The following is a 72,089-nucleotide window of genomic DNA, read 5'->3' as shown; positions in this document are numbered from 1 at the left end:
TCGATTCCAAGTTGGTTCGCAGAGGGATACGAAGGGTCAAAAAAAATTTGATAGAATGGGATGGAGAGGGAGAAGCCACATCAACTTGGGAGTGGGATTATAATATGAAGAATAGATATCCGCAATTCAATCCTAGAGGACTAGGATCATTTCAAGAAAGGGGGATTGATACGGGCCTAGTTGAAACAGTTTCAGCAAGAATGGAAGCAGCTGAGGGAGAGCGCAACTAAGGTTCCTAAACGCAACCAACAAAGCGTGTACAACACTAGAGGACAGCTCAGTCAGCAAGTGACTTGTCAACACATGCAGAGGGTAAGTGGTTTGCAACTTGGAAATAAGGGCATCACCAACAGGTTTGGATCAGTGGGCCACCCAATGAGCTGGCGCACACTTCCGACTGGTTTATAAATAGTGCTTTGACTTTGTAATTGAATATTCTGGATCATTTTTTCTGTAACAAGTTTTCATTCAATAAAAGACCTTCTTTTTGGCTCCATCTTGGGAGAGGCCTCCAAGTGAGGATCGACTTCCTTAGTCCATCCATCGGCTGAGGAAGATCACATCTAACATCCATCGCTATTCATCATAATCTCTATAGAGTTCAGTACTTCTAAGATTTGAACAGCAAGCAGCTAAGGCTGATCAAGAAATTGAGATACTGAATTTGTTTTCGGTGTAATTAGAATTATCTAATTTCATTGATCACACGGTTTCAGCTAAGTGTAATCAAATCAACTTCCAGATTTATTGAAGTATTGGTTTAAGCTTGAAATCGTGCAGGGAGCTATTGCAGATTTTACAACAGGGAACACACCTCAGTGGAATGCAACTAATCAGATATCAGCTGATTGCCTCAGTGACTTGAGCCAATCTCAGTCACTTGCCATTCCAAATAGCTAAGTGCATTAGCAACTCTGATTGCTATTTCTGTCTAAGAGATCATTAACTACATTCCACTGCAGGTCGGACATCATAGTTGGAGATCTAGTCGTCACTCGAGTATTACTTTGACATAAGCTAAGCAACTGGAACGCCTGTGTGCGTGTGAACACCCCAAATTTTTTAAAATTTTGTAAATATTCTCTTTTTGCCCCTGGCCCCCATTTTCTAAGTAATTGAGTCAATTTTGAGCTAAAATTCTAGTCATTTCTCGAATTCATTGGAATCAGAATCCATTTTCTATATCTGACTCAATTCTGGATTTAGACCTTGTGTCTAAAATCCAAATCTGAGCCTCATTATCTAATTTCCAAAAATACCAAAAATAGTTTTTTGAATGGCTCAGACAGTCCATCCAGTATCCATTTGGATCCACTATTCTATATTCCTCAATTCGAGGTCCAAAACTCAAATATTTCTTCGAAACCTTGTATCCAAGCCTATTTTCTTAAGAAAATTTCAAAGATTAACTTTGAATTCTCAGAAAATGCTTCTTTTGTAAATATTTCCATTTTTTTTGCAAAAATAGTTTAAAATCCTTCATTTTCTCATAGTTGTAGAGTTTTATTTTCAAAAACACAAAAAAAAAAAATACAAAGAAAAGAACAAAAAAATAAAAAAATAGAAAAGAAAATACAAAATATGGGTTTAGAAGCCTTTTTTGAAAGTTTCTTTTTATTTAAACCATCTTTTTAGAAAATCCTTAAAAAAGAACCACTTTCTAAAAATTTTCAAAATGCTTTTGGACCTAAATCGTAAAAATTCTAACGACTTTCCATTATAAAAAGGGAGCCGCAGGGGTCCCCAAAACCCATCCGCGATCCATCCTCCACCTCGCCATCGCTCTTCTCCTGAACCTTCTCCTCCTTCATTCTTCTCTTCCTCCTCCTTTCATTTCTCCTTTCCCCTCTTCTCACACTCGTTTGACTGGAGAAAATCATCAAAGCAGCATAAGGCAACTCGGTAAGAGCCTCCCCCTCCCATTTCTCTTTTGTTATTTCTGATTTTGTTTTCTTTTTTTCTTTATTTTTTAGTTTTCTTGTTTAATCACCTCATTAGAGCACTACTGTGGTGTCGGTTTTGCATATAGTAGATATCGATCCACCCATTTTGTGCAATATCAATGAAATCTTCAGATTCCGACATTTCCTTTCCTTAGTTATAAATTTTCTTCAGTTTTTTGGTTTCTTGTTTTCACCATGCATCTCTCTGTCATTTTTTTTATGTTCGTATCTGTAATTCATATTTTCTAAAAATATGTTTGCCTTATCTGCGAATTGAAGTGATCAATCATTTTTTTTTTGCAATTTGTATCTTCTGAAAGTGTACTTCTGTAAATTACGGTTCAAATATACTATTCATCTGGAGGATTTGCATTTCCTGGGGTGATGTCCCTGCATTTTCATCATAGGCATGTGTTTATGCTCTGTTATAACATAGATATACGCTTTCATCCTTTGATTGTGATCACTTTGTACACCTCTTTTCACTAGCATTGCGTTTTGGGGTTCTGATTTTTTTTCTGGTTTTACTTGATGGTTGAGGAGATTCGAATGTGAATCTTGGAATCACATTCCATTAGCATCGCACATCTTTCGGTTTCATCAATTGGTGTTGTGTGTTTTTTATCAATCGTCGATCTCATTTGACACAATTATTTGTTTCATGGAGAGTGTGTTCTATTTGATCTGCATTCTCTATGTTGGAGCTAGATAAATCCGCTTACATTCGATATTAATTGTTTTCAAAGCCATTCACCTCCCCATGTGCCCCTCTCTTGATCGAGCGATCCTTTCCTCCTCTGGTGCTTCCCCCTCTACTGAAGAGAGCCCTCTTCCCTCCTTCAGAATCTCTGCAAGAACCAGGTATGCTTGCACGAGCTCGTATGGTAGAAATAGTAGTCACACAAACATTGCATTTTGAATTGATCTCTACTTTCCAACTCAATACTCACGGTCCTTCATTGCTCAATGCTTAGCGTGTTTATGAAAATAGCATTGGTCTTACGGGAATAACCCTCCATACACAGCCATAAGGTGTTTCTTCACAACCTTCATAGCCTTGAGATTTGGGTTATATTTTGGAACCTTACCATGAAAGGGAATGGGCAGCAGGATCTGTTTAATATGATGAGTTCTATGTACGTTGCCATCCCATTCATTGGTATAAACCAATGCATCGTTTGTTCAACGGTCGTACCCATTGAAAGGATTGGATTCTACAAGAAAAGGGCCACTGGAATGTATCCAACAATGCCATATGCTTTTGCATAGGTTACTGCTAAAAGGTCATATGTCTTAACTCTGGTCTATGGAGTTATGGTATATTCAAGGATAGGATTTGAATGGACTGTTGCCAAAGTCTTCTTTTTTTCTTCTTTGTATATATTCTTCACATACTTCATGTTCCTGTGCTTCACCTGCTAAGACATGATGGCAGTTGCAATAACCCCCAATCATTGTATTATGGATGTCTTTTCTGGCTTTATGATTCCACGCTCGGCTGTCCCGGTGTGGTGGAGATGGTATCATAGGGCATGTCCTATTGTCTGGAGCTTGTATGGCCTTCTAAACATCCCAGTTTGGTGATCTTGACAACATCATAAATATAGCAGGAAGAATGAGCATTATTTAACATTAGACATTTTTTTTCTCAGGGTCCACTTTGGTTCTGAGTGCAAATGTTTGGTTTTAGATGCAATTATTGTTGTAGGGTTCTCATTGATATTTGTTGGGATTTTGCTTTGGCAATCGAACTCTTCAACTCCCAATAGAGGAATATTGTACAGAGTATCCATAAATATAGTGTGATCCACATATGCAGAGGTTCTATTTACAACCAATGGCACTATTTTTTCCAACTTGCGGTTTTGATTAAAGGGTTTGTTTCTTATCGAAAAAGGGTAACAGGGATGTATTCATACCCAGCTGCACCGTACTATTACAATCTCTTCCCCTACATTGTTACTGCTCCCAGCATATCACCTATTGTGATTGTTGCCCAACACATTCACGCACTCACTGTACTGGCAACACCACTTGCCCAGCACAGTCCCTGCTTTCCTTCATTTAGCACCCCCCATTTGCTGCAAGCATAGCAGCCTCCACTATATTGCATTGTGTCACTGTCCATGGCAAGCTCCCATTTGCCTTCATATTGGACACCTGTGTCAACTGCCTTTCATCATAACATACATCTTCTTGCATATCACCTGTTAGCTCATACTCCCTGCAATCACCACACTGAGTCACACCTTCCACTTTCTTTATCCACCAAGCTTTCATAGTCACCACTCTCTGTATAGACAACAATTTCATAACCTACTCTTTGCGTTTTCAGCATATTACATACTGTTTTATCTAACCCATACACCACATCTGCTACACAACAACACATCCTGTTGGTACATACCCTCATTCCCAGCCCCTTTCACCTTTGTTACACCTTACTTTCACTTAGCACACCCTCATCTTCTGTCATTTGCAGCATCATACCCCATGTATCCCCCAACCATCTCTAGTCATCACCTCTGGCACAAGCATCCACGACCTCACATTCCCTCTGTATACCTTCAGCCTTCACAACAATGCTAGCATAGCTTAATTTATATTGTTGTTACTCTAGCATAGCATACATGTATGCTTAGCTTCAGCCTTATGCATCTTCTGTTATTTTGTTTTTTTTTTATTTTGTTTTTTATTATCATTGCTATATATTTTATATGGGCATTCAATGAGGTTTCCCGAATATGGTACTCATAATATGTCATATTTCACTCTCTCTATCATCACACTATGATAAATTCACCTTCTATACATGCATTTGCATATCTTCTCACATGTGGGTTCTCATTAACCCAACATATCACTTTCTGATGTGCATAGACATTTCATCACTGGCACCCCAAATGCAATATGAGACTTCCTATATATGCATCTCTATATAGGCTAACTCTGTTCTGCAGGAAATACATGAAAGATGTTACTTTCCATCCTAAGTTAGAGATTCTTGTAATCTTAATTTCAATTTCAATATTGTAATAGCTAGATATCAATAAGAATTTTCCATTTCCAGCTTTAGATTAGAATGTATGAGCACACAAATATCATAAATTGCTTGTTTCATATCATTTGGCCTTTATTTTTCAAAGATCCACAAATGGGAACATGAATGCCACATGCACCATTCTAATAAAAGGTGATTAAATCCTAAGTTGATGATTTGCATTTATGGCCATAATCAAAATGCGAACAAGACTTAGGATTTTCATCTTTTATGGGATAACATTGGATCCACACTGGATCTCTTTAAAAAATAGTCATATTTTTCTAAACATTTTTTTCTTCCTTTATGAGAGTTTAACTTGAAATTAACTCAAAACATATATCAATGAACATAGTCAGAATATATTGAGAGTTAATTTCATTTCAAACTCTATAAAGGCACCAAAATGTATTTTATTCTTCATCTGAATTTAAATATAGATTATTTTATAATACATTTTATGACCATAGTCAGAAATGTATTATATCTTCAATCTTATTTCAATTTATTTAGAGAATGAAATATGTTTTTCAATATCCAATTTTTCAAAATTCTTTGATTCATTCATCATTTAGGGTAGAATTACATCATATTTTCAAATTATTTCAATTTTTCTTCAAAAATTCAAGTGATTTTGAGATAATCCTTCAAATATCTTCTTTATTTCTCAAATCAATCTTTAATTCTTATTTCAAATTCATCTTTTTATCCTCAATTCTATCTTATTTTTCAAATTTTAATATCCTAATTTCAGAAGTTCAATTTAAACTTTGAAATTTCAAATTTATCTCTAAATTCAAAATTCAATTTTCAATTCAAATCAAATTTCAAAGTTCAATTCAACTTTGAAATTTCAAATCCATTTTCAGGATTCAATTTTAAAATTCAATTCAATAGTCTAGATTGAATTTCAAAGTTCAATTCAACTTTGAAATCCCAGATTCATCACCTGATTTCAAAAATTTAAGTTTTAAATCAAGTTTATTCTATTCTTCACTTTACATTTCCAAAATATCCAAGTTCTTTCTGAAATCTTCTGAGTTTTCAAATCACTTTGAAATTAAGGATCAAAATTTTAAGATTAGGGTTAAATCCAAATCCATCTTCAAGTTCTATCTAGATTTCTTGAATCTGAATCCAAATTCTACCTGAGTTCTCAAAATCCAATTTCATTCTCAAATCACATGTAGATTTCCATGGCCCAGACCCATCTTCGGATCTCATCTAGATTTCCAAAATCTGGATCTATCTTCAAATCCCATTTGGATTTTCGTGATTCAGATCCATCTTCAAATCTTATCTGGATTTCCAAAATCCATATCCATCTTCTAAATTCCATATTGGATTCCAGATTTCAGATCCAATTCCATCTAGAATTCCAGATTTTAAATCCAATTCCATTTTCAGATCCCATATAGACTTCCTAAATCCAATTTTATTTTCAAATTTCATTTGAATTTCTTAAATCCAAATTCCATTATGATTTCAAACTTTAAATCCGAAATTCAATTTCATTTTCAAATTCTATCTTAATTTCGAAATCTAGATTCAAAACTCAAATTCAAAGCTCATTTTGACTTTGAAACTTCATTTTTCTTCAAAAATTCTATCTCAAGTTCAAAATCACCTTTTCTTTTCATTTATTCAATTCAAAATCCATTTTCCAAACTCTGATTATTCCAAGACTTGGAATTTCAAGTCTCTTTTTCTATATCTATTCAAGTTCTAAGTTAGATTCAAAATCTAACTCTTTGCAAGTCGATCTTCAACTTCTAAAAACCATTTCTTCATAATATTCTCAAATTTATTTCAAAATCTTTGGAAAAAATCTCAAAAATTTCTGAATTATTCTTCTTAAAAGAGCATACATCTTTGCATTCGCACAAGCATGATTCTTTGAATATTTAGGCAAAGCAAAAGGCATAAGTTCGATCCTTTGTTTGATTACCCCTGGTAAAGGCGCTAGGAACGGTCGAACCTCGTACCGATGAGTGAATCCCGTCTCTCTAGTTTTTTCTCGCAAATTTTCAAAATGGAGGTGAGTAATTTCAAAACATTTTCAAAATTTAGGTCAAGTGAGACCTTTACAAAAGAGTTTCTCTCTCTTATTTATTTTCTTTTCTCTCTTCTTTTCTATCTTTTATACCCCTTCAAAAAGGGAATAGAGGCTAGAAAGGCAAAGAGAAGGCAAATGAGAAACAAGAGGAAAAATTTTGCAATGATCACAGTGCGTTAATGTTGTTAGATCACTAAGACATCACCAGCAAGTTCCTATACGATTTGTTGTTGTGCTCAGCCGTGTGCAACTTAACTTGCATTGGAGATGCCTGTGTGCGCTATCTAGCAAAAGATTGTATCCATACTTGTTAATAGCTCGACGGATATCCAAATTCAAAGAGGGGCCGTATCACATGAGTATGATTGATTATTTTATAGTGTGTATGATGATGCACAAATTTAAGATGTGGTGGTCCAAGAATATTGAGTTTGTGCATTAGAGCACTCTTTGCATATGAACATGTTGAATGATGTGTAGGTTGAATATGTGAAGCTAATTCAGTGATGCATATTTCTAGTATGGCAATCCAAAATTTAGATTGAGTGTTGCTTAAAAATTAATAGCTTGGATTTAGAAGGGTGTTGACCTGTATATGACTTGGTTCTATGTCGGTACCATAAGGGTGCGAGGTAGTTCGACTTTATGTTGGTGCTATGATGATACATTGTGTATTTGATTTATGCAACTATTGTAAGGGTACGATGTGTGTGTTGGCCTTGTGTCAATGTTATAGTGGTACAATGTGAGTTGACTTTATTTCGGTGACGTGATAGTACGTTGAGATTTGGTTCTATATCGGTGCCAGTGTGGTACGATGCGAGTTTGTATTTACATCAGAGCCGTGATAGTATATTGTATTTTAGCTTGATGTTTGTACCTAATGGGTTAAATTGTATGTTGGTTGGATGCCAATACCATGAGAGTACATTATGTTGTGAAAAAAAACTTTGTGGTTTAACTTGAAGGTTTGTTGAGGGTTGACCCCTAGGAGGACAAGGTTGACACCTCTTGTGATCTTGTTGATTTGTGTTGGGTGTTGAACCACAGTACTGAGCAGGTATCTTGAGTTGGCCTTTTTGTTAAGTGTTATTGTGTGTGTTACATCTTGTCCTAAACCCAGGTATCTTGTGGTGTTTTGTTGTCCATACCTGAGAGTACATGGACGTTGTTCTTGAAGCTTGTACCTGAGGGGTACTGTGAGCTTTGACCTAGGGTGACAGTACATAGAGGGTACATCATTCTGTTGGTTGTATGTCATTTTTTTATGGCAATAGTTGTGTCTTGGGTCTCTTAGCCAAGATATTGGTGTCATGATGATACAATACTTGTAGTATTAGCTCGGGTTGCTATAACCATGAGAATATGATGCATGGATGAATGTTATGCTATAGTTATGAGCTTATGACGATTCAATTGCGCCACTAGATACCATTCAACCTTAGTTGGGTCATCTTTCCTTGGATTGGGATGATTTGTATTCACCTATATATGGCTTGAGTTTGGAAGTCTATGTTGAGATTATCTTAAAGTTACCCTTTGAATTTGAGATTGTTGGATCTGTGGTCGACATCAGTGTATGAGAGTCAATTTCCAACTTGTGTTGTATAGCTTGTGGGTCGACCCCTATGTTGGGAGGATCGACTCCTTCGTGTTTCAGTTTGTTGTTTTGACCTGAAGGTCGACTCCTGAGAGTGAATGGCCGATTGTTCCATTGTTAGGATTTGAGTTTTGGTCATGATGGACTTTTCAACAATAGATGTTTAAAATGCTAGTCTCGTGATTCGTATTGAGTGTTGGATCATACTGAGACATGTTGTAGTCTCATCTCACTTTACTTTGATGTTTTTAAGTATTGTAGGCGGGTAGATGGTACAACACATAGTTGGTTTTGGTTTTTGTACTCTATCATATACATATGTTATGGTTTGGAAACTCATACATTGTGAAATGAATGAAAAGTATTTTTGTGACAAACCTATGTATGAAATGAAAATGTTTTGGGTATTGACCCGCTGTTGAAATGGTGTGATCATGCAAAAAAAATTCCTCTCATTCCTCTTTTCCTTCTCTTTGCCTTTCAAGCCTCTATTCTCTTTTAAAGGGGAATAAAAGATAGAAAAGGAAAAAGAAAGAGGAACTCTTTTACAAGGTCTCATTTGACTAAAATTTTGGAAATGTTTTGAAATTACTCACCTCCGTTTTGAAAATTTATGGGAAAATGGAGAGACGGGATTCACTCGTCGGTACGAGGTTCGACCGTTCCTTGCGCTTTTACCAGGGGTAATCGAACCAAGGATCGAATTTATGCTTTTTTGCTTTGCCTTAATATTATCTAAGAATTTATTCTAAAATGCACAAAGAATCATGCTTGTGCAATGCAAATGCAGAAATATATGCTTTTGAGCAAAATATTTTAGAAACTTGGTGATTTTTCAAGTGATTCTGAAATAAATTTGATAATGGAGTGAAGAAATGATTCAAAGGTTTGAATTTGATTTGAAAAAGTTAGATTTTGAATCTAACTCAGAATTTGAAATAGATCTGGAAGAAGAGACTTGAAATCCCCAAGTCTCGGAATGATCAAAATTTGGAAAGATAAGTCTTCAGATGAAGAGAAAATGGAACTTAGAATTGAAATTTTGAAATAAGAATGAATTTCAAAGTCAGAATGGACCTTGAATTTGGATCGATTTTCAAGAATAAAAATAAATAAATTTTGAGTTCAAGACCTGGAACAGGGGTTTGAATTTGAATTCAGATTTAAGAAATAGATTTGAAATCAACTTTGGAAATGAGACTAGATTTGAAATCTGGAATAGAATTTGATCTGAAATCTAGAATCCAAAATGAATTTTGAATCCTAAATGGAATTGGGATCCGAAGTCTGGAATCTAAGATGGAATCGAATCTGAGATCTGGAATCTTAAATGGAATTGGATCCGAAGTCTGGAATCTGAAATCTGGAATCCTAAATGGAATTGGATTTGAAGTCTGTCATCCTAAATGTAATCAGATCCAAAGTCTGGAATCCAAGATGGAATTGGGTTCTAAATCTAGAATCCAAGATAAATTTGGTTTTTTTGAAAATCCAAATGGGACTTGTTGATGGATCTGGATTTTGGAAATCCAGATTTGAATTTAAAACTTAGGAAAAATCGAATTTTGAGATTTAGAGTCAATCTCAAAACTTTGATTTTGAATTGAGAATCAAGACTCAATCTTTAGATAGAACTTTGGAGATTTTGAAAAATAAAGGATTAACTTGATTTGGAGCTTGAGTTTTGGAAATCAGAAGACGAATCAGAAATTTCAAAGTTAAATTGAACTTTGAATTTTGATCTAAGATGTTAAATTAAATTTGAATTTGAATCTGAATTTTCAAAGTTGAATTGAACTTTGAAATTGGATTTGGATTGAGAATTGAATTTAGAGTACAAGAATGAATTTGAAATCTTAAAGTCAAATTGGACTTTGAAATTGAAATTTGAACATTTAAAATAGGATAGAAGGATGAATTTGATTTGAGAAATGAAAAAAGTATTTAAAGAATCATCTCAAGATCACTTGGATTTTGAAAAAGAATGTTTGAAAATATGATGTAATTCTATCCTGAATGATGAATGAATTAAAAAAATTTAAAATTTGGTTTTGAAAAGCATATTTCATTCTTTAAATGAATTGAAATAAAATTGAAAATATAATACATTTCTGACTAGGGTCATAAAATGTATTATATAATAATCATATTTAAATTCAAGCGAAGAATAAAACACATTTTTGGTGCCTTTAAAGAGTTTAAAATGAAATTAACTCTCAATATACCCTGACTATGGCTATTGATATATATTTTGAGTTAACTTTAAGTTAAACTCTGATAAAGGAAGAAAATATTTAGAAAAATATGATGAATTTTTAAAAAAGATCCAGTGTGAATCCAGTGTTATTCCATATAAAATGAAAATCATAAGTTTTGTTCACACCTTGACTATGGCCATTGATGCAAATCGTCAATTTAGGATTTAATCACCTTTTATTAGAATGGTGCACGTGTTATTCGTGTTCCCATTCGTGAATTTTTGAAAAAAAAAGGCAAAATGATATGAAACAAGCAATTTATGACATTTACATGCTCATACATTCTAATCTAGTGCTTGCAATGTAAAGAATTCTCATTATATCTAGCTATTACAACTTGGACTGAATTGAAAACATCTCTAACATAAAAAAGAAATTTGATATTTTTACATCTTTCCTACAAAACAGAGTTAGTACAAGGTAAGATTTGCAAAATGCAGAGAAAATGAAACAAACAATGCTAAAGACCAACATACTCATGATCATATATCTGGGCTAGTGATAAAAATGTGGATGAGAATATAGGGCTCATGGAGGATATATGTAAGATGGGGATATAAGGAAAAATATGGATCTACTATGAACGTGAAATGCAAGAACTATATATATACAAACTGAAGTTATGATAGAAATTTCAATGAGAAGGTTTAGACGCATAGGCTATTGAGACAATGAAAGGTATGATATACAAACCGGTATAGATGATGATGGTACAGCCATGAAGGAAGGTTGTGATGTTGAAAATGCAAGGGTAGTAGGGAACTGCTATGAAAGTGGTAACATGCTATGAACGGGTATGTGAAGATAGCGGAGCATGCCTTTGCACATCAATAAAGCACATATCGATTTATCATATCAAATGCCTAGTTCCACATTTAACCTTAACGGGTGATTTCAAGTCAGCAAAAAGCAAGGATTTTATGCTGAAACAAGATCTTAATTCTTGAATAAGATGAAGCATGGTTGAAGGCAAGGGGATTTGCATAGACAAGTCTATCCTAACATGGTCAAATTTTAGCAGATGCAGAGGGATGAATGGTGCAGGGGTTGTAGCAATCCACGGATTGCTGTGAAGGTGTGAATGCAGTAAGTTGCAACAGTGAAAAAAATGTTGGGGAACTGGAAGTTGGTGGCAGCTTGTGATGTGTTGTGCAAATAAGTGGGATGAATAGTGCAGTTTGCAGAAAAAAGTGTTAACAATAAGTATGTGGTGGCATATGCCTCTGAAGGAGGCAATGGTAGTGACAATATAGTGTAACAGGGGACAGGTGAATGGCAGTGGGCGATGAAGGTAAGCTGGGCTTGTGAGTTAGTATAATGTTGTATGAAAGTGAGAAGTGAAACAATGATAAGAAGGTGTAGGTGATTAGGTGCAACAGTAAAAAGAAAAAGGAATGTGCACAGTCCAGTGGAGGGATTGTAGTGAATATGCTACTGTCAAGTAAGGTGCTGAACGTGAATCTATCATGATGAACAACAGGTGGAGCAGGACAACAAGGTAAAGGGGCACTGTACAGCAAAGGTAGGTGGTGCTTATGTAGAGCATAGAAGGTGGTGAATAGTGATGATGCAGGTGCCACACAGCAAGACTAATGGGAAATATTATAGTGTGTAGGGGATGGTAATGGTAGGATTGTGAAGATAGTGGACAGGGGGCTGTGTACAGATGGGTATTTGAAATGTGAAGGAGTTTGTGATGCTACAGGGATAATGTGGGTATATGCAAGTGATGGTGGAGTACGCATGTGATGTGCAGAAGTGATGAGTGTAGCTGTAGTGTTTGGGTGAGAGGGTATGTAGGGATGGAGGTTGTTGTTAATGGATATGTAGGAGTGATTCAATGCATAGTGAAAGTTAGAGAAGATAATAACCAAAACATGTATTTCATGAAGCTAAAGAGGCTTACTTATTCTGTTGAGTTTGAGCTTTCATTATCTAAAGCATTATCATATGAAGTTCTTGGAAGCTGAGATGACCAAAAATTACCCCATTCAATATTGACAACCAGGCCTCCAGCATTCGCAAGAAGCCCCTGGCATTTTTGTAATTGCATATGCACAATTAACATAACATGCATTTATCCCAATTCCAATGACAATCATTGCAATATTATCTTCATCATAATAGTTACCAACAACCAGTGTTCCAACAGTGTCATTTACAAAGTCTGCAAACTTCGGAGTAGATGCCTTTGACATTTGAGCTATCTCTCCTAGAACTGAAGCATTGACCTCCTTTAGAACATGTTTAGATTTCCCAGTAACCATACACTCACTTACATGACTGGGTCCCCACAAGACCACACGATCAGCAAGAACTTTTGAACCAGAAAGGACTTTCAAGACATCACCAGGCTGAATTAGTAAAGAGTCAATTTCTCGTTCTCCAGTGCACTTCCTTCTGCTACAGGGATTCCGAAGGAGAGTCTTCTTCATTAGAGAGGGAAAGCACCAAAGGGAGATGTGTAGGGGGAGGATTCGATGGATCGAGCTGAGGATGCGTGAGCCAGGAGGGGTGAAGACAGGTAGAGAATGGATCGTAGAGAGGAAGAGGGGAAGAAGAAAAGAAGGCAGAAGAAGATGGGGAAAGGGTGAAGGCGATTATGGAAGAGAAGAGGGGTGCTGGGGTGAGGAGGCGATCTTCGACCCCTTCCCCTATACCCATTTTAATAAAAGGGGAAGAAACATCGAGAAGGGTTTTTTTTCAAAAATGGTCCAAGAAGCTTTTGTAAAAATCAGAAAAATGGCTCCTTTATAAGAAATTTTCTAAAAAAAGGTTTTTACTAAAACAATTTTTATAAAAAGGGGCTTACTCAATCAAATTTTCATTTTTTTTTGTTTTTTGTTTTTTGTTTTTTGTTTTTGCTCTTTTCTTTGTGTTTTCTATTTTTCGGTATTTTTTTTTTAAATAAGAATTCTGAAAACTAAATGATTTTAAACTAAAATTGTGAAATTCAGAAATATTTATAAGAGAAAGGTTTTCTGAGAATTTGGGTTTGATTTTTTTGAATTTTTTTTAGAAAACGGGTTTTGATCCAGGTTTTAAGAAAATATTCGAGTTTTTAACCTCGAATTGAGAAAATACAGAGTCGTGGATTCAATTGGATGTCGAACGACTGTTTGAGCCTTTCAGAAATTATTTGTGACATTTCTATAATTTTAGTTTAAAAATTGTATAACGAGACTCATATTTGGATTTTAATGTTGAATCCAGATCCAAAATCGAGTCAGATATATAAAAATTGAGTTTATTCCAGAAAATCCAAAGAATAACTAAAATTTATATTGAGATTGACTTGATTTTCTCAGAAAATGGGGCTCAGGAGTAAAAAGGGAATTTTTATAAAATTTTGAAAAATTTGGGGTGTTCACAAATGGTACGTAAGGATTGACTTAAGGTTGATGCAGGAATTATAGGTGAACATAGTAATGTTGACCTATAATCGGTGTCATAATGGTATGTAAAGAAAATGATGTTTTTGCAAAGATGTGCAAAGTATTTAAATATTTGAGGTTCTATTTTGGAACCCGCGTTTCAAAAAAGGGTTTTAAAGGAAAAAGTCTTTCATTGAGTTTGTAACGCCCCGAAATTTTAACCCAAATTTTTGAGGATATATATATATATATATATATATATATATATATATATATATATAGCAGAAACAACTAATATTTCCAGGGTTAAGCATTTCAGAACAATACAAGAAGGTAAAAGCAAACCACACCATTTATTTTTTTTTATTTCAATAATAATATAATCCAACATCAGAGTTTTTATATTATGAGGCTCAAAATAAAAATTTCAATCCGAAAGAAAGTAGGACCGCCAGGGAACAAGTAGATCAAGTCTTGGTCAGCGCCTCATCCCGCTTCGCTCATAAAACTACTTTGTGCCTGAAAATGATAAAAATTGTAGGAATTAGACTACCACGTCTAAGTAGGAAAACTGTAATTTTTCTTGCAAGTAGATCATGTGTCAAGTATGTGATGTGGGTGTCGTGTGTGATTTTCAGCTTATATATAAGCACATAACGAAGTCGATGCAATAGCAGTAACAAACACATATCAAAGTAAAGAAGTAGATTATGCAACAATTATAGTTAAGCAAGTAAAGTATTAAGCGATTAAAGCATATTCTGCAACAACACTAACAATAACATGCATAATGTATTTGTAACATCCACAATATGAATTCAATTATCTCATATCTGCCCATTTTAGGATGTCGTTTCATCACAAGCACCGAATATAAAGCATGCTGAAAGAATATGCAAATATCTCTTTAATGACTCCATCAGAGTGATACCTAACTGTTCTAATTGATGTTTATCTTTTCTTATCCCACGGGTACACGCGGGCCAAGGCAACCATCTCAGAAGAAAACGTTCAGGGGTATATTATTCAAGGATATTTTATTAACCCGAACATTCTAACTGAGACTGAAATCCCAAAGGAGCGGCCAGTGACCGAGAGAAACTCCCAAAGGCCAAAACCAAAACAGGATGTATCCTTAACTTCTGCAGAAGAACAAAAGAGCTACCACCTAAAACATATTGGTAGTCTGGGTCCCCCAACTCTGAGGACTGGGACCAACGAGTCGCTTTACGCTCGAAACCAAAACACGTGTCCCCAGAGTTTTGTACCACCTACCCTCTCCAAGGTAAGCCCAAGAACTGAGTGGGTTTATCTTTTCATTTAATTTATTTCCCGAAGTATGGGGCATTTTCCCCAACTTCCCTCTACTACCACAGCAGTAGAATTCTCAACCTTAGTCATTTTACCAAGGTGAAAATAGAACAGTCCCCATTTATTTGCCATATTGATTGCATAACCCAACCAAGGTGCTCCGGTGCCTTTAAACCAGTCAAGCACAATGCCCGGTGTCTTTAAACCAGTTAGGAAATCAATCATTAATAATAAGTTTTTTCATCAGTTTCATTGTCATAGCCTACAAGCTAATAGTTACAATACCCGTATCGGGTATTCAACCCATATTGCCCATTAGGCTGAGTTTCCCAAATGACACCAGTTGTAGTTCCGTCAATCCACTTTATGTTATATTTTCTTTGGTAATATGTAGAATCCTTTTAAGATGCTTGAGCATGGTACATATACACAAAGCGCTAATGAAGTACCACAGAGATAACCCTCCCAACCTATCTAGAGTCTACCAATTCTGAACCCAACATGTGCAAGAAATAAGTCTGCACGTTTTTCTCCAACAGGTGCAAGGAGTTTTAGACTGATTAAGGACACAGTTCAGCTACTGTAGTTGGCCTATTAGTCATCACAATTCCGCATGCAAATTTGCCATAATCAGAAAGTTGGGACAAAGCAAAACAGTATATAGGCAACCATTACAAGTAATCTTTTCAAAATAATATTCTACTCAGTTAAGGCTACTCTTCATATGCTACAGCCTATTGAACAACATATTGCAACCTAACATAAGTTAACCAAATTTGTGTGTACAGGTCCTAGGCATGCCTCACATCAACCTTTCATGTAATACTTAAAGAAAGTTGCACAAAAACAATTCATGAAATCTTTAAAAATATGCACAGAACTGTTTCATGAGATTCCAAGTATTTTGCCTTCAAATATCAGGCCTGGATGAAGTCAAAAATACAATCCTTCAGTTGATAACAGAGTGCAAGAAGAACCAAACAACACTTAATTCAATTACTCGAATTAGTCTCGTATTTAAGTGTGTAAGTGGTATGTGACATGGTTACATACTAATCTACGTGTTTAAGAATCAGGTTATTTGCAAGATAGAACCCTTAATGGTGGTACAAATAAAATCCTTAATAGTAACATGTGCAACCTTACCTTAATCTTTATGGATTGGAAGACATAACATGTTAATATAAGGTATACGCAGAACCCAAATTATCTCCAAAAGGATAAGCAGAGTCTGATATATGAACTTAATGTGTAATAGTCAATCAACAACTAACCAGATTTGCTAACAGTCAGTGAAGACACTTAACTGTCAAAGGGTATAAAAACAGATTCGGGCACAAACTACCTATACTACTTTTAGTCACCTCAGCAAACTGTATCAACCTACCAAATCCTAATTGTTAACAAGCATACCACTCATCAATATCCTGATAGAGTAACAGTCAACTAGACAAACCAAAAAAAAAAATGTTTTAACACTATCAATTTAACATGAAATCAAAAACAGAAATTCAATATATCCAACACCCACACAATTGTCATATTTGTTTAGGTACCAGCAGTGTACCCAACCAAGACCCATACTGCAGGAAATCGAAAGTTACCCCTTGAACAACAAAGAACATGTACAACTATTTAGGGATTCGAGAATCCCCTGACAGGACTCAACAAAAATTTTATCCTATTCGAAGTCCCCCTCATTTTATTACACGACCCCCCCCCCCTTTTTGAGGTAGGTGTTCCTGTGTGATTTTGGGGCTGTATAACAGTCGACATCACCCCCCCTTCAAATCAGTCGATTTGGGTTTTAGACAACCCGCACCCCACCAAGCCCATGATTAACCTGAAAAAAAATTCACAGAAACCCTACCATTTTCCGGCGAAGGTGTTGCGGCATCCACGAGAGGGGTCGGTCGGCCTAGACAGCACCACCACCGGAGAGGCCGACTTCTCCCTGCAAGGTTTCGAGCTACAGGTCCGAGATCGGAGGGTGATTCAAGGGTTAGAGCGGTAGAAGAGAGTGAGAGAGAGAATGGGATAGCAAGAGAGGGAGAAAGAGGGGTTCGGGGGTCCCCCTTTGTAGGAGGGTGGCCACCCGAAAAGGAAGAGAAGCATACCTTCCCCGCGTCTGCGGTGTGCTCCCCCAACTCTCCATCTCCTTACATGTTAGGGTTCAGCTGAACCCTAAGACCCGATATATCAGGGGAGGGGTTTTCCCCCCTCTTTTGCCTATCGAGCAACCCATATCGGGTTGCCCCCCCCCCCTTTTTTTTTTTTAAATCCCCTACTGTTTTCATTTTACAGGGTGTGGTCCGGGTCCGGGTCCGAACCGCGACCCGCGACGCTGAACCCGATAGCGATTTGGATCCGGAGATTAAAAACGTGGATCCTGGTCGCATGAATAATAGTGGATCCATGGGTTGGATCCACTTGGGTCCAACGATGGATTCGACAAGTTTATTTGCTATTATACTTTAATACCCATATATATATTTTTTCCTTTTTGGATTCAGGTAACGGATCCTAGGCCAAATCATGCTAATTATAAAATATGTATATACACAAAGTTTCTAGGTAATTGTATAAAATTTGCGATTATTACAGAGTTTGCTTTTGAAAAGGGAACATTTAAAAAAAAATGGTGTCATAAACTTAGTCCTTTTGAAGAATGTTGAAAATAAGACTTAAGAGTAAAAGGTACCAAAGCATAAGATATATAAGTCCACAAAATTGACTAAAGGAGTGAATAAAGAGAAAAGACAAAGCAGAAGGTAGTCTTGACATTTTTCAACATGACGAGTTCTTTATCTAAGTGGAACATCATGGTCTTAAACCATAGAATATGATACTCAACATGCCCTTGTATGATTTATCCTTTGTTATTTTCATGCTTCACAAAGAGATTTATCCTTTTATTTTACAACAAGTTTCTTCATCTTATGTTGCCTTCTCATAAATGGCTCTACTTTCAAGTTTCTTCTTCACAATAATGAAAAAGAAAATGACTACTGCTAATGATGTAAGAAGTGGGATGAAGTATATGTGAACTCATAAATGCAATGACTTCTGGGCAAAATCCATTAAAATTATAAAAAAATTCAATGAAAAAGGCAATCCTTTTGAAAATTTTAAAATGTTCTTATTCTTTTGGATTTTTTATTTTTTGTTTTTTAGATTTTTTAAATAACTATTTACAAAAGATAATTAGATAACTTATTTATATTCCCAAAATATGTGCGAATGATGGACATATGGCTTTGGGCTGCGAGAGGCGAAAAACAAACCTCATCAAGATAGTGGAATTTTACCTCTTGTGACTCTAACTCGATGATGTAGAGAACAATGTGTGCTTTAGATTTGCTCCATCAATAGACTGTGGATGCTGCAAGGATAGGTCCATGACATTTTCTCTATATTCTTATTCTGTCATCTTCCTTTCCAACCTTGATCTTTTAAAAGATTAGGATTTGGACGTTTGCTCTATTGTTGCCCCATATGTGGCTCTGTGAAATGATAGGTGATGTTGATCTTTCACATTAATGAAAATATTTGCTCACCTTTTGGCTCTCATGACCTAGCATAAATTTGCTTCGTATAGTGTATATTGCAGGTGACTCCACTATTTCAACATCAATGGCCAAAACTCATATTGATCTTGCAAAGATGTTGGTTCTTCCTTGGATGCTACTCATGCTTCAAGCTGAGATCACAAGATTGATGACCAACAAGAGTATGGGAATGGCAAAGCTGCATATTTTTTCAACAAATTTTAAATTATCTTGAGGAATTTCATCAACAAAACTTTCTTCTTTCCCAAAAGTGAGATGAGGAATTTTAACTTTTTGAGAAATCTCCATGACATAATCATAATCATATGCATCTGCTGAGTTGGATGAATCAAAATATTTCATCGCATCAGCAAATTCAGTATCTTCCTCTTTATGGAATTCTCAAACACATTTTCTTCCTTCATAATGGGAGTGTCAGTGGTTGATTCAAGCATAGTTTGAGTTTATTTTTATGAAACTATAGGAGAATTTTCCTATTTTGGAGCTTTCACAAGACTTTCTTCTTTCAAAGCTATGGCAAAAACTTCTTTCTCTTTTATAATGATGGCTCCAGCAAATGACTAAGACATAATTGTTTTTTATGAAACTTATACAAAAGCATTATTATCCTTTTCTTTGACTTGAGTCTCACATCGGTGGACCTGAGGATAGACAAGCTTTGGTGTTTTTTTATTGTTATGAGACTCCTTTTTTATCAACTAAGTCAACGTAGACTTTGAAAATTATGACAAAAATTTTCAGTACTTGCTTAGCTTTGCTAATCATCTGGAGTTACTCATTCTAAACGCAACTTGGTTCCTCCTGAGCTTCTTTATTTTTCAAGATCAGCTCACCTTTCTCAATGTGGTCCTCGATTATGTGCTTAAGAAGAATACACTCTTCGATGTTGTGGCCAAGAGCTTGGTGATATCTTTAAAATTTTATGTGGTCTCTTCGTTTCATTTGGAGAGGATTTGGTGCATTAGGCATTTCAAAATCCTCTTTTTTGCAGCAAAATATCTAGGACTCAAGATTGAGTCTGCTGGATCTTGGTGAACTCTCTTTCGCTAAGCCATCTTCGATTTTGGGCTTGCCCCTGGTTTTGCTTGGGAGATCTTGTCTTTTTCTTTTCTCTTTGAAGAGTAGCCTTCTCTACTTTTATGATGTTCGATTTTAGGATGCATTAACATACCTTCTTTTTTATTTAGGGTTTGGATTTACATGTAATCTAGGCCTAGAACATCTATGGCTATTGTATTTACATGAAAAAGAATTTTAAAAACCTAAAACTGTGATTTAAAAAATCAGTTTTGAGAAAACAATTTGGAAAAGACTAGTTTCAAAGCCCTAAAAAGCAAAAATTGTGTGAATAGATAGATCTATATTTTATTGGATTATTCAATATGAATAATGAATGGAGAAGCATGTTTTTGAGTGTTTTTTCATAGATCTTGATGCTGTAAATATATCTCTTGCATAGATTTTGGTTAAAAATACACAAAATTGTTTTAAAGAAGGTTTTGCCAAAAATATTTTAGGGTTTTTATGTTTTATGATAAAAAAGTTAATTTGATCATATATGGCAGATTAGGACATGTGTAACATGATTAAACAACATATTATTGCATAAATAATACATGATTCTATGTTATTTTTACGTCTTTTGTGATTCTTGGATAGATGAAATTATATTTGAGATATTCCATGAAGGCTTTGTGATATTTGGATTATGTTTGTTAATGTTTTAGCAAAATTAACATAAATATGATAAAAAATGTATTGCATCATGTTGTAAATGTGTTTAGATCATCTAAAAATCGTGATTGTATGAGTTTCACCATGCTTCTTGTTCTTGTTTAATAGATCTTGCATGGGTTTGGATCTTGGCTATTCTGTCCTCATTTTTTATTCTGATAAGTTTCAGACAAAAATTAATATCTCGATGAAAATGAGGTCAATAAATAAAAATATAAATAAAAATAAAAATACTAAAGTGTTCTACACATCCAGGGCTTGAATTTAGAATTTTTTTCATCATGTTTGGTTAAGTTTTAAGGCTAAAACGTCCATTGCAATAGAGTATAGATTTTCTGCCCTGTCAGCATGATTGTTCTGACCAAAGATTTTGAAATCTCTAAAACCCTAATCAAAACTAATCAAAATAAATTATGAAAAAATTGTGTAAAAGATAACATGTATAACAAGATTCTGTAAAATGAATTTTGTCAAAAGATTTTTCTCTAAATCTTAAGAAATTCCTCAAACTAGATTAAATTTATATAATTAACAGGATTTGTCTGATATTATTTCTGAATAGTGTTCAATCCCAGAATTTTTATGATTTTATTACAACAAATTTTGCAATTTTGTTTCTTGGACTGAGTTCCTAAGATAATGAGGCAATCTCAATAAAATTGTGAGAGTTAAATTCGGTTCTTGTGATTTTTTGTAGGTTTTCTAAAATCAAGTTAACAAGTATCCGAAATGCACAGTAGGATATTTGTTGATGCCGGGTTGTATTTTATTTTGTGCAACATGTTTATTGATACTTAAATGAAATATTGTATTGATATGCATGTTAACTGAATGCATTTCATTATTGATTGAATTGGGCATGCATAAATATTAATGATTAGCCTACCTTGATTGTGTAAATGCATAATAATTGCATTATTGTATTGATTTTATGGTAGAGACTAATCAAAAGCATGCATAGAGTGTCATGAATATTGTTGCATATGAACCTTGAATGTGGTTGCATTGGTACTATTGACTAGGGAGTTAATTAAGAAATAAAAAATAAAATTAATTCTCTTGTGGCATATTGATAGAGTAAGCTTGGTACTGACGGTTATGTGGAATATTGGCTTAGCACAGAAGGTTGCTTTTGTCTTCCATCTACAGGACCCATAATCGGGAGAACTACCATGATTTATCCGCAGTATGGTAGGTAAGACTCATGAGGAAAATTTGATATATCGGGTTGCAGGAGTTGAAAACTCTCTTTATAAAATTATATTCCCTCTTCGAAGTATGCACAATTGGGATGTCACGGAGGTTAATAAGACAAATTTTTTTGAAAATACAAACTTGGATCGTACATCTATCTGAGAGAGTCTGTGTTGTACCCACAAACAGATATTGGCAAGAGAAATAAGATTGTAAATTGCATATGGACAGAATATGATATGCATCATTTAAGCAAAAAAATAATAATTGAAGATAATAACTTATTCATACATGGAGGATTCACAACATTGAAATAGTAAGTTCATCATTTCGTATATGTTTTGCATTTTGTAAATGTTCATGCATGTGCATAATTTATTGTATGGATGCAAATCTTAGCATGAGTGAATATGCATCAAATTAAACAGTTATTTTATTGTTAGCATGATTTTATGTTAGTGTCTGTTAAGATATGTGATACATGATTGATATATGAGGCTGTGTTTGAATGTATTATGATATCGTACATGTATTGCAAGTATGTTATTTTTTACCAGAATTTCACGAGTCTGACCCATTTTATGAGGCTTAAGGTAGATTATGATGTGAAACTGCAGAGCAGATGCAAAATGCTTGGGCAATGTCGAGAGCCAGTCTTTTCCTTTCTCGGGGATAGTTTTAGAAAAAGAATTATTGTTATCAAAATATTTTGATATATATTTTAACTTATTGAAACTGAATTAATGTTCATATTTTAATTCAGTTATGATAATTAATTGTACTGAAACTCACCCAAAATGTTTAACCCAAAGAAAAAAATTATTTTTGTTGTTTTAAAAAGAAACAAAAAAGTTCTCTGAAATTTAAGGGTTAAAATTTTGGGGTGTTACTCTCATTGGGTTGAGGATTCAAGATCTTCACGACGACTCTTGGATTTCTGACAGACCAAGTGTTCTTAGCGAAACACTCTAGACTTTTTGCTTGTGACTCTGCTTAAACAACCTTAATTGAGCATCATTTTTTCAAAAACTTATGTTGTACCTATTGCATCTGAGCTCTCAAGGTAGCATGGATTTTCTCAAAAGTTTCACGAATTTGCGAGGTCACTTCAATTGGGATATAATAAGATATGCTTTCTCCATACCAGACCTTTCTTTATATACCTAAATTAAGGTTCATGCTACTACGAGCGGATATATGGTCTGCTTGGACCAACACTGATATACCCAAGATGATGGCTTCTGATACTAGTGAGGGATGCAAAAATCCAAAATATAGGATATGATAGGGTTTTTGAAAAAACAAACAGAAAATAGTGGCTCTATAATTAAAATCCTAAGAAAGAGGGGATAAATATGGAAGAATAACCACAAAGCAAGTGATGTCTTAATAAAAAATGACTTTCCTAACTTGTTAGAGGTTAAAAGTTTTCTAAAAAAAGTAACTAAGTGATATATGATTCTCCAACAAGGATCTTTAAGTTATTTTTTGTTAAGAACTAAGAAAAGAAAAGAAACACCAAATCTACCTAGGATTTTTTCCTAGAAATAAAAAGCAAAGAAATCATACAAGAAAACACTATGGTTTTGTATTCAAAAATAGTTTTCAAGCAAGAAAACACGATGGATCAATTATTTGGATCCGAAGATAAACCTTATTCAAAAGGTGTATCTAGGTCCAAACAACATACACAACACAAAAAAGCAAGATGCAGACATGGGTTGGAGGGGTCAGGGCTCTGAAACCCAAAGAAAATCAAATATGATATGCAAAATGTGTTTTTTCCTCAATTTTTTCCAAGTCAAGAAATAGTAGCAGACATTGCTATTTATTTTTATTCTAAAAATGACAAAATTAAGAAAAACTCTCAATAAAAAGGAGAGAGAAAATAAAAAGATCTTTTCAACAACATATGGCAAGCTGAAAATTGACAGACGAATGCAGAGATATGGCCCGAGAAACATTCCTAAAACAAGTACTGAACATGCATTGTTGCCCCTATTCTGACTAATACTATATATTTTTTGGCCACCTAAACCAAAAATACAAAAAAATAAAAAAAGTAACATAGAAAGAGGAGTCTGTTATCTTTCTAACGCCACTAAAATCACAACGATCCAATGGGCAGTTGCGGAGATAAGACTCTAGAAAGGCAAACTAGTCGCTTGTTTCACCACACATAGAAAATACTGTAACCTGATTTTGAATTGGAAAGCTGAAATCCCTAGAGGTTTTTTTGGCTCTAGCTAAAACTAGACAAACTTAGATCTAAATCTCAGTTTTTTAACAAGCCAAAAATACAAGTTTTTTACAATGGGTCATTGAGATACAAATGAAAGAGAGGTATTTTCAGCAAGAAACAATCATTTTTATTGTTTATTACTGTTCATGCTTATTTTTAGAGGCTACAAAAACAAAATTTATAGACAAGCCAAACATATGAAACACAACCACGTTCATCTACTTTCCAATGAGCCTAAGAACGTCAAAAACAAACTTATAAAGAAAGAGATATGACTATTTCAATATGATAGAACAAAATACAAAAAATGGGATTATAGATCCGAGATGGATCCAATATTCGAAAAATATAAAAATAATGAAATTACTAACCTCGAACACCATTTTTTTAGAAACTTAGATCTTAGAGTTAAGTGAACGATCTCATCATGATCACCATTATATGGATCCCTCCTGAATTTTGAAAAAAAAACAAGGGGTTTTAAACTAAAAATATATATTTTTTTTAAAATGGACTCGAAACCGAATTTAGACTTTGAGAGAGTGTGGAAACTGTTATTCACAATAAAGTGCCTTTTCTCCTCCGATGAGCGAAGATTAGCCAAACCAGAAACCCTCGATCTTTGTTTTGGGAGCAGCGGCGTTGCAGAAATTCATACCTTGTATGTGAGACCTAAAAGATAACGAGTTTTATGGAGGGAGCCACCATAACTCGAGAAAAGACAACACAAATAATATAGGAATGTTGGGTCTATCAAAACTTAGAAAAATGCACAAAATAAATGAATTTTGAATAAAGAATAAAAATTGAATTTCACCTCAAACTTAGGTAACCCTTTCTACGGTTGATGAGCGCGAGGGAGTACAAGCGACATTTATGCTAGGTGCATATTCCAAAATGGGCTGAGACAAGGAATCTGGGTCTTAAGCTAGACTAAGCTAGGTCGACTAGGTTAGGCCTTGTAAAGACTTAAGCAGAGTAAGGACGTAAACATAAATGAACACTAAATACTGAAATAGGAGGGTTGTTTTTCTATTTATAGTTTTCTAGGCAGATCGAAATACATTTCTTGCGTATCCAGGATCCATCTACATGAATGACTCCTAAACGGGTTGTCTTTGAACGAAAGATTGTGATTGTATGTCTTATCTTAAGGAATCATTTTGGATGGATTATTAGGCTTATCCCCTAAACTTGAGAATCCATGATTAGTTATGCTGGTTTGGGCCAAGACACATTTTCTTAGGCGAAACAAGTCCAAAATAGTAGCTTTATAATAACTTTCAGCATTTTCATCATATTTTTCAAAATATAATTGATATTGACATGTTTTATATTTTATTTGACAGATAACACATCTATCTACAACTTTTGTTTTAATCTTAAAACCCAAAAATATAATTTAATAGGCTAAAAATCTGCTATAAGTGAGACTCAGTTGAAAATCATGGTCAGCCTTGAACAAACTTTACTATTTTGGCCATAAATCCCTCCTAGAGCATCCATTTCAACACAAATTTGTTTTTTTTAAGGTAATACATTATAGATTTTTTTAAATGTCAAAATTATCTTCTTGTAGTTCAAAATCACCTTGCAAGTTAATTTTGCAGTATTTTAAACTCAAAATGATCCGTTTGGAAAATTCAATCCACAATCCAATTTACTCATGATCCAAAATGGGTCAAAATGAGTCTAAATATGTAAATAAGATCTTTTGTAAGGTTTAGACAAGAATTACTTGAAGTGAATTGCCAACAAATTGCGCTTCTTACCTGTTATTGGCAACTAACTGTCATCAACAACAATGATGCACAATACTAATGCAATATTAAAAAAAATACAATAGTATATTATTACAATGATTTTCAACAAGAATGTTATTATAACGATATTATCATAGAGTCGTCTCCATAAAGATGGACGCCCAACAGATGATTTGGGTTTGGTTCAGATATCCAACCAAAAATTGGATTCATTGTCAGAGTCGGTAAGGCAAAGTGCATCACAACAATCGTATCTGAATTTGGTGTAAAAATTTGCATCTAAATCGGGATCCTGAATCCAATCATATACAGAAATCACATATAAAATGTGTATGTGGTTAGCTGTTTTAGTTAGTTAGATCTGGATTTGGTATTGGTTTTGCTCATCTTAAATCCAACCTGACTCCGAACGTGCATGATTAGGAGATATCCCATTAGGTCGGATCCAGTAAATGCCTGTATCCGAACCGAATCCGACCCGTTTACATCCCCGGGCTAGCCTCGTCTCCAAATAACTAGTCCGACTCCTTGCAACTCCCTCCAACACGGGTTGCCAAACAGAGCCTAATACTTATCACCGGAAGATAGATAAATTTAGATTTGGTGGAGTTGGGGATCGGAGGGAGGAATTGGATTTTCCGGCGTCTTGCGGAAGCCAGCCTTTGGCCTTGTCGTAAGGTCCCACCGATCGATCGTTGGCAATCGAAGTAAAATTCGCGTTCCCATTGTGTTGTGACATGATTAGGACGGGTAAGAGCAAGAGAGCAAGGCAAAGCATTGGTCGATCAAGGACTGGATCGTGAGCATCGCCCCTCCTTTTCGGGCTGCTTGCGATGAGGAAGAGGGAGAGGGAGAACCCCTGCGGTGTGTGCGGGCATTACCACAAGTATGAGGAGGGCGAGGTGTGCGGTGTCTGCGGCCACCGGATACCCGCGGGCTCCGAGCGATCGGCGCCGCAGACCAGCGCCTTCCCCAGCGAGATTATCCCTGAATTCCTCTACCTGGGCAGCTACGACAACGCCTCCAGGGCCGAGCTCTTGAAGACGCAGGGCATCTCCCGAGTCCTTAACGTATGCCCCTCTTCCCTCTTTTCCCTTTCTTAATTTTTGTTTTATCTTAAGAGGCCGTGCGTCCGTTTCCCGATTGAGTGCTTGCTTCGATAAAGTTTTCCTGCTTTCCCCTTTACCTTCCAGATTCTTTGTGTCAATTTTTGTGTTTTATTTTGTCGATCGAAAGTTTTGGTTGCTTGCGTTTGTGCTTTGGTTGGAAACTTGTGGTGGTTTTCCTTTTGGTCGTTTTGGCGTCATCTTGTTTTGATTGGTAGTATGCTTTTTCATATTGGGGTTTACACTTCTGTTATTGGAAGAATGTATGTAAATTTTTTTTTTTTATTCTTATGGTTGCTCGCATTTGAACCTTGCTGATATATAGAGGTAGTTCGATTGTTTTTTTTTGGATTTTTTTTGGACTTTTTCTTTCCCAGTCGAGGTGATTACTGAATTTGTGAACTGTGTGACTTGCAAGATGTGTTTCTCTGTTTTAGTGGCTCTATGCTTTCAGTCAAGCTCCCAGTCATCTTTCACCTTCCTGATTTAAGGGGCGTTACGATTGTTATGAAGAAAATCACATTCATTCATCTTTATGGGGTGTTTGAAAGACGCACCCCCTTGTCCAAAAGAGTAGGATAATTTAGCAAACAACTTTCTACCATAAATCAAATTCCCAACATATCCTGATTTTCTTGATAACTCAGTGAATCCAGACTCGTTGAAGTATTTTGGAGAATCCTAATCAAAATTCTTCCATCTGTGGACTACTCAAATTCTTTGGCCGTTGCTGTGCAGAGAATGGTTCATGGGCGTGATGTTCTATTTCTACTATTCAAGCAGCAATGCCTCTTTGTTGCTTTCATGCAAGTGCATCTGACGCATGTTGTTGTTATGACTGAGCTTTGATACCTGAATTGACTCTCTATGGATGTGGGGACAATTTATCTCTTTGAACTAAACTTTGACCACAAGAAATTTGTTTAAACCTTGACTGAAAGGACTAAGGCAAGTAAACTAAAAGGAAAAGTTGCAAATAACATCTAACTATGCTACTTATCAAGTCGTATCTTACACGGTTTTGTGTTAATGCTTAGCTAACTCTTGGATTTGTCATTTTTCTTGTTAATACATTTTGTAAATTTTTATGTGGTATGAAAAGTCTTCTCTGATTATTGTTGTATTATCTTGCAATTGCACAGACGGTGCCTGCATGTCAAAATCTGTATAAAAACTCTTTTACATATCAATGCCTCAAAGAGGAGGAAAAACTACCATTCGATGATGCTATTCAATTTATAGGTATGCCTTTTATTCTTTGCATGTCCTGCATGTATATTTGAGGTAGCTGGAATTCTGTGACGTGATTTGAATAGATGGCATTGAGAAGCACTCGTGCATTTTTCCTTGGCGTGTTGGTCTATTAGATGCTTCTATTTGGTTTTTTCTTATGCCGGTAAGAATAAAATATTTTGTTTTGTATGCATGTTTCTTCTAAATAATGTTTATAATGCATCGTCTGATGTTGTGAACCTCTGTTGAGCCTTTTTGGCACCATGTTATTCCTAATTAATTTTGTAGAAAGTATGTACGTGAAAGGTCTAAGACATAGATTTATCATATTGGTACCATATTTTAGTCAAGACAGGATAACCCCAGTTTGATCATAAAAAAATGAGAGAGTAGTAAAGTCCACCATTTGTCCTCACTACAATAAATACCACCAAAAGCATGACTTTGTTCATCACTTTCTGCAAGGGAGAGGGGGAAGGGGCCACATTGATGCAGACCCTATAAATCTCAAATTATCTAAAACCAAATAACCATTCATATCGAGTATTGGTAAATATTTTGGTAGTGGAAAGAAGACATCCATTTAACGATTAATCAGCAGAACCCATCTCTGCGGTGCATAATATAAGAATTTCTATTTTACTAAACCAAAAGCTTTTCCAGATCCACCTTCAAGATAAGAAGTTTCTTCTTGTGATTGATTGAGCACAGAAATTCATTCACAATAGCACCACGTTCTTGAATTTTTCACCCCTTCACAATGGCTATGTGATTATCGGAGATAAAATGTCAACAACTTGTCTTTTAGCTAAAATCTTTGTAGTGAGATATGTGCTACCAAGCAGGGAAATAGGTTTTAACTTGGCAGTATCTTCTGCACCATCTTAGGTATCAGGATTAAGGAAGATATATCCATTTCTTTTTTGAGGAAGTAAAAATCAATTGTATAGAATTGAATCAGAATGTGACGAGATGTCATATAATACAAACATTATAAGACAATCAGCCAACCAACCCTGTTCTCGATTGTCCGGTCCATGACAAATCAGCCTTAGGCCATTTAGTTCTGGCCAAATCCACTGTCTAGCTGTGCTTGAGTATGTATAGTAGCAGGATTACAAAATCTATTCTTGAAACGTTTTTTCTTTTTAACCAAACAAACCGCTAGGTCAACTGTAACCACCACTTCCAGATGAATTTCCTTCTCTTATTGCTAGAGGCTGTACTGGCCCAATGATAAGTTCCTTGTTACAGCAGGCCTTGTTGCATTGAAAAGTTATGTTCAGCAACACTAAGAAAAATAAGAACTGCATAAAATGGGCAGTACCATAGCAGATCAATGGTTGATTCTTCTGCTTTCCCACACATTATGCACCAGCTAGCTAGGAGAAGGCCTTTTCATTTAAGTTGGTTAGTGTGTTATCTTGTCCAAGGAGACAAGTCATGTAAATATCCTACCCGTTGGAGGCGACTTGTAATATCGCGTATTTTCACGCTTAGTCATTTTATGATTTTGTTGAAAATTTAGCTAAGTATAGAAGAAAAATCGTTTGATTCTCGATTTTAGGCCGATGCTTTGGAGTCTGGGCATGGCCCAAGTCTCATTGTCAAGGCCTAAACGAGCCACTCAAAACGTGAGAAAAAGTTTTATTTTCGACCTTTAAATTCAAGAAAAATACGAGCGAATTTCGGGTTATTTCCGAGTGAATTTCAAAAGCGAAATTCGAGTTATATATCGTTGGATGCGTCTCAAAATTCTGAGCGTAACGATATTTTATTTTCTTTGATTCAGGCTACGGTTGGCCCAAAAATCACATTTTTTTCAAAAATTGAGTAGTTTGTCGGTTCGGATCCGGATTTGAATTGGACCGGATTTGATGGATTTAATCCAAATTAATATGGATTTGAACTCTATCCAAGACTCATATTAATCTGAATTTGATCCAGCTCAAGACCCATTTGGATTTTTGAGATGGATTTGGATCTTAGATCTAGATCCAAATCCGAATCCATTCCTAATGATTTTTTCAATTTTAAATTCACCAGAAACCTTTAAATTGAAGTTAATTAATGTTAAGAAGCCTCCCAAGTTAACTTGGTAATTTTTGGAAGCTTCTGGAAATTTATTTATTTTTATATTAATTAATTAATTAATTCAATGTAATTTCAAGAATTTAATTTGATAATTGTTTAGGACTCCAAGTAGAGCCTTTAAACCCATATAAAATCACTTTAGAAGTGTTCTAGTTTAATAATATAATTTTTGAAGGCTTCTAGGTATTTATCTATTAATAAATAATAAATAAATACAACAACAACAACAACAACTACGCCTTCATCCCAAAACAATTGGGGTCAGCGATATGAACCAAAAAAGAAATTCATTTTGGGTCTTCCACATGAATCCTTTTCCTCCAATCATTTCTATCCAACGCCATGTCCTCGGTGAGGTTCAAAGCATTCATATCCTTTCCTATCATCTCCATCCAAGTCTTCCTAGGCCTACCCCGACCTCTTTTAACTAATATATTTTCCCATTTCTCCAACCTTCTAACTGGAGCATCATTAGGCCTTCGCCGAATATGTCCAAACCACCGTAAACGATTCTCTCGCATCTTATTTTCAATGGGTGCAACACCTACCTTCTTACGTATCTCTTCGTTCCGAATCTTATCTTTTATTGTATTTCCACACATCCATCTAAGCATCCGCATCTCAGCTACACTCATTTTTTGAATATGATGTCTCTTGGCAGCCCAACATTCCGTACCATATAGTAAAGCGGGTCTAATAGTCGTCCTATAAAACTTTCCCTTCAATCGCAATGGCATTCTACGATCGCACAGCACTCCAGTAGCACTTTTCCATTTCATCCACCCAACCTTTATCCTATGATTTACATCTCCATCAATTTCTCCATACTTTTGAATGATGGATCCCAAATATTTGAAATAATCATTCACCGGTATATCTTGCTCACCAAGCTTCACTACACTCCCATCACTACTTCGTTGCTTACTAAACCGACATTCCATATATTCAGTCTTACTCTTACTCAACTTAAAACCTCTAGCTTCCAATGTCTGTCTCCATAATTCTAACTTAGCATTAACCCCAGCTCTAGACTCATCAATCAAAACAATATCATCAGCAAACAACATACACCACGGTACATTTTCTTGAATTGATCTCGTAAGCTCATCCATCACTATCGCAAATAGGAAAGGGCTTAAAGCAGATCCTTGATGTAACCCAACCGTTATTGGAAAATCGGTTGTCACCCCTCCACAAGTGCGGACATTGGTTACTACTCCTTCATACATATCTTTAATTATACTAATGTACTTGAGAGAAACACCTTTCTTCATCATTGTCCACCAGAGAACGTCCCTAGGTACTCTATCGTATGCCTTCTCTAAATCAATAAAAACCATATGCAAATCTTTGTTCCTCTCTCTATATCTTTCAATAAGTTGTCTAAGAAGATGTATAGCTTCCATAGTTGATCTTCCAGGCATAAAACCAAATTGATTCTCCGATATCATGACAACCTTCCTCAACCTAGACTCAATCACCCTCTCCCAAAGTTTCATAGTATGACTCATGAGTTTTATACCACGATAGTTTGTGCAATCTTGTATATCACCCTTATTCTTATATAAAGGCACCAAAGTACTCTTCCTCCACTCATTAGGCATCTTATTTGTTCGCCAAATCAAGTTAAAAAGATTTGTCAACCATTCTAAACCTTTCTCTCCCAAGCATTTCCAAGCCTCGATAGGTATACCATCTGGGCCAACTGCCCTTCTTGATTTCATTTTCTTCAAAGCCTCTGCAATTTCTTTCTTTTGAATCTTGCGCATGAAGTCACGATTTATCTCATGAAAAGGAATGGAGAAGTCTCCAAGATCTTGAGCATGACTATCATTAAATAGCTTATCAAAATAATCTTTCCATCTCTCCTTAATCTCCTCATCTTTGACTAAAACCCTTTGCGTTTCATCTTTGATACATCTAACCATACCCAAATCCTTCGATTTCCTATCTCTCATCTTTGCAAGCCTATAAATATCCTTCTCGCCTTCTTTGGTATCCAACTTGTCATAAACCTCCTTATATACCTTAGCCCTCGCGTTTCGAACAACTTTTTTAGCTTCCTTCTTTGCTATCATATACTTCTCCAAATTCTCATTATCACGACTCTTACTTAGATTTCTATAACACTATCTTTTAACCTTAATAGCTAATTTGACATCCTCGTTCCACCATGATGTATCCTTACCTAGTGGTGCACCGCCTTTAGACTCACCCAATACCTCCTTAGCTACTTTTCTCATACCACCCGCTATCTTATTCCACATTGATTCTGAATCCTCCTCGAGACACCAATCAACTTCCTTAACTACCTGCTCTACAAACATTCCTTGTTTAGCTCCTTTCAGTGCCCACCACTTAATTCTAGGATCTATCCTATGTCTATCCCTTTTGCGGCATTGTCTAATTCTAAGATCTAAAATTAAGACTCTATGTTGTGTAGCTACACTTTCTCCTGGTATAACCTTACAATCGATGCAACAACCCCTATCTCTCTTTCTAAGTAGGAAAAAATCTATCTGACTCGTATTAACCTCACTTTTAAATGTTACTAGGTGAGACTCCCTCTTCCTAAACCAAGTTTTTGCTAAGATCATATCATAGGACAAACAAAAATCTAAAATCCTTTCTCCACTTTCATTTCTTTCTCCTATACCATAGCCTCCATGGATATTCTCAAATCCATCCTTACTAATGCCTACATGTCCATTAAGGTCACCGCCGATGAAAAGCTTTTCTCCATAAGATGTCTCTTGTACTACTCCATCTAAATCTTCCCAAAATTGATGCTTAATGGAATCATCTAAACCTACTTGAGGTGCATAAACACTAATAATATTAATAATATCCGTACCTAATACTAATTTAATAAGTAAAATTCTATCACCCTTCCTACGGACCTCAACTACATTATCTATAAACTGACGACTCATAACAATCCCTACTCCATTCCTATTCCTATTTATTCCTGTATACCAAATCTTATATCCCCAAGGTTCTATCACTTTAGCTTTCTCACCTACCCATTTGGTCTCTTGAAGACATAAAATATCAATCTTTCTCCTACACATAACATCTACTAACTCTACCAACTTACCAGTTAAAGACCCTATGTTCCAAGTGGCTAACCTAATTTTATGGTCTTGGACTAACTTCTTTACCCCCACCCGTCCAACAAAGTGAGGGAATCCTTGCCTATTTGACACCACACCCGGGCGCCGGTGTGACGCGTCGCTTCTGGGCGACGACCTAGCAACCCTTGCACATTTATCACTGCCTCCGGGCCTAGAGAGTACAGCGCGTCGCTCAGTAGGGAACGCCCCAACGAAATTCTCATATTGGTTCATTTTCATAGGATATGACAAAGTTTTTATGCTGGCTGTCACAGGCCTACCGCAACCCTCCTCCTTTATCCGGGCTTGGGACCGGCAGTGTATAACTACACAGGCGGAGTTTAATAAATAATAAATAAATAAATAATTAATTTTAATTAATTCTGAGATTTTTTTTTTGAATGTTTAGGACTCTTAGTAGAGCCCATAAACACACCTATAAGCATCTAAGAAGGTTTTAGAAAGCCTACTAAAATGAAACTTTGAAAAAGTTAACACTTCAGAGTTTCAAAATTTTCGGAACTCTAAGAGAGAAGAGAGTTTCAGCTGGGGCTGCACTCTCTTCTCCAACCCATCTAGAGCTCTATAAATAAGTCAAAAAAAAGGAGAAGAAAGAGAAAGAAGAGAAAAGAGAGAAAGAGAAAAGGAAAGGAAAAGAAGAAGAAGAAGAAGAAGAAGAAGAAGAAGAAGAAGAAGAAGAAGAAGAAGAAGAAGAAGGCTTCTTCTCCGATCATCCGTTGTTTCCACCATTATTTTCTTGTTCTTTTTCGATCTGCAATAAAGGTACGGGTTCCTCTCTTGTTTCGAATGAGAAAAGAGCATGGATTTGAATTTCATGCAAGATTTCAGTGAAACCCCATGTTAGGGTTCTAATGTTTTGAAAAAGAAAAGTGTGTTGTGATCGGCATATAGTTGTATCTTTTTATGCATATTTTCTTTTTATGATTATCCTTATGTTAAAACAGAAATTTTCCATTAGAATTGTATGTTTGATTTCATATGTCATGGCTAATGGTTGTGTAATGGGGTTATGTGGAAGTTAATTGTAAAATCAATATACCCATGCATAATTGCAAGATTGTTTGTTTACCTATGCTCACCAAAATGAAAATCTGCGTATGCATGACTGTGAATGGGTATTCATATGCATATATTTACATAAAGTCTGACTTGCATGAACAATGACCTTATGAATTTGTTATGCATGCATATCCGAAACTGAACGTGATTGGTTTCCTGCACATTTGAAGTTTTATATATATTTTTCCTTTTTGCAATGTTGTTGGGCTGACTGGCAGCCCAGCCGAATCATACTCGGCTGGCTTGTCAGGCCCTGGCAGACCTGCACAGGTTTGGTGTGTGCAGGGTGGTTGCAGTAATTTTAAAACCCCAGCCGACTGCCAGTCGGCTGGGTATGTATATATATGTTTGTGGGCCGGCTGGCCTGTCAGGCCTTGGCATTTCATTTCAGGCCCAACCATTTGTTGCCTGGGCATGGTATTTAAAAAGCAAACTGGAAAAAAAATTTGTATAAATATATTTAAACTTTGTTTTTTTTTTTCCAGTGGGCTGGTTGGCAGCCCAGCAGAACCAGTTTTGGCTGGGGCTGGGCCAGTTGCCTGTACAAAAAAAGGAAACACTGTTAAACAGAAATTTCATATTTTTTTCTGTTGCTTTACGTTAAGCAATTGGGGGCCCAACCGACCCACTGTCGGCTGGGCTATTTTGGCCAGGTCAGTCCTAGTCGACTGGGTTGGCTGGGCAGAGGGCTTGACCCAGCCGACTGAGTCGGCTGGGTGGGTCTGACAGTGTACCTGACCTAGCCGACTAGGTCGGCTGAGTCATTTGTTCACAAAAAATTTGTTTTAAAGAAAATAGCAATGAATGTCATTATTTCTGTGATTGATTGCCCAAACTTTTGACTAAATAACATGAAGGTCGTTACATCACCGAATCGTTTAGTTCATGCTTATTGCTTATACCTGTGAAGTTTGAATAGAATTCAGTCATGCCTGCAAATTTCCATGTTTGTTTCTTGTATTATACTAGCCTTATACATGCTAAAGAATGAAACCTTTTCACATGTTTAGACTTGATATATTATGTTGAATCAAAATAATATTGCAAAGCTGTATCTTATTGTTAAAATATATATATATATATATACTTATATATATATACATCCGTATATATATAAGTATATATATACATATATGTATATATATATATATATACTATTTCTCATTTAGATAAATACCCGATAGGGGTATTCTTGTAAAACCACATATGTATCTTTTTCCTTTTTATTTTTTCTCTTTTTCCCCTTTTCCTTTTTCTTTTTTCTTTATTTTTCCTTTTTTGTAATGACCACAAGGGGGCCCCACACTTGTAGTCGTTGGGGCTCCAACGGTCAGATTTCTGACCGTTGGGGCTCCCAACGACTACAAGGGAGCCCCCCTTGTGGTTCCTTTTAGTGCTTCCCTCCTCTATAAATAGAGGAGGTCTTCCCCTCTTAAATGTATGGGTTTTTACACCCTTCTCTTCCTTTCTTCAATAAATCCAACTTATGACTTTAAGTCATTTCCTATATTTGTGAGTTTTTGTGTGCACATTTGGTGTTTGTGTTCTTGGCTCTTGTAGTCACTCTTAAGGAGTGACTTTTGCTCTATTGGTGCTTCCGCCTCTTTTCATTACACTTATGTATGGGCATACATTAAAGTGGTGTGTTTGGCACGTGCACCATTGCATGATTGTTCACTTGTTTACTTTGAGAAAGCTTATGAATAGAAGTATGTAATTGTCATGGTTATGTGAACACATGCATATGAACATAATTGTTCATACATAGCTCTAAATTAGCATATGTGAATGGGCATTGTTGGCCTTAGCCCCAGCCGACTGGACACTTTTTCTGGGCTCGGTGTGGCCCCATTTGGGCAGAGTTTGAAAATATCATATAGGTAAAATAGGGAAAAGGTTTTAATGCATGTTATGCTTGTGTGAAAAATGTCCAAACTTCCGGGGTGATTTGTTCATGCATCGGATCCCCTTTGCGTGCTTACTTTATACATAAATATGGTCCAGTGTGTACATGTAAATGTTCAGCTGGTGGTCATTCTACGTGCTTATTTGAATCTGGAATAAAAATTCAGTTTGGTATGTTAAATTTCAGATTTGTTCATTATAAGAGATTTGGCTTTGTGCATGCTAAGAAAAAGATTTTCACATGCCTAGAATTGGTATATTATGCATTATCAAGATATTAATGCAAAGTTTCGTTTCTTATGCATGTGCAAACCTGAAAATTTATGTGTTTCGGCTTATGCATACTTGCATGAGTGTTCACATGTTTGATTTAAAATGATTCATGAATGAAAGCATGCATTTGACACGAATATGTGTATTGGATGAAAACATGCAATTAACATGATTATGTGAACACATGCGCATGCATATGAATATTATTATTTTATGTGCATCTCTAAATTGACATTTATGAGTGTGCATCGAAAGGCATGTGATATGAAAAGAATGCATTGGCATGTTCCTTAAGATTTTTGCATATGAATGCATAGATGATCAAGATGGGTCATCATAGACTGTGGAAGGCTTGAGCCGGTGTGCTCCTTACTTTAATTGTTTATGTATTGCAAAAATATCATTTGATATTGTGATTCTAATTGCACTGTTCTATTGATGCCACGGGTGGACCTTGAAGAGCTGCGCATGTGGATATGCGAGCTTATGTTATTAATTTTGTTAATATATATATATATATATACTTATATATATATACATCCGTATATATAAGTATATATATATATACATATATGTATATATATATTATTTCTCATTTAGATAAATACCCGATAGGGGTATTCTTGTAAAACCACAATGTATCTTTTTCTTTTTTCTTTTTTCTCTTTTTTCCCTTTTCCCTTTTTCTTTTTTCTTTATTTTTCCCTTTTTGTAAAGACCACAAGGGGGCCCCACACTTGTAGTCGTTGGGGCTCCAACGGTCAGATTTCTGACCGTTGGGGCTCCCAACGACTACAAGGGAGCCCCCCCTTGTGGTTCCTTTTAGTGCTTCCCTCCTCTATAAATAGAGGAGGTCTTCCCCTCTTAAGTGTATGGGTTTTTACACCCCTCTCTCTCTTTCTTCAATAAATCCAACTTATGACTTTAAGTCATTTCCTATATTTGTGAGGTTTTGTGTGTGCACATTTGGTGTTTGTGTTCTTGGCTCTTGTAGTCACTCTTAAAGAGTGACTTTTGCTCTATTGGTGCTTCCGCCTCTTTTCATTACATGGTATCAGAGCTCGGTTGGTGATTGGGCTTCTCTTTTGACATCTTGGAAAGCGTGCCTCCCAAAGTTTTTGAAGAAAGGAAGTATATTTGGTGCCGATGGAACGTGACTCTAAAGTGGAGCTCTCTTTCAAGCTAAATGGGTCCAACTATCTCATGTGGGCCTCCGCTATGGAAAATCATCTAAGAGGTAAGAAACTTTGGGGTTTTGTTATGGGAACTACTCCCGAACCCTCTCTTGTTCTTACCAAAATTGAAAATGAAATTGAAAAGGCTTTAGATGGCGATGAGCGCATCAAAGCCATTAATGAACATCAATCCAAAATCGAGGACTGGGAAAGCAACCATGCCAAAATCTTGGCATGGTTTATGAACAACGTAGATCTTAAAAATTGTGCCAATATTGCCAAGTTTAGAAGAGCCAATGAGGCTTGGTTTTTTCTTAAGGGTATGTATACCCAAAAAGATCTTGCTCGGCAATTCTTTTGCCAAGAAAAAATTCGTTCCACCAAACAAATGGATATGAGTGTCCGGGACTATTTTAGCTCACTAACTCCCCTTTGGGATGAGCTTGCCCTTCTTGAGCCCAAATGGGTTGCTCCACAAGACATTGAACTAAGAAGGGAACAAATTGAAAAGGAGCACTTTTTTCAATTCCTTCATGGACTTCGCCCGGAATTTGAACAGGTGAGGGCATCTCTTCTCCATAGAAGCAAAGCCCTACCTATTGAAGATGCTCTTGCCGAGGTATGTCAAGAAGAAACTCGACTTGGCTTGAGCATTAGGAATGATGAAGTTTTGGCCGTTAATAGGCCCGGATCAAATGTCAAAGCATATAGACCTCCCCACTTTAACAAAAATATCAATGGGCCTAGAAGGGGAATAATATGCCATTATTGTAATGAACCGGGTCACATTAGACCGACTTGTCCAAAACTCAAAGGAAAAGTTGCCGTGGTTGGGGAAACTTCTCTAAAGAATGAAGAAAGTACCAAAGAAGGAGATATCAAAGAAACTCTAAATCACATCTCCGAAGTTCTTCAACATCTTCTCAAGACTTCTCCTTCAACATCTGGGGCCGCCATTGCCTACTCTTCATCTCCTCCAGGTATGTGGATACTAGACTCCGGTGCTTCTTTTCATATGACATCTCATAAAAATTCTCTTTCAAATATTTTTTCCGAACCGATATCTTCTTGTGTTTCAACGGCCGATGGTACATCACTAAAAATTGAAAGTATTGGATCTCTTGATTTCAAAAACTTCTTTGTTCCTAAAGTTAGAATCGTTCCTAAAATAAATTTAAATCTTTTTTCCGTATCTCAAATCACCGATCATGGATGCCAAGTCTCTTTCTCACCTAAGGATTGCACCGTGCAGGATCTCCAGTCAGGGAAGCTGATTGGGCAAGGCCATAGAAGGGGTGACCTCTACTTTATGGATTTTTTGACTCTCCCATCTAAGGCATCATGCAATCTTGTAAAAGACAAAAGTATTGGAATATGGCATGAGAGACTTGGCCATCCAAATTTTGTAAAAATGTCTCTTTTTCCGTTTTTGAACAATACTTGTAAAGACAATCTCATGACTTGTAAAGATTGCATTTTTGGGAAATCTAAAGCTATTCCATTTCCACAAAGAAGTTACTTTACCACTCGGCCATTTGAACTTATTCATTTCGATGTGTGGGGACCTTCCCCTATTTTGTCTAAAGGAGGTTTTTCGTATTATGTGGTATTTATTGATGATTTCACTCGATTCACGTGGATTTACTTCCTAAGTCGCAAATCCGAAGTTTTCTCCTTTAAAGAATTTCATGCAATGGTCAAAAACCAATTTTTGGGAAATTTATCTATTCTTAGATCCGATTCGGGAGGCGAATATATGTCCAATGATTTTCAAAATTATTTAAAAGAAAATGGAATTTTCCACCAACGTTCTTGTCCCAACACTCCACAACAAAATGGATTTGCGGAAAGAAAGCATAGGCACATAATAGAGACTACAAGAACGTTATTAATCTCAAGAAACATTCCAAAATCCTTTTGGGCCGAAGCGGTTCTAACCTCTACATATCTTATCAATAGAACCCCTTCGTCCTCTTTAAAAAATCTTTCTCCATTTGAAAAACTTTACAATATGTCTCCCGATTACAAAAGACTAAGAATTTTTGGATGTAAATGTTTTGTTTTAACTCACAAGAATGATAAACTTTCCCCTAGGGCTATTGAATGTATTTTTTTGGGATATGGCGAAAAACAAAAAGGGTATAGATGTTTTGACATACTTAAAAATAAGCTTTATATCTCTAAAGATGTCACATTCCTTGAAGAGGAAAGTGGTTTTTCGCACCAACCGAATGAAAATATTGATTATTCATTCTTATTTGACTTATTGCCTAAAGAAAACATCATAGATGATCATATTTATTCTAATGAATCTCTTAGTGAAGATCTTGTTGAACATCCAAACGATGATCAAAACTTTGAAGAAAATGTTTCAAGACAAATTCAAGTCTACTCTAGAAGGAATGAAAGGAATCCTCCTTGTGCCCTTGAAAATTTTTCCCAAAATGAGTTCACCGAAGAGACTTCTCAAAGAAGATCAAATCGGATTTCCAAAATACCAAATAGATTTGTTTCCTATGATTCTTTTTCGCCTAACTTTCGAGCATGCCTTCTTGCTCTTCACTCTTTTCATGAACCATCTCATTACAATGATGCTAAGCAATATGCTCATTGGAATGAAGCTATGCAACTTGAACTTAATGCTCTTAAAAAGGCACAAACTTGGGAAATCATTGATCCTCCCAATGGCAAGAAACCCATCGGATGTAGATGGGTTTTTAAAGTAAAAACTAAGGGTGATGGTTCATTGGAAAGGTATAAGGCTAGGTTGGTAGCCAAAGGATATGCCCAAGAGTATGGGGTCGATTATGATGAAACCTTTGCCCCCGTTGCTCGAATGACTAGTGTTCGAGCTCTTATTGTTATAGCCACAGTTAAGAAATGGCTAATTTTTCAACTTGATGATAAAAATGCCTTTTTGAATGGTAATTTAAATGAAGAAGTGTATATGGAACCACCTCCAGGTATGGATTTAAATGGAAAAATTTTGAAATTAAAAAAGGCTTTATATGGTCTTAAGCAAGCACCTAAAGCTTGGTATGATAGGTTTAGTAACGTATTAATAAATTTAGGATTTTCTTCTTGTTATACTGACACTGCTCTTTTTGTGAAAAGAACAGGTGACTCCATTATTATGCTTCTGCTGTATGTTGATGATATGATCATCACTGGGAATGACAAAAAGGGAGTAAATGATGTTAAGTCTATGCTAAAAGATACCTTTGATATGTCTGACCTTGGTTATTTGCGATATTTTTTAGGTATTGAAGTGGCTTATTCCGAACGTGGATACATCTTATCTCAGATGAAGTTAGCTGCTGAAATTTGTACCAAATCAGGAATATCTGATGAAAAGAAAGTTGAGACTCCCGAAGTTATCAATGCAAAACTTAGACTTGAAGATGGTGTTCTTCTTGAAGATCCAACTCCCTACCGTCAATTAATTGGATCCCTCACTTATCTATCCATCAGCCGTCCTGACATAGCTCATGCGGTTCATGCAGCAAGCCAGTTCCAGCACGCACCTACCACGGTTCATATGACAGCCGTAATGAGAATTGTGCGATATATCAAAAACACCATCTCAAATGGACTCTTCTTATCCTCTTCCTCATCTCTTGAATTGACTGCTTTTACTGATGCTGACTGGGGAGGCAATCCCAATGATCGTATCTCAATTACGGGTCTTTGTATCTTTTTAGGTGAATCTCTCATCTCGTGGAGATGCAAGAAGCAGCAGAAAGTCTCCTTATCATCTACTGAAGCTGAGTATCGGGCTATGGCGATGACAACTATGGAAATCGTATGGCTCAAAAGTCTCCTTGCTGACATGGGCGTCCTCATTTCCACTCCTACCAAGCTCTGCTGTGATAACAAAAGTGCGATATACATTGCCAGCAATCACACCTTTTATGAACGGACAAAGCATATCGAGATGGATTGCCATTATGTTCGAGACGAATATCTCAGAGGGACTATCTCATTACCATATGTGACTTCAGAATATCAGTTGGCTGACTTCTTCACCAAAGCGCTTCCAACTCCACGATTTATGTTCCTCCTTAGCAAACTTTCGGTCTTCTCCCCGTAAAGTTTGAGGGGTCGTGTTAAAATATATATATATATATATACTTATATATATATACATCCGTATATATAAGTATATATATATACATATATGTATATATATATATTATTTCTCATTTAGATAAATACCCGATAGGGGTATTCTTGTAAAACCACAATGTATCTTTTTCTTTTTTATTTTTTCTCTTTTTTCCCTTTTTCCTTTTTCTTTTTTCTTTATTTTTCCCTTTTTGTAAAGACCACAAGGGGGCCCCACACTTGTAGTCGTTGGGGCTCCAACGGTCAGATTTCTGACCATTGGGGCTCCCAACGACTACAAGGGAGCCCCCCCTTGTGGTTCCTTTTAGTGCTTCCCTCCTCTATAAATAGAGGAGGTCTTCCCCTCTTAAGTGTATGGGTTTTTACACCCCTCTCTCTCTTTCTTCAATAAATCCAACTTATGACTTTAAGTCATTTCCTATATTTGTGAGGTTTTGTGTGTGCACATTTGGTGTTTGTGTTCTTGGCTCTTGTAGTCTTCCAGAGTTCGCATGACGATTCGACGTAGAGTAGTTCTTTGACTGGTCCTATGCCGTACATTTCTTCTTCGACTACCACACTGTAGCTGAGCACTGCCGTGTCTCTCTAGCATCCACCCGGTTGAGGGGTCTGGCACAGACATGGTGGGTTGAGCTGTAGAGGTCGAGGGAACGACATGTGCTAGGACACATACAGACATGAGAGGAGATGCAGAGGCTGATGCAGTTAAAGTTCGTGCCTTCAGACCACGTTGAGTGAGCCTACAAAGAGTACCTGACCCTGCGTCAAGGCACCCGAACTGTGGCAGAATACACTGCTGAGTTCCATCGTCTTTCTCTACGAGTGCAGATCGAGGAGACCCCCGCCAGCAGGTTAAGAGGTATATTTCTGGTCTTCGTCCTGCTATTTTTGACGACTTCAGTTGTATCACAGTCGAGTCATTAGATCAGGCAAGTAGTTATGCCATGAATGTGGATGAGAAATTGAAAAGGAGACAAGAACATAGGACATCCCGTAGTGATCAGTCCAGTCAACCCAAGTCGAGTTTCCCAACCAGGGGAGCGAGCTCCCCTAGGAAAGAAGACTCAAAGTCCACCCCTGGAGTCGACCCTAGCAAACCCGATCAGTCTGGACTTGCGTACCACACCCGATCCAAAGGTAAGCCCAGTGAGTCCACCGTTCATTGTTTTAGGTGTCAAGAGTTAGGTCATATTGCGTCCAAATATCCCACCATGAGTAAGAACACCCATCTAGTAGAGGGCATTGTTGAGTCTGCGTTCGATAGTGAGAGTGAGGGTGAGTCGCCTGTTGAGGGAGATGACGAGATGAAAGTCGTAGAGTTCGATGGCAGCATCGAAAATTTGTTAACCATCCGTCATGTTTTGACCACATCTCGAGAGTCGGCCCCGACAGAATGGTTGCGAAATAATATTTTTAGAACCCGGTGCAACTGTGAGGGACGTGCGTGTGATGTTATCGTTGATACCGGGGCGTGCGAGAATATGGTATCCGAGAGTGTCGTGTCCACTTTGAACCTAAAAACGGAAAAATTGTCCCAACCTTATAAGATGACATGGTTCAAGAAAGGGAACGAGGTACCTATTACCCTGCGTTGTCTAGTTCGGTTCTCCATGGGGGAGCATTACCACGATGAAGTGTGGTGTGATGTGGCCCCTATGAGTGCGTGTCACGTCCTTTTGGGACGTCTCTGACAGTTTGACCGTAAGACCATCCATGATGGCCATAGGAACACGTACACATTTGTCTTTAAGGGTCATAAGATAGTTCTTCTTCCCACCAAGGAGACCGGGTTTCCCCGACTCACGGGCCTATTTGACCGATCTTACCTCCTTGGGTTGCCCAAAAATTGACACCTTTCTCCTACATCTAATGTATCTGATCTAAATGCTTACTTCTTTTCAACCAGGGGAGAATGATGCAGGGCAGGACCCGACTGGGTCTCTACCACGTGACCCGGACTTGGCCCAGGAACCCGATCCACTTCAGATAATGGACGATCGAACCCAGGAGCTAGATCCGATCGCAGTTTAGGTGACTCGATGCAAAGAGGTGACACATACATACTCCAGACAAGCACAAATTCGATCACTTCAAGTCTTGCAGGATAAAGATTCAGGTCGCATCTCGGGTCCATGATTGGACCCGAGATTCGGGTCCAAACCACATCCTATTAATACCCTCTCCTAGGGTTTTGTGCGGAGGCAGAGATTGAAGACAACCACAACTTTTCTTTTCCTGTTTCTTATTTCTTTCCCGGTTATTCATTTCATTGGTTTTTTCCTTGTTAGGTTAAGGATTAATTGATTGTTTTACATTTCATTAAGTCGAGTTCTGTGTTAGATTGATTCCTATTAAAAATAAAAGAAAAATAAAGCAATCAGTTTACACCACCGAGTTCGGTGGCCTATTCTCTGTTCATTTCCTGTTCATCGCACACGCTGAGATCGTGGATCCTCAGAACCGACTCCAAGCACTCAAGAAATCCGGCACCTTCACTGCATCAGCTTCACACAGGAGCAAGGACAAAACTATGATGAGACCTTCAGTCCGGTTGTAAAAATGGACACTATCCGAATTATACTATCATTGGCTATTGAGCACTAGTAGACTCTCAATCAACTGGATGTGAAAAATGCATTTCTACATGAAAATCTGAAAGAGGAAGTGTACATGAAGCAACCCATTGGATATGCAGAAGGAAACTCCAAAGAATACGTGCAGGTTAAAGAGAGCTATATATGGTTTGAAGCAGACGTCTCGATCTTGGTTTGACAGTTTTTCTCTTGAAGTTGAGAAATATGACTTTAGTTGATCTCTTTTTGATCATTCCTTTTTCATATTCAAATGCAAAGATATAGTTATTCTGTTATTGATATATGTAGATGACATTATCTTTACAGGTAACTCTAATGAAAATATTGAGCAGGTCAAAGAGCTCCTGAACCATAGATTTACGATGAAAGATCTCGGTAAACCGCAATATTTTCTTGGAGTTGAAGTTGACAGGACTACTGAATGCATGACATTTACCCAACATAAGTATGCCATTGATGTTTTCAGCAAGGCAGATATGAAAGATTGCAAGTCTCTATGCACACCCAATGTACTCCATCAAAAACTCAGTTCCCAAGATGGAGAATTGTACGAGGACCCTACAGGATATTGTAGGATAGTAGGGATGCTTCAATATCTCACCTTCACTCTTCTTGATATTGTCTACTCAGTTAATCAGGTATCTCAGTTCATGCATGAACCACATATTGGGCATATGGAAGTTAAACGCATTTTTCGATATTTGAAGGGAACTATTAGAGATGGTCTTCTGTACAGAAAGAGTATGAATGGGCATCACATGTACAAAGTCCTTGCTTACACAGATGCAGACTGGTCCGGAGATCCTGATGAGCGCAGGTCGGTCTCAGGATACTGTGTTTTCATTGGTCTAAATCTTGTCTCCTGCAGCTGTAGGAAACAAAAGGTTATTGCTAGGTCGAGCACATAAGCTGAATATAGATCAATAGCAGCTGCCACAGCTGAAGTAACATGGATCAGACACCTGTTGACAGAAGTAGGAGAATTGATATCTCAATGTCTTCTCTTATGTGACAATCAAAGTGCCATTAATATGTCGTTTAATCTCATCTACAATAGCCGTGCCATGCATATTGAAATTGATCAACATTTTGTAAGACAGAAGGTTGAAGAGAAGGAAATTGAACCTGAATTCGTTCGAACTACTGATCAAGTTGTTGACTTGTTTACAAAAGGGTTCATCAAGGACAAATTTTGGATGTTAAAAGGCAAGTTGTTCATGGTTCAAAACCATGTACAACTTGAGGGAGGATGAAAAGAAGTCGTCATTCATATATGGGTTTGGATTTGAGATCCAGACCCAACTCAAGTTTATTTAGTCACATGTTCATTAATGGTTCATTTGTAATTTAACGTGTTGTGTAAAGGGTATTTTAGTACCCTAATGTTTGTATCAGCTAATACTTAATGATAAGCCTCGTACACAGATCCCTAATTGAGGTTTATGCTGCAGCCACGTTCTCTCTCTCTCTATTCTATGCTTGTTCTCGTGATTGAATGATAGAACCCATGATTTCTAACAAGGATATTTGAAGGTTCCTACTGATATTGGAGAATTCAGGCGGAGGCTGCACATTGGAATGAATGGCCCACAGGTTGCTTGTGGCTCAGACCATTTCTGCTGGCTCAGATAATCAAGCCAACCTGGACTACACTTGGCCCATTCAGCTGAAAAGTCAGGGCTGGGCGTGAAAGGGTAAGGTTTAGAGCCTTGGCTTGTCTTGACCCTTTGGCAAGCCAAGATTCAAACTACGGGCCAGGCTAAGTGATGCCAGCTGATCCTGTTGTTTGCCCCTAAAAAAACTATAATTTTCTTTTGTGCTACAGAAAGGTGGCCTGATCTTGTTGATAATTGGCACATTGTCAACCAGAATGCTAATCATTTGGCTTTCCTTTTGATTTTTTCCCTCCATCTCAAAAAATAAAAGGTGTAAACACAACTTATACTAAATGAATAGTGTATGCCACGTAGGATAATAATGTGTGCACTAAGGCATCATTGCATTTGTGATTGATCAAAACATGGCCTTGAAAAGTTTTTATTTCTGATGGTTTCAATTAGTCCACAGTACTGTGTATAGATAATGGTTCAACACCTTAGGTCTTCGTGGTTTTTTTTTATGTATCAAAGACAGCATAAGCCCCTCTAATTTTATTGTGACTACTTATCCAAGTTTGCAATTACTAGTGTTATCACAAGCACAAGTGAGAGTAGTTTTGACATTTGAGTTATATTATTTTTATGTAACATAATTGATGTAATATAGATGTATCTGTAATGAAAATACAAAAAGAGTACAAGTGGGTGCCTCTTATGGGCATACAAGAACACAAGAACATACACAATCAAGACCACTTATGGGTCAATACAAGAGCACAACCACTAAAGCCACTTAGGGGTTAAAACACAAGTAAAAAATATAGGAATATTATTAAGGGAATGCTTGTGAACAAGCTTAGCATACAAGAGGGGTTACACCCCCTATTTATACACAAAAGGAAGCAACAAAGAGCCATTGGGAAGTGCTCTCAACAGCTAGAACCCAACAACTAGAAACATAGCTTTTGAGCGCACTCCCAACAACTCTATTTCAAGGGTATTGTAAGGACTATAATGCTCTTGAGAAAAAAATAAAATACATTAAAAAGGAAAACCCTAAAGTGCCCTCTAGGAACACCACTAATTACATAATGTGTAATGACCAAAATACCCCTAACAGGTTTCATTTATTACATAAAGAATATATATATATATATATATATATATATATATATATATATATATATATATATATATATATATATATATATTTTAACACTTCCCCCTCAAACTTACGGTGTAATCACCGAAAGTTTGTTAAGCAAAAAATGAAGCTGGGGAGAAGGAAGAGCTTTCGTAAAGAAGTTGGCTAAATGAAATTCTGATGCTACATAAGGCAGGATGATGGTCTTCTTCTAATACTTTTTACGAACATAGTGGTTGTTCATTTCATTATGTTTGGTGCGCTCATGAAACGTGTGATTGCCGACTATATAGATGTCGCTTTTATTGTTATAGCATAACCTTGAGGGTGAGAGCATATTCACCTCCATGTCTTCCAATAATCTTCTCAACTACAATTTTAAATGTTGTGGTGGCCATGGCACGATAAGCAACTTCAATGGACGACAACAATTCCTTCTGCTGTTTTTTGTATTTGTAAGACACCAAGGAGTCACCTACAAACACACAGAAACCTATAGTTGAGCGTCTATCATTAGGATCTCCTCCCCAATGGGAGTCATTATAAGAAATTAATTCGAGTTGGGAAGAGAAAGACAAAACAATCCCCTTAGAAACAAAATTTTATAATTATCTAATGATACACATAACGGCACTCATGTGCATAATGATAAGGGAATGCTTAAATTGACTGGCAGTATGAACTGCATGTGAGATATCAGATCTGGTAATGGTCAAGTATGTGAGGGCTCCAATAATTTGGCCATAAGGAGTAGGATCATCCAGAGATGTGCCATAATCTATCTTCATTTTTGCATTTATTACTTCAGAAGTGTCCACCCTTTTCTCTTTGTAATGCCATACCTATTTATGACGTCAGAAGCAAACTTGGATTGAGTTAGAAAATAGCCACGAGCAGAATATGCAACCTTAATTCCTAAAAAATATTTAAGAAAGCATAAATCGGTCATTTCAAAGCTTTGTTTCAAACATTTTTAATACAACTAACTCCGTGTTTGTCTCCACTAGTGATGATCATGTCGTCAACATAGATGAGGATAATACCTGCATCAGATCTTTTAATAAACATTAGCAGTGTCAGTATAACAGGAAGCAACGCTAAGTTTAACCATAACAGAACTAAAACAATCATACCGGGCTTTAGGCGCTTGTTTCAAATCATGCAGGGCTTTCCTTAAATGAAACACCTTTCCAACATGAACCTCATATTTAGGTGGTGGGTCAATATAAACTTCTTACTTCAAGTCACCATTGAGGAAGGCATTCTTGACATCCATTTGATAAATAGGCCGACATTTAATGACAACTACAACTATAAAGGTTCTAACAAAAGTCATTCTAGCTACTGGATAATTCATAGCATTCATCCATTCAGGATAATTCTTGGCCTGGATGTACGAGGAGGGTTCAAAGTATGAGAAATTTTTGGCTAGTCAAACTCTATATTGAGGAGTAAAGTTTTTGTAGGATACAAACCTATCTAGAGGCCTATGTATTTTTTATGATTTCCTAAGAGTGTTTTGTTCAGGATTTTCTATGCTAGAATATTGTTCTAAGGTAGTGGGATGTCTTGAAAAGAAGTCGTCATTCACGACTGGGTTTGGATCTCGGATCCAGACCCAGTTTGAGTTTATTTAGTCACATGTTCATTAATGGTCTATTGTTATTTTGCTTGTTGTGTAATGGGTATTTTCATACCCTAATTATACCAGCCTATACTTAATGATAAGCCATATACTGCAGACCCCTAATTGAGGTTTTCTGCAGCCACCACGTTCTCTCTCTCTATTCTTTATTCGTTCTTGTGATTGAATGACAGAACCCATGATTTCTAATATGGTATCAGAGCAAAAGATCCAATCTTGAAGATCGTGCCCTTCTTATGAGCCTCAAGCCAAGTTTCTCTGTCTCTTTTTAAGGTATCTCTCAATCGGATCTCATCTATTCTCCATTTTATTCCCTTGTTCTTAAACCCAATCTTGAATCTATTCAAGTTAACGTGTTTCCTTTCTTCTAAAATCCGAGTTTTGGATTTGTTCATGTCGACTTTTTTTTTTCATCTATTTTCTTTTCTCTGCTTTTCTGTTCTTTTCTCATTGCTGAACGGGATCTCATCCAATATCAGTTTCGATAATCACGCAAGATCAAATTTGATCTTTGCATGATTTCAAGAGTTGAAATCACGTCAATCTAGTTTTCTCGTCGTTTTCAAATTAACGTCAGATCAGATTCTGATCTGAACGTGACCTCAGATTTGTTTTTAATTGATTGATATTATCTTTGAATCTTTTCAGATCAGATTCACCCTTTGAACTTCTTCTCTTTTCTTTGCCATTCCAAAAACGAAAACACATTATTTTCAATAACGTGCCTCTTACTGGTTAACTTCATTCAGAACAGATTTTACTGTATAGCCTGGTTTTCTGCCTCGGATCTGCAGATCATTATTTAATAAAAAAAAGGCATCCGAGTTCTCTAAAATTGAAATATCTGTTCTGAATTTTATTTGCTGAACCTAAAGTGAACCTTCTAGTCTTTTACTCTTTTTTGTTTTTAGTTTTCTCTTGTTTCTTATTTTATCTTGTTTTCGCCTTCGATCGACTATGGATTCATTCTCCTCTTCTCAATCTGGTCTTTCTTCCAACTTTCTTAGTCAACTTGTGTCTGAAAAACTGAACAATTCCAATTTACTAACCTGAAAGAGATTCAAATGCTGAAAAAGGATTCCATGACTATCATGGAGTACTTAAACAAAATGAAGACTATCACATATCAGTTGGCCATCGTGGGTTGTGCGGTCAGTGACAAAGATATGGTGCAACAAACTTTGAGCGGGCTGGGACCCAATTATCATATGATGGTTACTTTCTTATTGTGTTTGCCGGACTTACCTACATTTGAAGATCTTCATGCTAAACTCTTACAACATGAGATGACTTTCAAGGGATTCTCTGAAGATACTCACACTCACATTGGAGCACAAGACATTTTTGCCACAGGAATTACTTATGGTCGAGGACGTGGCAGGTATGAATCTCGGGAAAGAAGAGGTCAAGAGAGAAACATATAAGGAGCTCGTGGAATATTGCCTACACCCAATATTCTTCCTAATTTGCAGAGGCAAAGGACAATACCCACTTGCTTTCTATGCAACAAAAAGGGGCACATCAAAGCTAATTGTTGAAGCTAATTGTTGGTTTAATCCTCAAAATAGAGGAAAGCAATCGGAGACAAGAAAGGGAACAAATGAATTGAAGAATAGTGGAAAAGTCAAAGAGTTGTTATTATCTGCCTTGGCTGAATTGAATCTGAAATAGAATGATCAAGGCACTTGGTATGTTTATTCCGGAGCAGCTACTCATGTTACTGGTGATGCTTGTAAGCTTCTAAATCTTGTTCCTTATGTTGGTAGAAATAGTATAGTTATTGGAGATGAATCTCATCACCATATTTCTCATATTGAAAACTTTGTCATCCCTATGTCCAACTCTTCACTTGCTCTTTCAAATGTCATTCATGTTCCTAATATTAAGAAAAATATTGTTTGTCTCTAAGCTTGTATATGACATCAATGCTTCATTTGAGTTTACTCCTTTTTCTTTTCGTGTCAAGGATCTTCACACGAGGGAAACATTCGCTAAAAGAAAACGATAAGGGAATATGTACGTGTTCCAAGAGAATCCTTCCACTCGCGTTCAGCCTGTTGATTCCACCTTGAAGCTCACATCTTCTTCAGTTACTCCTGAGAGTGTTTTTAGTCTTTCTGAATGTATTGAGCCGAATCTTTGGCAAGGTCGTCTGGGTCATTGTAGTAGTCGTTTTATTGAAAAGCTTGTTTCAAGCAGTCTTATTCCCAAGTCAAGTCTAAGTTTAAGCGTGAATGATAAAAAATGTTCTAGTTGTCTTCAGTGTAACAATCATGTTCTTTATTTTCATTCTTTTAATAAAAGAGCTTCAAGATCGTTTAAAATTATCTGTTCTGATGTTTGGGGTTTGGCTCAAGTTCCTTCCATATCTGGCATCAGATATTATCTCATCTTTGTTGATAGCTACTCTTGGTATACATGGATCTTCTTTATGAAATGTAAATCTGAAACCTTCAAGTTATTTCATAATTTTCATTCTTTTGTTCAAAATCAATTCTCTGATAATATCCTTTGTTTCCAATGTGATGGAGGGGGTGAATTCTCTTCAGATGATTTTATTAATTTTTTCCAGACAAATGGAATAATTAGGCGGGTGTCTTGCCCTCATAAACCTCAACAGAATCAGATTGCTGAACGGAAGCATCGCCATATTGTCGAGAGTGCAATGAGCATGATGCATGATAGTAATCTTCCAGTTACCTTCTGGTCCAAGGCTTTTCATTCAACGGTGTATATCATAAACCGATTGCCCATGAATATCTTGGAAGGCAAATCACTCTATTTTTCTTTGTACGGTGTTCATCCAAATTATCATGATTTGCGTGTGTATGTTATGTTCATGTTGACAGCTCAATGCGGCACAAGTTTCAGGATAAGGCCTTGAAGTGCAGATTTGTGGATCGTATCGAAGAATAAACCAAATGTATTAAGAAAATAATATTTTAAAACTTGTAATATTTTGAATCCTTAGAGAGATCCAAATTGCCCAACTGAGTGGTTTCATTAAAGATTTGGGTTGCGGGTCTCAGTGGTGGCCAAACCGAAACCGTACCCGATTGGGGTGTAATATATATATATACATATATATATATCTAAATAAAAATAAGATAGTAATAATAATACCAAGTATAAATATATATACTTGGATCCGTGGTTGGATCCGTAGGGGTCCAAATATCGGACCCAAACCATCGATGGGCCGTAGATCCAAACCGTTGCGAGATCGCGGGTCATGGATCCAGTTGATCCATGCCCCGCACCACACCGTGCGTTAAGTAAAATGAAAAAAAAAATGAAGTTAAGTATGGGGGCACTATGCAGGCCCGATAAAATGAGTGTTAGGGTTCAGAACCCTAACACAAGCCAAATCACAAGAGGAGGAGGAGGGGGCAATGCGCAGCCGCCGTGTGAAGGGGAGGGTAGCAGATCCCCTTCCGATTTTCGTGGCACCCTTCCATATCTCGCCTCCTTCCTCTCCCATTTAGTCGAACCCTCTCTCTCTCTCTCGTTCTCCCTCAGCTCTCTTCCGTTTCTCTCTTCCTCTCCCTCCCATTTTCCTTTCTTTCTTACACCAGCCGGTGGAAGACGCACGACTCACACGAGCACGGCAGCGAGGTTACTTCGGTTTTTCCATCTCTCTCGTTCGTGTTCGTGGAGTCGGCGTGAGGAGGGCTTGGCTTCACAGCAGCTAGGGAGAAACAATCGAACAAAGTTGGGGATTTCGCATTGCCGAGGTAGGTTTTACTGTGATTTCGATTGTTTACTAAGTTTTCAAGCATGCTTTGGATTTGCCGTAACTCCCAACTCGAAAAATTGGGGTTTTGGGTTTGCCGTGAATCCCCAAATCAAAATTTTGGGATTTAGGTGTAGGATTTATGATGCTTTGCGAATACGTATTAATCTCCAAGTGTATATTGGTTTTGCCGAAAACCACAAATAGAAGATTTGGGAATTTCAGATTCCTGATAATGGGGAAGGGGTTTCTTTGTTTTTGCATGAGTATTTCTTTGTTTTTGCATGAGTATTTCTTTGTTTTTGCGTGAGTATTGATGTCGGGTATGCACTGTTAAACTTTTCCTTCTGAGATTTTTGACTTCTCTGTTTTCTTTTTTCTATGGTTCGGTAGAATGTTTATAAGAACTATGCAGTCATCGTGTGGGTAAAAACTTGGGTTCAGCAAGTGTGACATATTTTGAGTCGTTGCTTCCTGATTTAAACACCTACCGATTTTGGGGAAGATCAGTAGTGAAACCAGGAACTTGGTTTAACTGCATATCCATGCTCCTGCGTGTGAAACAACACTAAAAGGGGTCTGAATTGATGTAGTCTGGAAGGTTTTGTTAAGCCCTACGGTGGTAGCTCTTCCCTGAGTTTTTCTTGGATATAATCGACTCTGTGGATGTTAATACTCATATAGATTTGATTATATAACTGAACCTAGTAAACTTTTTTTATGGTAGATGGTTTTAGAAGTATACTTATATAACACAATAAACTGTAATATGGGATAAATCTCATGGTTTTCTTTTGTTGCATAAGTTGTATTTCCACTGTAAGGTTCAACTGTTGTAGCTTGTACTGTGTTTTATTCCTATATCAATTAATTAGGGGTCCCTGGTGCTCATTGATTTGCTGTTACTGGAAAAGCCTGTGTACACTACTCGGTTATGAGTAGGGCATCAGTGTTCAGCCCATATGAACATTGCAGTAACTTCTGATTTTGATAAATTATGTGATGCCCATTTACACTGTTATACGTGCATAGAGTCTGTTCACCAGTACTTGGGTGAACTACTTTTCAAACTTTAAATCAGAACTCTCACTAAACTCAGAAGAAAATCAAGACTATAATGATTGCCTTGCTAACTACATAACACAGATAGAGTCTGTAAGTGTATGAATAATGCTAGCAGTTTGTTACACGCAATGAATGTTGTGGGTGTCGATCCGCATACCATGATAATATGGATTTTTAATTTTTGAACTGCCATGTCAGAACTAATACATGATATTTACTGATTACAGGTGCTTAAAAAGGGGTAATACCAGAAATTTTAATATTGATGATTATGATTCCTGCACACTTCTAAATTACATGTTCTTTCACTCAATTCTTATTATACTTCTATTTCACATTTTGGTGATGCCTGTACACTGTCTACATGAAGTAGTAGGATTAGGTTTGGATAATAACACAATGGTGCTTGATGAAATGAATACTTATATGAAGCCGTATACTCGATCCTTTGTGAGATACTTGAAAAGGGAACCTAACTAAAACCCTCTAAATAATAAACTCCTGACCAAACCTTTGGGTCGGTTATTGCTGGCACCTGGGTGATATTAGATACCTGAAAAAAAACAAACAAACAAACAAACCAACAGTGTTTTTAAATTGCCATTAAGAATTGTAATTCGTTATGAGATTGTAGGTGGGCTTTCTACTTGTAGTTGGATATATGTGATTCGACCTATTTGTGAAACACTATGTTTTACACTTTAGTAATAAATCGAATTGTAACTTGATATAGAAATGGATGTACGTGCAATTTGGTTTTATCTGAAATTTTTTCATATAAACTGCTGACATTCAAATCTGGAAATGTCTGAGTTTTGACTGCTTTCTGTAGAAGAGCTATGAGACATATTAATGAAATGTCATTTATTGAAATTGTTTGTTGCATGCAGTCAAGTTATGTGAATTGCTTTCCCTTGTTCACTGAGAATTCAAAATGAATGGTAGGGAGTTTGGGAATCATGCCTAATTGGGCAATATGGATTGGGTACCTGATGCAGGTACTTTTGTTAATGAACGTGTACTCAATGTCAATAACATTGGTGAGAAAATTAAAGGTTAATTTCTGTGAGCCTGACTGGTTGAAAGATACTGGGCATTTGTGTCCGATTGGTTTAAAAGTACCAAAGCATTTAGAATAATGATCATAATACTGATAAGAACTTAAATTTAATTCTTGTTGCTCGACTGGTTTAAAGGCACCGGAGCACTTTGAGTGGGTTATGCAATCAATATGACAAAGGATGAGAATTGTTCTTTGCACCTTGGTAAAATGACTAAGGTTGAGAATTCTACTACTATGATAGTAGAAATAAGTTGGGGAAATGCCCCATACTTCGGAAAAATAATTAAATGAAAAGATTAACCCACTCAGATTCGGGCTTACCTTGGAAAGGGTAGGTGGTACAAAACTCTGGGGACATGTGTTTAGTTTCGAGCGTAAAGCGACTCGTTGGTCCCAGTCCTCAGAGTTGGGGGACCCGGACTACCAAATGTGTCCTAGGTGGTAGTTCCATGTTCTTCTGCAGAAGTTAGGGATGCATCCTGTTTTGGTTTTGGCCTTTGGGAGTTTCTCTCGGTCACTGGCCGCTCCCTTGAGATTTCAGTCACAGTTAGAATGTTCGGGTTAATAAAACAACTTTGAATAATATACCCCCGAACGTTCTCTTCTGTGATGGTTGCCTTGGCCCGTGTGTACCCGCGGGATAAGAAAAGATAAACATCAATTAGAATATTTTAAGTATCACAGTGATTGGAATTACTAGGGAGACATGCTTATATTCTTCCAGCATGTTCTGAGCTTGTGATGAAATGAAATACTGAAAGGTGTAGATATGAGATAATTGAATTCATATTGTGGTTGTCACATGATTGAGATGCATGTTGTTGCTGTTGCACAATTCGCTTTACTTGCTTATGTATATGTCTGTTACAGTTGTTGCATAGTTTGCTTCACTTACTTTTAAGCATTCAATGGAATCGGTGGCCATGATATATTTAAATGCTGCAAATGATATTACCTTATCATGAGATGAATTCTGTACTCCTGCAATGGTTGATTTGGTCTTGGTAGTGTTTATATATTCTAGCTAGAAACTTAAATTAACAATGTGCAGTAGTTTAGTAATGTTCATATTCTCATGCTATGTTTTATTGTCCGTAATTAAACAAATCCCTTGCATACTTGTTACTTAGTATATTTGCCAAATTTACAGTAATTCGTACTTAGACGTGGTAGTCTAATTCCAATCAATTTACTATTTTTCAGGTAAATAATAGGGTTTATGAGCGGTTGCGGGATGAGGCATCGAATCGAGATTTTTGGATTTATTGTTCCAGGGATCGCTTGAATTTATTGTAAATTTTAACTATTCATATCATTTAAAACTCTGATGATTTTCATTAATATTGAAATGAAATAAATGTCTTGGGTTTCTCTCCACCGTAATGTCTCGAAATGCTTAACCTTATTTTATTTCTTGTTTCCGATGTTATAAAAAAAAAATCTTCAAAATTTGGGTTAAAATTTCGGGGTGTTACAAATGGTATCAGAGCTTGGGAACAATAAATCAAAGATCACGGTCGTGCCACACCCTGCAAGCGCTCTGTAAGTATAATTTATTTTGTTTTGTTATTGGTTATATTACTTGTTCTTTTATGGTGATTCTCATATTACCATGTAGGTAAATTCACGCTTATAATTGATTGATTTTGACTTATTAACGAATGACTTATTAACGAATGATACTTCACGCTTACAAATGATTAGCTTGTAGGTTGTTTACTTATCACGACTACATAGTTTCTCTGTAGATGATTGTATTATGATTGTCTGAATGGATTTATCATACATGATTGATGTCTGTGTCATGGATATCTGATTAAATTTCTTAGTAGATATGTGTGGATGTTTCACGTCGAAATAATCGAATATGATATGATATAATAATTATCAATTCGCATGATATGATGATCTGAATGTCTTAGATACATATATGATTGAAATCCTATCGGCATAACTCGAACTACGTAGAAGTTACGTATCTTGAGGTTTAGTTGATTCTTGATATATAGATGATCACATTGTATAGAACTCATGCTTTGAGGTTAGATTTGGAAAATGCAATGCTTCGAGTGGTAATGATATGGTGCAGAGGATAATATGCTTTAGTATGATATGATTGAAATGCCACGTGATCAGAGGTTTTGAAAGCATGCGATATATGCTTAAAGTTCACTAGTGAACTATGATTCATGGAGCCTTATTGGTGAAAAAGTGTGATTTCATGATTTTTAGAGTCATATGAAGTGATGATGCATATTAATGATATGTATACTTATGCCCATATTGGTGGCTACCGACCTTGAGAGCGGTCGATCGTAGTTATGCATATATCACTATTTTGGCACCTGTTGAGGACCTTTTCCATAAAAGGTTATCTGTGAAGGCGTGTATGACCAAGATTAGGTAATCCGGCTTGAATGGTAGATCTCCGTGAGGTAATACATTGTCCAAGAACGGGCAGCCGCAAAGACAGTAAGTTCATGTGAGGAAGTGTAATGTCCAAGACCGGGTATACCATCTAGGGCGGTAATTCCGTGTGAGGTTGTGCATTTCCTAGACCAGATGATCCGACGTGGATCTTATTAATCTTTAATTAATAAAGAGTCATGTCAAATTGGGAGAATTTGCTGAGATTGATTGATATAGCCTATTAGAGATCAATAGATTTGACTTTAGTTATAGCAGAACTGGATCAATATTGATTTTAAATCTTGATATAATGACATGTTTGTATCTTTTGAGAATACAAGAGCCACTCTTTGAGAGATTCTAGACCTTGATTTGAGAATATGTTTGGGTCTTGTGTGAAAAGATGGTACCATTTTGAGAATAACATCTTGATCGAGGTTATGACATGGGACAACTAGCCACACAAAACCTTGAGAATTAGTAATAAATAGAGGTTAATCAGGACAAAGAGTCTGTTAGAACTAGTGAGGACAACAAACAACGATGTGATTATGATAAAATAAAGAAAATTTCATCCAATAATCTAGAACAAGCTAAAGGAATAGCAGGTTATGTCTATTATCCGTGACTAAAACAAGTAGGAAGTAGTGGACATACACTCTAACTGCCTCAGGGTAAGACTTTCTAAGTGATTCAGTACAAATTTTGCCATTAATGAAATCATGTACGGATTTTGACGAGACCGACTTTTAGCTCCAAACGTCTCTTAGAAACTCATTGTGCGTTGTCCTGTTCCTTATATGTTGGGATATATGTTGGGAGTTTACACATATATGTGCATCCTTGTCGATAACAACTCCCTCAGACTACGATCTCTACGGCATTTTTACAATGAAATTTCGAGGACAAAATTCTTTTTAGGGGGAAAGGATGTAATACCCACGATTTTTATCAGATAAATAAATTTAGATTTTTAAGTCATTAAGGTGATACACGAATATTTTATTGTTTTAATTATTTATTCGAATTTGAATCTTGGATAACCTATTTGGATCCTTGAAGTAAATCGGATTTTAATGAGAAAATTTCTACAACACTTTAGTGAGAATTGGTATAGCTTAAGGCGATGTTCGGATCCACAATATTGCATTTTGATCTTCGATATCAGAATTTCAATATATATATCTGGATCCTTGTATTGAAACCATAAAGATCAATGTATATTTAGTCGGATCAATAATAATTCATTTGGATCCATAGTTCCAAATCATATAATTAAAACTTTAGATTTCTGGATCCAAATTTATTAAAAGGATTTACGAAGCACAATGGATCCTGGATCCATATTAAGTTATGTCAATTTTTGGTTAACGTAAATGGATTTATATTAACCTATGAAAGACCCACAAGATCGTATCGAAGAATAAACCAAATGTATTAAGAAAATAATATTTTAAAACTTGTAATATTTTGAATCCTTAGACAGATCCAAATTGCCCAACTGAGTGGTTTCATTAAAGATTTGGGTTGCGGGTCTCAGTGGTGGCCAAACCAAAACCGTACCCGATTGGGGTGTAATATATATATATATATATATATCTAAATAAAAATAAGATAGTAATAATAATACCAAGTATAAATATATATACTTGGATCCGTGGTTGGATCCGTAGGGGTCCAAATATCGGACCCAAACCATCGATGGGCCGTAGATCCAAACCGTGGCGAGATCGCGGGTCATGGATCCAGTTGATCCATGCCCCGCACCACACCGTGCGTTAAGTAAAATGAAAAAAAAAATGAAGTTAAGTATGGGGGCACTATGCAGGCCCGATAAAATGAGTGTTAGGGTTCAGAACCCTAACACAAGCCAAATCACAAGAGGAGGAGGAGGGGGCAATGCGCAGCCGCCGTGTGAAGGGGAGGGTAGCAGATCCCCTTCCGATTTTCGTGGCACCCTTCCATATCTCGCCTCCTTCCTCTCCTATTTAGCCGAACCCTCTCTCTCTCTCTCGGTCTCCCTCAACTCTCTTCCGTTTCTCTCTTCCTCTCCCTCCCATTTTCCTTTCTTTCTTACACCAGCCGGTGGAAGACGCACGACTCACACGAGCACGGCAGCGAGGTTACTTCGGTTTTTCCATCTCTCTCGTTCGTGTTCGTGGAGTCGGCGTGAGGAGGGCTTGGCTTCACAGCAGCTAGGGAGAAACAATTGAACAAAGTTGGGGATTTCGCATTGTCGAGGTAGGTTTTACTGTGATTTCGATTATTTACTAAGTTTTCAAGCATGCTTTGGATTTGCCGTAACTCCCAACTCGAAAAATTGGGGTTTTGGGTTTGCCGTGAATCCCCAAATCAAAATTTTGGGATTTAGGTGTAGGATTTATGATGCTTTGCGCATACGTATTAATCTCCAAGTGTATATTGGTTTTGCCGAAAACCCCAAATAGAAGATTTGGGAATTTCAGATTCCTGATAATGGGGAAGGGGTTTCTTTGTTTTTGCATGAGTATTTCTTTGTTTTTGCATGAGTATTTCTTTGTTTTTGCGTGAGTATTGATGTCGGGTATGCACTGTTAAACTTTTCCTTCTGAGATTTTTGACTTCTCTGTTTTCTTTTTTCTATGGTTCAGTAGAATGTTTATAAGAACTATGCAGTCATCGTGTGGGTAAAAACTTGGGTTCAACAAGTGTGACATATTTTGAGTCGTTGCTTCCTGATTTAAACACCTACCGATTTTGGGGAAGATAAGTAGTGAAACCAGGAACTTGGTTTAACTGCATATCCATGCTCCTGCGTGTGAAACAATACTAAAAGGGGTCTGAATTGATGTAGTCTGGAAGATTTTGTTAAGCCCTACGGTGGTAGCTCTTCCCTGAGTTTTTCTTGGATATAATCGACTCTGTGGATGTTAATACTCATATAGATTTGATTATATAACTGAACCTAGTAAACTTTTTTTATGGTAGATGGTTTTAGAAGTATACTTATATAACACAATAAACTGTAATATGGGATAAATCTCATGGTTTTCTTTTGTTGCATAAGTTGTATTTCCACTGTAAGGTTCAACTGTTGTAGCTTGTACTGTGTTTTATTCCTATATCAATTAATTAGGGGTCCCTGGTGCTCATTGATTTGCTGTTACTGGAAAAGCCTGTGTACGTTACTCGGTTATGAGTAGGGCATCAGTGTTCAGCCCATATGAACATTGCAGTAACTTCTGATTTTGATAAATTATGTGATGCCCATTTACACTGTTATACGTGCACAGAGTCTGTTCACCAGTACTTGGGTGAACTACTTTTCAAACTTTAAATCAGAACTCTCACTAAACTCAGAAGAAAATCAAGACTATAATGATTGCCTTGCTAACTACATAACACAGATAGAGTCTGTAAGTGTATGAATAATGCTAGCAGTTTGTTACACGCAATGAATGTTGTGGGTGTCGATCCGCATACCATGATAATATGGATTTTTAATTTTTGAACTGCCATGTCAGAACTAATACATGATATTTACTGATTACAGGTGCTTAAAAAGGGGTAATACCAGAAATTTTAATATTGATGATTATGATTCCTGCACACTTCTAAATTACATGTTCTTTCACTCAATTCTTATTATACTTCTATTTCACATTTTGGTGATGCCTGTACACTGTCTACATGAAGTAGTAGGATTAGGTTTGGATAATAACACAATGGTGCTTGATGAAATGAATACTTATATGAAGCCGTATACTCGATCCTTTGTGAGATACTTGAAAAGGGAACCTAACTGAAACCCTCTAAATAATGAACTCCTGACCAAACCTTTGGGTCGGTTATTGCTGGCACCTGGGTGATATTAGATACCTGAAAAAAACAAACAAACAAACAAGCCAACAGTGTTTTTAAATTGCCATTAAGAATTGTAATTCGTTATGAGATTGTAGGTGGGCTTTCTACTTGTAGTTGGATATATGTGATTCGACCTATTTGTGAAACACTATGTTTTACACTTTAGTAATAAATCGAATTGTAACTTGATATAGAAATGGGTGTACGTGCAATTTGGTTTTATCTGAAATTTTTTCATATAAACTGCTGACATTCAAATATGGAAATGTCTGAGTTTTGACTGCTTTCTGTAGAAGAGCTATGAGACATATTAATGAAATGTCATTTATTGAAATTGTTTGTTGCATGGAGTCAAGTTATGTGAATTGCTTTCCCTTGTTCACTGAGAATTCAAAATGAATGATAGGGAGTTTGGGAATCATGCCTAATTGGGCAATATGGATTGGGTACCTGATGCAGGTACTTTTGTTAATGAACGTGTACTCAATGTCAATAACATTGGTGAGAAAATTAAAGGTTAATTTCTGTGAGCCTGACTGGTTGAAAGATACCGGGCATTTGTGTCCGATTGGTTTAAAAGTACCAAAGCATGTAGAATAATGATCATAATACTGATAAGAACTTAAATTTAATTCTTGTTGCTCGACTGGTTTAAAGGCACCAGAGCACTTTGAGTGGGTTATGCAATCAATATGACAAAGGATGAGAATTGTTCTTTGCACCTTGGTAAAATGACTAAGGTTGAGAATTCTACTACTATGATAGTAGAAAGAAGTTGGGGAAATGCCCCATACTTCGGGAAAATAATTAAATGAAAAGATTAACCCACTCAGATTCGGGCTTACCTTGGAGAGGGTAGGTGGTACAAAACTCTGGGGACATGTGTTTAGTTTCGAGCGTAAAGCGACTCGTTGGTCCCAGTCCTCAGAGTTGGGGGACCCGGACTACCAAATGTGTCCTAGGTGGTAGTTCCATGTTCTTCTGCAGAAGTTAGGGATGCATCCTGTTTTGGTTTTGGCCTTTGGGAGTTTCTCTCGGTCACTGGCCGCTCCCTTGGGATTTCAGTCACAGTTAGAATGTTCGGGTTAATAAAACAACTTTGAATAATATACCCCCGAACGTTCTCTTCTGTGATGGTTGCCTTGGCCCGTGTGTACCCGCGGGATAAGAAAAGATAAACATCAATTAGAATATTTTAAGTATCACAGTGATTGGAATTACTAGGGAGACATGCTTATATTCTTCCAGCATGTTCTGAGCTTGTGATGAAATGAAATACTGAAAGGTGTAGATATGAGATAATTGAATTCATATTGTGGTTGTCACATGATTGATGTGCATGTTGCTGCTGTTGCACAATTCGCTTTACTTGCTTATGTATATGTCTGTTACAGTTGTTGCATAGTTTGCTTCACTTACTTTTAAGCATTCAATGAAATCGGTGGCCATGATATATTTAAATGCTGCAAATGATATTACCTTATCATGAGATGAATTCTGTACTCCTGCAATGGTTGATTTGGTCTTGGTAGTGTTTATATATTCTAGCTAGAAACTTAAATTAACAATGTGCAGTAGTTTAGTAATGTTCATATTCTCATGCTATGTTTTATTGTCCGTAATTAAACAAATCCCTTGCATACTTGTTACTTAGTATATTTGCCAAATTTACAGTAATTCGTACTTAGACGTGGTAGTCTAATTCCAATCAATTTACTATTTTTCAGGTAAATAATAGGGTTTATGAGCGGTTGCGGGATGAGGCATCGAATCGAGATTTTTGGATTTATTGTTCCAGGGATCGCTTGAGTTTATTGTAAATTTTAACTATTCATATCATTTAAAACTCTGATGATTTTCATTAATATTGAAATGAAATAAATGTCTTGGGTTTCTCTCCACCGTAATGTCTCGAAATGCTTAACCTTATTTTATTTCTTGTTTCCGCTGTTATAAAAAAAAAATCTTCAAAATTTGGGTTAAAATTTCGGGGTGTTACAGAGAGAGGTGCTTCCTTCGATCTTTTGTTGTTTTCCACCATCATCCTTGTTCTTTTTTTGATTCACGCAAAGGTATGGGTCTCCTCTTTTGGGATCAAGTGAGAAATCGAATGTTGGTTTGATTTCCATGCAATATCTTGGCTGAAAATCCATGGAAAAAGTGTTTATGTGAATGTTTTCTCAAGGACACATAGAGGTTGATTCATGGATCTTCCTCAATGGTGGTATTCTTGATTCCTTTCATCTTTTCAATGAAACAAAATTCTGTATGTGTTAAACAGATTTTTCATGGGTGGTAAGAGTTTCTTTTAGAGCTTTCTTTGATGAATATCGATTCCATTGATGGATCATGATATGGACTGGGTAGATGCATGAAAATATATGTTGAAACCATGTTGAATGCATGTATTTTCCAGAAAAAGTGTGTAAAATGGTATGCTTATTGAGAAAGTTGAATATGCATGCATTCTTGAATAAGTATTCTCAAGTAAACTTATTGCTCATGTTATATTTCTGAACATGCATATGTTTTAATTTGTTTTGTAAGCATATGTGAATGTGATCATGTTTGAACATGCATACTTGGGCCATGAACCTTGTAAATGCATGTATGTATAAACCTGAAAATGTTTACAACATGTTTCATTTATGTAACGATGCATAATCCATGTACAGTTTTAAAGAAAAAAAATTCAGGTTATAACAGTGGACTTGTTTTGGGCCTTGCGGTCTGGCCGACAAACCAGCCGAGTTTGGCTCGGCTGGTTAGGTCTGGCCAGGCCTGCCAGGTCCGGTTGGACTATGTCCAGCAGGCCTGGCAAGGCCTGCCGAGCCACAGGGCTCAGCCGAGTGGCTCGGTTGAGCCGACTCAGGTTAAAAAACAATATGTTTTTTTTGGGTGGTCAGTCCGGCCCTGACAGCACACACGCAGGCCCGGCATGTGCATAGGTTGTCAGGCCCAACCGACATTTTCGGCTGGGGCTGGCTTGGCTAGCTCGGGGCTGGTAGGGACCTGCTGGGCCCAATCCAGCCTTTGGGCAGGACCAGAGTTACCAGGAGCTTCTTAGATAGGTGGGAAGCTCGCTTCCCGAAAACTCGTTTCAGAAGCACGATACTCCTCGCTTCCGAAACTTGATGAGAACCTCGATTCCCCCACTCTTCTCCTATGCTTTCCACACGCTTCCTTTATTCCTATTATATGTTCTCTTACTCGACTTTTCATGCTTTTTATGTGTTTTCTCTGACTCTTCTCACTCATTTCCATGTGTTTTCGCTAAATTGGTAGTCATCATTTTTAGATTTTGTTAAAAATTTAATTCTTATACTAAAAAATAATGAAATTTAATATTAGTCACTTTTATTTTAGTTTTTATTTGTGTTTTGTTTTGATTCTCATTCAATTCTTATATTTCTTTTTTTTTATTCCTCGCTTCCCGCTTCCTATATATTTTAAAATGCATTGTTTCTTGCTTCCGCTTCCCGTATCGTTTACTGCTTCTGCTTCCTAGTCTGGCAACCTTGGGCAGGACTGGGACAGGCCTGGCAGTCCACTGCCAGGTCTGGCCAGGGTCTGTCCAGACTAGACCCAGTCGATCCTGGTCGGCTGTGCCTGTTTGGGCTAGTCGGCTGGGTGTAAACCCCTTTAAAAAAAACTACATATATATATATATATATATATATATATATATATGAAATTAACACAGGGTGTGGTTTAAACCGGGGCTTCAAATTGAACATGTATGCAAATTTTCAGATCTTGTTATGAGCATGCACTTTGATTTTAATCCATTTTATGAATGTAATTTTTCATATGCCTTGATGGGATATGACATGCTTAAGTTGTATGCTAAGTACAAAGCTAGTTTATATTGCATGTATGTACATGAAATTTATGTGGGTTTACATGTGTGTAGTTGCATGAGTATTCACGTGTGTGAATCGTGAATGGGTGAATGCATTTGACATGAATGTATGCACTAAATGAAAGTATGCAGTTGACTCGATTACGTGTATTAAATAAAGGCGTGCACTTGTCACAAGGATATGAATTGAATAAAAGCATGCATATGAAAATTTTTGTTTCATGCGCATAGTTAAAATTTGCATATATGAATGTGCATTTGAAAAGCATGTGACCTTATTTCATATATGGCATGTTATGGTTTTTGCATATGGTGCATCGATGATTATAATGGATCATCATGGGCCCGGTGAGCCTAGAACTTTGATTTGCTTCTTCTTTACTTATTTTAATGCAGCACAAAAGTCATAATTATATTGTTTCACTGTATTGCATTGTCCTATGTCTTTCCGCGGGCTATGGTCCCGTGATGGGTCTCGCATGTGCATGCTGAATTGTAAATTAATTAAATGGGCCATTAATAATAAGATAAAGAAAGTGAAGAGTGTAATATACGTTCTGAGATATCTCGTCGTTAGAATGAGACTCTTAGAGTTTCGGTTTTGGGAAAACCACGAGGATACAAAAACTGTGTGCATTATTGTTACACCTGAACCCGATATTGAGGTTCTTTCTCCTGACCGCGGTTTTAGGAAGAGTCCGTCACTTTACCTGGGGGTGGTGTGTAGACACAACTGTTGTTTTGGTATACCAAGAAAGTGATAATATTGGATGTGGAGGTCCTTAGTGTCTCGACATTAGATGTGGAGGTCTAATGTTCTGAAGGTTGATTCGGTCGAGGGCTAAGTTTGGAACTTAATAATAAAATACAACTTGTGTACTAAGTTACCTTGAGAACCCTACTTGACCTCAAGAAATTTTATCTGTTTGGTGTATCTGCGGGCAACAGTAATAAAAAGAAAAACTTAAATTGTGTGCATTCTAATAGGGGCATGCATATAATCAAAGAACTTGTTAAAGATAATAAATTATTTATGCATATGCACTGACATCATGCATTTTTCCTGTTATGTATTAGATCATACATATTTACTTGCTTTCCTTACTAATGAAGCACGATTGATATTATGATATTGCACAATATTGCATGCTGAATATCTTTACTACTTAAATCAAATTATGAAAATTATTCTAGTAATGCTTTTTTAAATTATTGCATGAATTTTATCTATATTCTTTATGCTTATTTGTTTTATTAGAGAGACTCGTATATAAAATTTCTTTGATTTCTAATACCCCTACTTTTGTGTTTTTCGCAGTCTCAGGGGATTAGTGAGGTGACTTGCTAAGGAGAGGAACTACGAGAGAACGACATGACTGCTTGACAGATTCTATAGACAACATGACTCTTTTCTTTTCATTTAATTATTATGCATTATGATAACTCTGCATTTGTCGTATTGACTCTATTCCTTCTGAAATAATAAATGATGGTTTGTTATGGTATGGATGATAAATGTAAGATCCCTTGTGGTTTGTTTAGTTATCTAGCTGTGAATGAAACTGTAAAGACCCCGAGTCTCTGGAAAGATTTCTACAATGGATTTAAAAAAAAAAATCACACTTTTCTTGGGTACGAGTTGGGGTCGTTACATTCCTTGGTTGGACATATATATATATATATAAAATCTGTTTTTTATTAGTTGACCCGATAGGGGCATTTTTGTCTTTTCACATGTAATTATAGTTGTTTATTAGAAACAACTATATTTTTATTTTTCTTATTTTCTTTTGTTAATTTTATTTCCTTGCCATTGGGGCCCCCACTCCATAGAGTCGTTGGGCTCCCAAATATGACCGTTGGGAGCTCCCCAACTACTCTATGAAGGGAGCTCCCAATGGCCTCCCCTTTAAGTTGTATATAAATAGGGGAGGTGTTTCCCCTATTTCTTTCATTGCTTTCAAGCATATTATTAATAAAATCCTATTCTTTTACTTGTTGATGTTGCCCTTTGTATTGTCTCAACTTTTGATTATGCACTTTTGTGCCTTTGTATTTGTCCACTCTTGGGCTTGTTTTGTGCTTTTGCACTTTGTTCATGTAATTCCAAATACTTCATTACAGGACAGTCCCCCTTCCCTATGTATATATTATATATGTTAACAATCTATGTATTAGTGAATACATTAGGGTGCAGTCTCTCACCTTAAAGAAACCATTAGAGGCCAACCGTGTGTGCTTCCTTCCATCTTCACTTGCTTCTTGCAGATGCTCATAGAGATACCAAATTTTCAACCAGGTTCAGTTAGTACTGTAACTTGCAATCCAATGTACCTGTCATGCCTGGGTTCTTGTTGTTTTCATGATTCTATCTCAGCACACAGGCTGTTGAGCCTTGCTGGTCTAAGACTTGGACCCACAACCCTGTTGGCTATGTCCAACATTAGATATCCAGGATAAAATCCATCTGTTGCTGGTATAGATTTGGTTTCCTTAGTTATGTTTGTGGTTTTCAAAGATTTTATTCAATGATTATTTCTGCTTTTGTGGCAATGTGTGTGAATTACATACTACTTTTAGCAGTCCATTACTTGTGTACACTAAGTAGGGCATCATTTCGTAATTTTTTCACTTTAGTTCTATTATCACTTTATAGTTGCATAGAGTTTGTTTTGGAAAATTTGTCTGAGCTGCTTGTTTTTATGCTCCACTTTAGGGTGACTAATTTCGGATTCACCAGTTCCTAGTTCTACATAAGCTACTTGATTTTTTGTCCTTGTAGATGTTACTAGCCTATGATGCTGGATGATGCTTTCTGATGGCAAGCTCATTGAGATTGAAATGGATCTTCCTTAATTGTGCAGAGCAGTGTGAAAAGGACAAGGCACGCATTCTCGTTCACTGCATGTCCGGAAGAAGCAGGTAAATTTTTACTGATGAAATGACATATTTCAGAGTAAGAGAGCATGTTCAGAGAGTTATGCATAATTGTAAATTTTTTATGTTCAAACCTTTCAACAGGTCCCCTGCTGTTGTGATTGCTTACCTGATGAAGCGCAAAGGATGGAGGCTTGCTCAGAGTTATCAGTGGGTGAAAGATCGAAGGCCCTCTGTGGAATTATCTGCAGGTATTTGACATTGTGTGCTTTGCATCTCTGTGCATGATATCGAGCTATGTAATTGGAACTTGATATTCTTGTGCTTACTTCAAATCAATTCAACTAAAATATCTTTCCTCTGCTTTTTGGTTTATGTTCTCTTCTGCACTGTACCTCATATAATTGTGTAAAAGCCAATAATGTACTCTTTAGGCAAGGCCATTTTATCTCAGAATTTTTTTTAAGGTGACAATTTCTAAAACGAAAGCTTGGAAAGCAAGCATACTTGCAGAATATATGTTTGTTGGGTCTTGTTAATTTATGCCAAAAATTCCGAACTTCAACAAATTTTCATCTTGGCAAAGTGATAATTCCAACTTTCCATGTTTTACTACAGTCAGTGCCTGACAAACCCATTTAGTTTAGATGCATCTCTCTCTCTCTCTCATGTGGTTTTGATAACTTTTAAAAATTTCCAAAGCTTGTCATGAATTTTAAAATACTAGTGTTTGTACAAATTTCTAAAGATTGTTCATGTATTTCTTGCATGTAAACTTCTAAATTTAAGATACTAGATTTACTAAAGATTGTTTATGTATCTCTCTTGCATTTAAGCTTCTTTTATTGCAGATAATTTGGGGGTGTGAATCTGCTTTTTTCCAGGCAATTATTTTCTTGATCTTTCCATTTCACCTTTTCCATTTGCTGCTTGAATATAGCTTCCATGTTGATTGGCAGAAAGCCTTCAATTGGAATATGCACTATAGGTTACATATTCATTTGACTTTGTGTGGCGGAAGATGATTCTAATAGTATTAGAGGGGAAAAAGTTAATTCTATATACAAATTTAAATGCATATCATAGTACTTTTGCTTTTTTATTCATAAATTCATTCTGAATACAACTGGGGCAACATTCATAGATTAAACAAGTATCATGTGTTGGAGGTTTTCTTCTGGTAATCACTAGTAGTTCTCAGATTTTACATGCTAAGAAAAACATTAACACAAATAAAAATTTAAGGGAAAAGAAAACTCAAGCTGATAATTATGATCTGTTGTTCTTTGTGATCTTTTATAGCCATGGTCATTGCTCTTTCTGCGTCAAGTACATATATTTATAACCTTAACAAAATTCATTATTTGTAAAGATGTGAACTAAGACAACAGTTATCTGTTAATTAGAAGCCTTAGATGCATTTGCAAATCTGGTGATGAGGAAAGTCTTCTGGAGGCAGCAGATGTAGGGATGTCTGTGGATCGGGGCGGATGCGGGGGACGTCTCTACCCCTGCCCCATCTCAAAAATCTGGCCTCTATCCCTGCCTTCATTCCTACACGAGTTTTGTTTTTAACCTCCATCCCCTTTTTATGTCCATCCCCGGTCCAAACGGGCGAGGCGGGCCCCGTTTCCCCCCGGGTCCACTACCATCCCTAAAGAAGGAGGCTGAACCATCAAAGAGTATTTTAATTATTTTACTAACAGGGATTGGGGCGGGGCGGGGTGGGGCAGGGGAACACGTAAGTCCATCCCTGCACGGGTTTTGATTTTAACCTCCATCCCGGCCTCCATCCCCATTTCATGTCCTCCATCCCCGGTCCAAACGGGGCTGGGCGAGGCGGGGCGGGGCCCCGTTTCCCCGGGTCCACTGCCATCCCTAAGCAGATGTCTCTTGAGATGCACTGGCAAATTTGATCAAAGATACCTTTGATCTTTTCCCTTAAATCAAATGGCCTTATATTGTAATTCAATTGACAATATCCAAAGTCATGGAGATGAACTCTCTAGGATTGCTCTCTCTGGAAAGCTTTATAAAGTCAACCATTGTTAGCATGTCCAATATTTATGGGGCAAATGAGATTCCATGTAGCCTAAAAGATCAAATGTTGAAACTAGACATTATATGTTGCATTATATGTTGAAACTGGACATCTGATATTTTTCATGTTTTATAGCTGTTTATCAGCAGCTGCAGGAGTATGAACAGAATATCTTTGGAACTAGCAATAATGACCCAATATCCCTCATTTGTTCAGTTGAGACACCCTCACTGAAATTTGGGTTTCCAGCGACAGGTGCTACTTTCTCAGCTCCTCTGTTCAATCAACCGCCATCAGCCTTCATCTTTGATTGGGGAAATACAAACAATTCACCTCAGGGGTTCACTTTTGGAGCGCGTAAGAATGACCCTTTCAGTGTCCTGCCTCCCAATGGAGCCGATACACCTATGGATAGCTCTTAATGTTGCTCAATTAGCCTTTTAAGAATTATCAAAAAGTAACATGGAGGCCAAAAGAAAATGGTGAAAAGTGGCAAAAGTTTTTATGTGAAGTTCATGTCAACGGGTTTTCATGATTACAATATTACATACAATAAGCATCCATTCACTGGACATGTCAACTGCAAAATTATAGTGTTTGGCAGTCCTTTCTGTAACTATTGGCTTTCTATAAATTATTTTTCATAATTAACTTTCCTGTTGACTATTCTCTAGTGATTGGGTTAAATATGGTCTCTTGTCTTTTGTACGGTTTCTTCTCATGCTACTTATAGAAATTCATGAGAATGAATTAAGACTGCAGTGGTACGTGCTATATGACGCTTGAGCCCTTCAAAACTCTAATAATCTGGAAAAGGTAGGATTGTCAAACATGGGTAATGTGATATTCTAAGACCACTGCACAAACATTGGTTATTTGGAAATGACTGATTCTGTATTTGCACTGATAAATTATGCTTAACCAATGTGTGGTATTATGCTTACAGGCCCATATGATATGGTGCCCAAAGTTTCCTTTTATCAGTGCACTAATTCTACAAATCCCATTGGCTCTGTGCATGAATATTACCTAGAGTTTGAGCTTTTAGATACTCTCTCTCTCTCTCTCTCTCTCTCGCACACAAGGCATGTGTGGGTGTCTGTATCTGTAAGGGTATTTATAAGTCATGCTAGGGTGGTGGAGGCGACGCTTTTGAGCATGGTTGCTTATCAAAAACTTCAAAAATAATTATCCTGCAATCTACCAAAATTTCATGACGCTAATTGACATGTTTTTACATCCAACATTATCCAAGGTGTGATCTCTTGCAAATAAACTGTTGAGTATATCTATAGAGTAAGATTTGGTAGATGCTGCTTACGTCTATAATTTCCTGCTAGATGGGTATAGGTGCACCCTATCCTTACTGGTTAGTGCATTTAGTGAATATTACAGAGTTCATTTGATTACTAATTTTGAGATAGCGTGGTGGTTCGTTTGATTAATTTTTGGTTTGACCTACTCATCCGGACATCTGAGATGTTGAAAAAATAAAACACCAGATATTTTTTTTCCAATGTTTGGATAACAAGATGAGATAAGTTAATATCTGATTATCTAAAAAATCTAAAATTCTTTAATACAGTGGATACCAGGATCTATTAAAACAAGGAAAAAAATTATTGTTAACCACACACCCCAAATCCTCCACACTCGACCAAACAAATGGAAATTTTAAATCTGGATATCCTTTTCAGATTTTTAAGTGCATGATCCAAATGCTACACTTTTCTAGAATTTAAAAAATCAGAAATTCTAAAAATGTGAAAACTAGAGAACTACAAAAGTGAATTTCTAGATTTACAACCAAACAGGGCCTAAGTGGATATTAGTAAATTTATTAATAACACACTTCGTGTGTGTGTTAAGTAGCACATGATGCATATTAACCATTTTTTGGGGAAATTTTGAACCACTGAAATTTTTTAGATGATTAGTATAAACATCAAAGACTGGTTGCCTTTTCTTATGCCCCAGTAAGTAATTGTTATTTGTCACCATTAAGAAAATGACCTTGGGTTCTTAGC

The 72,089-nt window shown here is 36.6% G+C and overlaps 1 protein-coding gene across 2 annotated transcripts; it reads left to right on the top strand.

The window, feature by feature from the left end:
• Positions 1-26,487: 26,487 nt before the first annotated feature.
• LOC149818709 (protein-tyrosine-phosphatase IBR5-like) lies at positions 26,488-70,891 on the top strand. Of its 2 annotated transcripts, XM_089985499.1 has the most exons (5): positions 26,488-27,154; positions 28,333-28,432; positions 68,009-68,066; positions 68,166-68,272; positions 70,198-70,891. In XM_089985499.1, exons 1-5 carry the CDS (start codon positions 26,918-26,920, stop codon positions 70,482-70,484), a joined length of 789 nt encoding a protein of 262 aa, XP_089841625.1. In that variant the 5' UTR covers positions 26,488-26,917; the 3' UTR covers positions 70,485-70,891. The 2 variants fall into 2 exon arrangements, with proteins under 2 accessions (XP_089841625.1, XP_089841626.1); XM_089985500.1 differs by lacking the exon at positions 28,333-28,432 and having other exon boundaries at positions 68,014-68,066.
• The last annotated feature ends 1,198 nt before the right edge of the window (positions 70,892-72,089 follow it).

The sequence above is a fragment of the Nuphar pumila genome, chromosome 13 (assembly GCF_984573655.1).
Source record: "Nuphar pumila chromosome 13, dmNupPumi1.hap1.1, whole genome shotgun sequence".
Taxonomy (NCBI): domain Eukaryota; kingdom Viridiplantae; phylum Streptophyta; class Magnoliopsida; order Nymphaeales; family Nymphaeaceae; genus Nuphar; species Nuphar pumila.
This window is presented reverse-complemented; position numbering and strand designations above follow the sequence as displayed.

What these genes read in the sequence shown, in the direction of transcription:
- LOC149818709 (XM_089985499.1), top strand. Translation starts at nt 26,918, where the DNA reads ATGAGGAAGAGGGAGAGGGAGAACCCCTGCGGTGTGTGCGGGCATTAC. An exon ending in GCATCTCCCGAGTCCTTAAC is followed by an intron (nt 27,155 to 28,332) that starts GTATGCCCCTCT and finishes GCAATTGCACAG; the next exon opens with ACGGTGCCTGCATGTCAAAA. An exon ending in CTCTGTGGAATTATCTGCAG is followed by an intron (nt 68,273 to 70,197) that starts GTATTTGACATT and finishes CATGTTTTATAG; the next exon opens with CTGTTTATCAGCAGCTGCAG.